Below are 72089 nucleotides of genomic sequence, written 5' to 3' on the forward strand. Positions count from 1 at the left end.
CAGTAGTTTACGACTCCTATGTGTATTGTATGTGTGATTCCGCCACCCTCTTTTCTATCTCTGAAAACCATAGCACATATGTTACATGCACTGAGGTTGATCGTGATAATGCACAACAAGGCCTTCTTTATACCTTTATGTGGTGAGAAACTTTAGCATCCAAATCAGAGAGTAGAGAGAGAAGAGAATGAGAAAGTGAAGTAGACGACAGCTTATTGGGTCCCAAATACCCACTGAAGGGGGGCCCTTGCAAGCAGGAGTATTTGCTTGATTATTGTTTGGAGAATGCGGTACAATGCTTGTTTAGGGGTACAATGCTTGACTAAACAAGCAATATGAATGCCCAACGCAAGGAGGAGGAAGACCGTACGTTGGTTGAGTATCCACCAGTCCAAGGCTCTGTTGGGCCGCTAATGCAAGTCCAGATAGTTGTAGGACTGAGTATGTGGTATGATCTGCACATGATACAGTGCGGCCATTTGAAGCATAAACCAAGTGCTGAAATACATCTTTGCATGAAGTGATGTGGCTCGAAGCACCACTATCAAAATACCATGATACATCTTGTCTGTCAAATGCAATGCAAGACATATCAGTGCATGTGACCAAAAAAGTGTACTCTTCCTGAATTACATTAGCTGATTGCTGTGCTTTGTCATAAGAAGAGTCTGCTACTGCATTGCCTGCTTCTTTCCTTTTCTCTTTTGCAATCCGCTTCCTACATTCACTGATGTAGTGTCCAGGCTTATGGCAGTAGTGACATTTGCCTTTCTTTTTAGGCTTGTTTGCATCCCCTTTGTCAAACTTTTCACCACCAGAAGAGGGCTGTCCATGACCAGCCTTGCTAGACTGTTGTTCCCCATGCTTAAAGCTCTTTGTTTTACCCTTATCCTTGGTTGTAAATGCCTTGTCTCCACCACGGTTGCTCGCTAAGTTTGCTCTTGTTTGCTCTTCCTGCAAGAGTAAACCTACCAGCTCTTCAAAGGTGACAGGATCACCACCTCCTCTCATAGAGAGGTTGAGAGAGGTGTGAAAGCCCAAGTAGGAAGGTGGTAAAGAATGAAGAGTGTTGGTGACCAGCTGTCTGTCTGGGATAACCTCATCAATGTTAAGCAATTATTCCTGCAAATCTTTCACTTTGCTGAGATGATCTGCCATGGAATCACCCTCATCCATAGAAAGAAGATCCAATTGCCTCTTCAAGTAGGCAACTCTTGCCTCGTTGCGTACCTGATACATTGCTTCCAATGTGTCCCATGCAAGCTTCGATGTCTTGCAAGAACGAATGTGCGGAATAACAGTCCTTTTCACTGAAAGGGCTATCAATGACATGGCCTGTGCATCCCTAGAGTCCCATCTCTTCTGCTCTTGTGTGGGAGCAGGTTCTACTTCAAGAGCTCTTTGAGCACCTCCCCTTTGAGGCGTGGCTGGCTGTATGGTAAGTGGGCGTGTGTCATCACCGCACACGATGTCCCAAAGCCCTTTGGCTACTAGCAAATTACCGATCATGAAATTCCAAAGGAAGTAGTTAGATCCATCCAACTTGTCCTCCCCTAGGTGAGCACACCAAATACATCTGGAGCATTTTGAGCCATGTCAACAAAATATACCTGCAAGCAAACCAAGCACCAATGTGCACTGCCAGGCAACCAAATGTCATGTGCAATGTTTGCCTGCAAACTGAAGTAAGTGTAAACCTGCACCAAATTGTCCAATTACACACAATGTGTATACATATGCGACAAATCACAGCTGTACTGCCCAATTACATGCTCCAATCTGAAAAGCCCCAATTTTTATGCACTCAAATCGCTTCAATGTGCAGTTAATTGGCCAATCTTCACAAAAGCCCCAAATTTCTGCAACTGAAAGAGGCTCAATTTGCTGATTTTGACCTCAATTTGGAAAACCCTCAAATTGCAAGCAAAGCAACATGTCCAATTTTTCAATTTGGACTCAAATTGAGAAATCCCCCAAATTGCCTGAACCCTGAACCAACTGCAATTTTCAAATTTTCCTTGCAATCCCCCAAAACTTGTTGAATTTGGAGCAAGAGTGCCTACAAAGCTTTTCCCCCTTTTATACGTTTATTTATTTTGAATATTTAGGTTTCTTGGAGTACAGGTACCTCCACGTGGAGGGGCAGTACGGATGTGCAGGTGGACGAATCGCAGGCGGGAAGCACACAAGTAGGGCATTGGAGGAGAAAACGTGTGGGTGTCGTGTGCTAGGCACGTGCACCACCGGCGGGCTCTGGGCGGCAACGGCCGGAATGGCACAGCGACGGCAGACGAGAGGCACCGTTGGGCGGCGGTGGGCTTGGCTGCACTACAGCCGCCGAACAGGCTGGGCGGAATGGCGGCGGCGGAGGGATGCACAGTAGCGCCGCCGGCTGGAGAGCGGGCGGTGCTGCCTGCGGGCTAAGCGGCGGCGGTGCTCTCCGCACTAGTGCCGCCGGCAGCAGCAGCGACAGACCCAGTCGACGGAAGCAACCCAGTCGATGGAAATTCGCACGCGATGGGCGGAATCCTGCAGGCAACGGACAGAACTGTGCAAGCGACGAAATTTCGCAGTTTTGGACAAAAACTTACAGTTTGCTTCTGCAGATTTTAGGGATAGAACTCCACATGCAGCCCCCAGCTCTGATACCAATTGTTGGTGTTGGACTCACACACTCATACACACAAACCTGCACATTAGGGTTAGGTGCAGGATGGAGAAGCTCACACACAGAAATGAGAGAGAGAGAGAGAGAGAGAGAGAGAGAGAGAGAGAGAGAGAGCCAAAAGTGTGGTAGCCACAAAATGCAAGTCAACCCTTGCATGTGTGCCACATCCATATAATATAGCAGTACAAAATATTATATGTAGAGTGTCCTTTCACACTTGATATCCAAGGGAAAAAACCACATGGGAAAAAGTGCCCTTGGTTAAGCCCTGTTCACACATAGCACTACCATAAGTGAGCATATGCCTACACTTTCTTCATTGCCTGGAATGCCTCTAGAGCCTTGCCCGTGATGACACTTTCTGACGACGAGTCTTCACGCTCTTAAGCAAGTCAGTGAGAGGTGTTGCAAGGTCAAAAAACTTGTCCATGTGTGTGTTGTACCTGACAAAGACCCACAAATGAGCGGATTTCCTGGGCTATAGTGGGAATATCCCAACTAAGAATGGCCTATACCTTTTAAAGATCGAGGCTAATACCTAATGAACCGATGATGTATGTATCCCAAGTAATGGATTTCCAGTACTCCAAACTCACTCTTCTTGGCATTGATAAACAACTCATTCTCTTACAAGAGTTGCAAGACCTGTGCCACATCTCGCTCATGGTGCTCTACAGTCCCTACGAAGATAAGGATGTCATCTAAGAAGATAAAGACGCATTTGCCAATGAGATCCCGAAAAACCCGAGACATCATTTTGTTGAACGTTGTTGGTGCATTGGTGAGTCCAAAGGGCATCACCACAAATTCATAGTGGCCACACTCGGTCCTGAAGGTCGTTTTTGGAATGTCTACCTCAAAGATCCAAACCTGATGGTAGCCACTCTTAAGATCTATCTTAGAGAAAAAATTTGCACCATTGAGTCGTTCGAGGATATACTCTATTCTGGGCATGGGAAATCTATTCTTAACTTTTAGCTTATTGAGCGCCCTGTAATCCACACATAAGCATGCAAACTTATCCTTCTTTTCGACACATAACCATAACCTCCAGTGATGCCTCCTTAGCTTTTTCCTCATGAGTTTTCTTGGGCATAGAATCCTTCTTATTGCCCCTGAGTGTTTTTCTTTTGGTCCTTTTGGTCTTTGATGTTTTGAGCCCCCTTACCCGAGGTAGATGGTTGCTGGGTAGATGACTGTTGTTGGAGCTTAGGGGTAGAATGTACCTCCTTGGGCTTACCTCCGTTCAGCATCACTTCCTAATTCTGAGCGAGGGTCACTATCCGTGCATAAGTTTGAGGCTCCAAATTCCTAACTGGGTACCTAATGTTAGTGTCCAATCCTCGAATGACCGGCTTGAGTTTGTCTTCTTCCGATATGCCCAAATGTTGGGCCATTGTAATGACCTTGTTGAAATAGGTCAAAAGAGGGGAACCACTGTGAGTGAGCTTGTGAAACTCGTCCTCAAGATTGGTCATGAACTGTGGTTGAAGAAAACGGGCTTTGAGGTCAACCTCAAAGGTAGTCCAATGAAATTGGAATCAGCATGTGATGAGGTATGTATGAAGTTGTGACCAATGCTGCCACCAGGTACCAGCTTTCCCAGTCAGTTGGGGTGCTGCCACATGGACTTTATCTTGTGGATATGTAATTTTAGCTAATGAAAAATGTGCTTCAAATTGATGAATAAATTGAGTAACAGTAGCATGATCATACCTACCATCCTGCTTACTAAAATTTGGAGAGGTTCGTATGACGGTGGCAATAGGAGCGGTGAAGGATGCGGAATTTGGAGCCGACTAGGGGAGGGATGCCAGAATCTGTGCCATTGTATACTAATGTTGGATTTACATAGCCTCCCAATCGAGTCTTTGCTGAAACTCTCGATCGGCGATTTCTCGACGACACTGGTCTTCCTCATATTTGTGTGTCACTGTGTACCCTAGTGCACGGTGCATGTGACAACATAGGCACAAGTGTTCTACACTAAAAACCCTAGCACATATGCACAATTGTTCTATAGCTGGTATCAAAGCCTAGTGAACTTGCAAACTTTTTTCTATTTAGCACCCGTGTGTATTGACTACTTGGATAGGATAGAGCCCTAGATTCCACGAGTGCACAAGATTGGGTTTGGAAAAAGTCACATTTGGATTCTTTCTGGTATATCCCACCCACCCTTCCTCAATGTAAAGGATTGCAACCCTCGACGTCCCTCTTAATCACTTGTCCTAGTTGTTTATCATAAACTCAACGGCAATTATGGAAGCGCTTTCCCATGTATAGGAGCGGATTGTTGATTGTGTGGACGCGCGAATTGAGGCCTTGGAAACCACTTTTGGTCAAATGGGTATGGTACCCCAGCTATCTGCCGTTGCAGATTTGGTGTCTACCCAAGCTCGTGCTTCTCAACAAGGCCACCAGGATTCAGAGCACAAAGTGGCAAAACTTTCTAGAGGAGGGTTTCAGTCCTCTTGATGCAAGTAAGCATGAACTCAACAAGCTTTGCTCCTGATAAGACAGTCATCGTTCCTGAAGCTGCGCATAGTCGGCAAGAGATACGCCATTTGTGTCACCGATGGTCCCCTTCACGGAGTCCCTCTCCACCCATTCTCTGCACATTCTCCACTAACCTTCACTCGCTCGACAGCGGGAGACTATCGGTTTGCCGAGTTCTTCCTCCATGTCTCGTGAGGAACAAACTCACTTATTGAAGCTTATGAAGCCTCCAAGTTCAACAGGAAGATGGACGAAGAAGTAGTCACCAACTAGACCTGCGAGAGGGCTGCAACATTGGCAACAGCTCCTGGTATGGAAGTTTTTCACGTCCATTTGGTGCATACGGCTTTGTTAGGTGCTGCTCTCTTGTCATGGGAAGCCCACCTTAGGCACCACTCCGTGACTTGCTAGGATGACTGCCACAGGGCAATCTTGAAACAATTTAACTGCAGTGCAAATTTGGTGTCTACCCAAGCTCGCGCTTCTCAGCAAGGCCATGAGGATTCAGAGGACAAAGTGGTGAAACTTTCCGAAGGATCCTTTGGATGTAGGTAAGGATGTATTGGACAAGATTCACTCTTAATAACGCAATCGTCGTTCTACACCTACGCGCATGGTCAGCATGTGAGACATCGTTTGCGTCACCGACGGTCCCTTTCCTCCACCGGACCCCTTCACGGAGTCCCTCTCATGATGTATGTGTGATTCCATTGTACTCATCTTTCCATCTCTTAAAACCCTGACACATTGACATACAACTGCACATGTCACATGCCATGGGGATAGCGTTTGGCCAGCTAAGAATATCTTCACATCACCTTAAGGTTGAATCTGGCAAAGCCGAGGGCATTCATGGAATGCACATACATTGGTGAGGTGGAGAACGAGGAGCACTATTTGTTTTGATGCCCACCTTACTATGAGATCCGAGGGAGATTTCATTGTCTCTTCCAGGAAAGATTCGATCCCCTCTCACAAGTCATGCAAGATGAGGATTAGAAATGCTTAGGCATGTATTTACTGGAGCTTCGTTACCACAGAGCTCTCGTTCTTAGGCAACACTCCGAGACACAGTATCAGCAAGGTGCCAGCCCCTCTTCTATATCACACATTTCTTTAGGTCACAACCACCAACTAGCGTAGACTGGCAAACGGAGCGGCAGCACGAGCCACTTCCACAATGGCCTACACAGACAGGTGTACACGGGATATCACTACCTAGCATGCACAATTTCTTTTAAGAGAAACACCCAAATCTCAAAGGCCTCATCCTTCCACCTGGTAACTGCAGATCCAGGATCTCCTTCGACAACATGGTGTGCTCCCATCACAGAGAAGAGATGTTATGGCTGATCTGTGTCCTATTTTGGAGGAGGATGGTATCACCGTATGACCAAATATTGTCACCATGTGGCATCACATGGATACTTTTGCTTATGTAGCTAGTTTCAGACAGCTTTTTCTTTTCCCTGGTTCAATATTCGTCATGGATACATTGGACTCCCTTTTTGGTCTCATAGACCCTCTAGGTCTTTTGAAGACGTCTCTCTCTCTCTCTCTCTCTCTCTCTCTCTCTCTCTCTCTCTCCTAAATGATATACAGAGACCACAGAGGGGGCCTCATCCACCAGCCAGGTCAGGCAGCACCTTCCAATAGCAGCCCAGCCGCCCCCACTCAGGTTCCCAGCAGTATATCCATCAAGAGAGCATTCCAGATGCGGAGGGCCAGATGATCGAGACTGGTGAGATAGAGAGCACATTCCCCTCGTCAGTCTCAGATCCGGGAGATACTCCAAAGACACCGTAGTACTTTCCCACGAGAGGTGGATATTGAGGAGCTCTACATAATTGTTGAGGAGGCTAGGTCTCAACTCTCCAAGATGCCACCACCCCATGAGCCTCTATAGTCATACAGGCCATACCTCAGTTAGCCACTACTTACTTGTGTGCAGCTGATGATGCTGTTGGATTTAGGTTCTTTTCATTTAAGTTATTTATCCTAAAGACGTTAATATAATTCTCTCTCTCTCTCTCTCTCTCATGGCTTTATACAGGACAGTTGTGGGGCAGGTACGTACTACCCAGGGTATATCTGAGATGGTTCACTCCACTATTGGGGTGAAACAGGGCTGCCCCCTTTCCCCTACCTTATTTGGGATGTATGTGGATGAGGTTTCGGACTATGTAGAGCGGGAGGGTGACAGAGGAGCACAGCTAGCAGGGACATGGATTCCGCTGTTATTGTATGCTGATGATATTGTGCTGATCTCAGATTCTCCAGAGGGGATGCAGCGTCATTTGGATGCATTGCACATGTTTGCAAAGGACAGTGGATTGTCTGTTAACCTTGGTAAAACCAAGGTGATGGTGTTTAACACCACAGCACAGTGGGTTAGGAGGTCAATGCCCACCTTTACATATGGTCAGGAGACAGTGGAGTATACAGATGCATATACTTACCTTGGTGTGGTTTTTAGTGGCCCACTATTTTCCTTGAGGAGAGCAGCGGAAACCAGATTGACCAGAGCTTATGCAGCATTGGGGAGACTAGAGAGGATGTGTTCGCAGGTTCAGTTTCAGGAACCTCGAACAAAGCTGTGGCTCTTTGACACTTTGGTCACTTCAGCCATGCTGTATGGAGTGGAGATATGGGGACCCTCAGTGGATCACCACAGCCGAGCTGGTAGCACTGATGGATGGAGACGTATGGAGAGGTCCTTGGTTTCTATGATTTCCCGGATGATTAGGGCCAAGGCCTCCGTACCACATGATATTATCCGTGCAGAGATGGCTGCCCCCCCATTGGTAGTAGAGGCACTCACTCGATCAGTCTCCTTTATACATAGCACTTGGGCTCTCCCTAGAGACAGATATGCTCGCTTAGCCTTGGAGTCTTCACGACAGTTGGCATCACAGGGAGACGGATCATGTTGGTATGCACAGATGACAGCTTGGTTCCAACTGCATGGCTTTAGTATGGACAGGCTACCTCCATTTCAGTACTCCCTGGATGCACCCTCCCTCTCTCTCACACGGGCAGAGATTACCAGACTTATCAGGCAAGACTTGACTCAGCTGGACACTAGGAGGACATGGATACAGCCGACACACGAGCTTGGTACGAAGATGGCTTTCTATAGAGATCATCTTCTCCAGCTCACGGAGGATGGGTTTGTGATTAGACCCAGCTACATGGATACTCATCTTTCTCATGGGGTACGGTGTGCTATTGGTCAGATGCGCACATCCTCACACCAGCTAGAGATTGAGACTGGCAGATTCAGAGGAGTACCAGCTGAGGCCAGGATTTGTCAGCTATGCCAGATGGAGCCAGAGACAGAGTTACATTACATATGTCACTGTCCAGTATATTATGAGATACGAGGCCGTTTTCACTGCCTGTTCAGAGAGGGCTTTGGACCACTTTCTAGAGTCATGAGATACCAGGATCAGAGATGCCTCGGATTGTACTTGCTGGAGCTGCGTAGACATAGAGAGGGTCTCCTGAGAGGGAGGGGATCAGAGAGGGAGAGACACCTACAGAGGCAGATTACAGACTTCTTTCGACCAGAGATTGAGCAGTCAGGTCAGCAGGCATTGCAGCTAGCCCCAGAGTACAGCCGCACCAGAGGTACACTGATTGATCGGGCTATAGAGCTGGGGCAGTCCAGGCGCCCCAAGATGAGAGGCCCATCTCGACACCGACGGAGACTTACAACAGAGGATCAGGATCATACTAGCACGGCATGGGAGACGTCCAGTCAGAGTACTCACCATGGAGGACATTGAGGATATCCGCCATCGACCGATGAGAGACATCTTTGGATAGTGATGTGTATGATGCTTACCTTTGTTGCTGGAGTTTTCCTCCTAGATGTTATCCATTAGGCGTTCCTGGTACCGTACTTTTCCTCATAGTTGTTTCAGTTTCAGTTAGTTGTTTAGTTGTTTTTAGCTTTCCTTACACAGACATTGTATCAGATCCACCAATTGTTGTAACCTTTTTGGTCTCATAGGTCATTTTGGCCTTTTGAAGACGTTAATATATCATTTCATTTCATTTCATTTCTCTCTCTCTCTCTCTCTCTACTCATGTGTACCTGGGAATTACATTTACGACTCCGCCAAGAAGATTTACTATGGCGCAGGCAGCCAAGGATAGACTCACACGAGGGTATGCAGCTCTGGCCATGCTAGAGAGACAGTGTCACCAGGCACACTTCCAGGAGCCCCGTACGAAGGGGTGGTTGTTTAACACACTAGTCACCCCTGCTTTGATGTATGCTGCAGCTGTATGGGCACCTGGGCTCGCCACCTCCACATGGTCTCAGATAGAGAGGCCTCAGATTCTCATGCTCTCACGGATGATCCGCAGCAAACCCTCCGTCCCACATGACATTGTCCGGATGGAGTTTGTTGCACCTCCTATGCTAGTAGAGGCCCTCTTCCAGACGATCTGCTTCATACAAAGGATCAGAGATATGCCATCAGATCGACTCTCACATAGAGCTTTTGAGGCGTCCAGGCAGCTCGCAAACAGAGAGTGGAGATAGGAGATCATGGTATTCACAGATGCTATAGTGGCTCACTCAGCATGGTCTTGACATAGATCACCTGCCACCTTTCCAGTATGATATACATGCACCACACATCCAGCTCTCACACAGTGAGAGGAACAGAGTCCTTCGGCAAGATTTATGTCAGCGATACACTCAAGAGACTTGGATTACACCCAGTCAGCCTCTACCGCCGAAGATGCTATACTACAGAGATCAGTTTATGCGTATCTCAGCACATGGATTCATACACAGACCTGGATACATGGATGTGTACATGCCTCAGTGCCCGAGTGGTGATTGGCCAGCTCAGAGTGTCATCACACCAGCTTGAGATTGATGCAGGTAGGGCAGCACGGATCCCCAGAGCAGAGAGGATATGCAGACTATGCCAGGAGGAGGTTGGGAGTGAGGAACATTATGTATGCAGATGCAGAGCATATAGTGTCATTAGAGAAAGATACAACACCATCTTCAGTGGTGGACATCCCTCACTCCGCCAGATGATGGAGTCCGCAGACCAGCACAGATTTGGCCAATTCTTGCTAGAGACACAGCGCCACAGAGAGACACTGCTACGGACTCATACCACAAGGAGAGGTGGGCGACAGCTCCAGCTCACTGATTTCTTCCAGAGATCTATCCCAATGCCTATCCTGACACAAGAGGGGGTTACACTTCAGCGCGCTGCGGACGTCCGAGCCAGACGGAGACCGAGAGCACCAGGCTACCAGACTCCCAAGGCTACCAGACTCCCAGACTACATCAGAGGGAGATCACAGAGATACGGGCTCGACATCAGTACCATATCCAAGAGCGGCTAGCTTACTTACACTCACACTCAGAGATCATGCTCCGAGGTATTTTTGCCTCACCATCGCCTATGTATCACATATTACACCCCCATTATGGTACTGGTTGGAGCTAGACAGATCTGCATTGCATTCTTGTATACCCTGCGCATATAGGTTGAATACTGAGCCTCTAGCAGTAGTGCTCCATCCATCACACCCCCCCACTAGCTCAGTACTTTCATAGTTTATTTCATGTTCATTTTGTCCTTTTTTTTCTGGACATTCAGAAGACATTGATAGTTGTACATTGATTTGTCTCATAGGTCGAGTTCAGGCCTCTAGTAGACGTTAATACAGCTTTCTCTCTCTCTCTCTCTCTCTCTCTCTCTCTCTCTCTCTCTCTCTCTCTCACCACACACACACACACACACACACACACACACACACAAAATGAAGGCATGCCCTTATAGAAGACTCTTCTCTTGGCTTTTTGAAAGAACAGATCTCAACATGGTCCTATACTTGTTACTAACTTCAGTTTAGTATTAACTTGTGCAGCAAAAACTAAACCAAAACACCACCTGTGTAGCATAGCCACTGAACTCTTGTCCAAGAGTCAAAGGGACAGCATCTTGGAGATGTGTGCGACCAATTTTCACGATGTCCTTAAACTCTTCCACCTAAAACCATTTTGAAGCCAGACCCACAATTGTAAAAATAATAATAACAAATAAAAGTAAAAATCAAGCACAGCATCTGGTGGGGGCACCTTTCCAGCCAAAGCTGCATGCAAAGCCTCCAATTTGGGAATAAGCCTCCTGTTCATTTCTATTGCAGCTGCAATATGCATTACCTGCATCAAAGACAATAAAAATCACGTTGTCAGTAAATAAAACCATACAAGCACCATGTTTTCTTACTTGCATGAAAGGCCAACTTGCAAGGCTACATAAGAACGGTCGCTCACGTGACAAGCCTGCCTAGAAAACAAGGAACAACAAAAATGTAACCCTGCCTCCCTTTAGAAACCCTTTAAACAGTTAGGTTCAAAATGCTGATCTCACACTATAACAAGTACTCAGATCCCTGATCTATTTGTGAAATGAAAGTGCCAATATCAATATGAAGATCTACTCAAGTTGTTTTTTCCTTTTCTTTGAACCTATTTACTGCACTTACAAAGCCTACTATCACAATCCCAAGAGCCATCAAATGTCTGTAAAAGGTGTCCATGGGGGCGTGGGTGAAAGTGTGCCCAGAGCGGAAGCAAGATGAGCACTAGAGTGTGCTGATCTGAGAAGTGCAAGAGAGAAAGAGATATGACGCTAATAAGCTGAATATACTGCAATGAAAGCAATCCCAAGCAAGAGATAAAATAGTCTCATAAGTGAAGGATACAAAAGGTGAGAGTGTGTAAACACATGAACCACACCAACAAACAATGAATGGAAAAGGGGAGAGGCCAGCCCACCCATATATAGGTCATAAGGGACTAGCCGACTGGAGCAAGACAACCTGGCCGACTGGACATGAAGAGCTGGCCAACAGGAAAAGCATCACCCGGCCTCGGAAAAATACCAAAGAAAATGGGGAAAAATAAGGAGAAAATAAGGGTGGCCAACCCACAACCAAGGGCCATAAAAGGGATCAAATGTGGGCACAATACATAGGCAGAATATGGGGATGAATATGCTAACAGCCCTTCTCAGCACCAGATGTTGAACAAACTCCGAGAAGCCGAAGATTAGGAGCCAAGGAAGCTTGAGACACTGGCTTGGTGAACAAATCTATTGCATTCTCTGCTGAAGGACAATACTCCAAACGCAAATCTCCAGCAAGAACCCGTTCATGAACAGAATCTCAATGTGTTTCGTACGAGCATGAAACATAGGGTTCTTGGCGATGGCGATGCAACTCTGATTGTCACACCAAAGAAGAGTAGATCCTATTGGAGGAAAGCCAAGTTCTCCCAATAAGCTCCGCAACCAAATCGCCTCACAGGCAACATAACAAACTACACGATACTCCGCCTCTGTAGAGAAAAGTGCCACAGTAGGTTGCTTTTTACTCCTCCATGAAATGGCTCCCGACCCAAGTGAAAAAACACAACTAGCGGTCGAACGCTAGGTATCTGGATCTCCAAACCAATCTAAATCAGACCATCCAAGAAGAGTGCATCCTTAGCCATAGAACATGCCAAAGTCCAAAGTACCATGCAAGTACCAAAGAACCCTGAGAACACACTGCCAATGCTGCTGACGGCGTTTGGATGTGAAAGAACTCAATAAGTTGACTGCAAAACAAATGCCCAATCGGGAGTAGGTCAACCATACCAAATAACCGACGAGAACCCGATATTGTCCCTGATCAATCCTTGGAGAAGCATCAAGAAGAGAAAGCTTCTCACTAGTATCCATAGGAGAAGATACTGGTCTACACCCAGTCGTCTGAAACCTGTCAAGAATCTCCCAAGTGTACTTCTACTGAGAGCAACAAACAAGTGATCGCTGTGAAAGGATCACACCTCAAGGCTCACAAGCAAAACACCCTCCTTTCTCTGCAAAACACTGCAAAGAACACAAGCTTGGACAAAATAAACTCGACTCAGGATCTCTAAAAAGATCACTACTCTCGTCAAGAAAGAACTACTCTCGTCCAAAATCTGCAAACTCCAGTCACATAAGAAAGTCTCCACAGATACAAAACAGCTCTCGAGAAGAAAGTCTCCCGAAACTGTTCCTCAAGTGAAATAGCTATAGATGGGCCCCCTCTGAGTGTAGAAAACTCTTTTGGGAAGCAAATCGCAGCCAAAACACCGATGTCCAGCAAAAAAACAGCACTCCACCGCCAACAGAAGGCAAGGAACATGAAGAAACCGGGTAATTGTGTAGGCCAGGAACAAAACACAGGTATAGATGCTCCAAAATCAGCAAAACGTTGACTAAAATCAGAAAATTCAGTGTCCTCCTCAGGTACCAACTGTCACCAAAGCCACAATCCACACAAAACCCCCACTACAAGTGATATGTGTCCACTGCAGAAGAAAACACAGCCAACAGAGAGGGTACAAACCTGAAAATACAGGCCAACTAGCTTCCACACCTCAGATGAGGAAAAAATGTGGAGCAAAAAACACCTCAACACTGAAAACGATGAGGGTCCAATAGAAGGTAAATTGTCTTGCAGCTTCCATCCAGAAAATGCAGCAATCCAGAGGGCTGTGAATCTGAAAAAAACGCAGAGGTGAAGGGGCTGTAGATAGGGCAAAATCTGGGGCAGCAAAGAAAAACTCTGAACCTAGAGCTCTGATACCATGAAAGAGTACACAAAGCGAAAGCAAGATCAGCACTAGAGTGTGCTGATATGAGAAGTACAAGAGAGAAAGAGATATGACGCTAATATGCAGAATATACTGCAATGAAAGCAATCCCGAGCAAGAGACAGAATAGTCTCATATGATTTGTGTTCTGCCACCATGAATTTTCTGCAAGAGTGTGGTTCTAATGAAGAGGGATGGAAGGATTTGGTCAAAGCCATTGTGAATACTAAGGATATTCTCTCAATTATTACTGACCCTCATCATCCTAAAATATGCCAAGCTATTGTCAGCAATGTAGTGAGCGAGATTACCACCTCCATCGATTCTTCATTAATTCAACATGCTTGTGATGCGGCTAGAATCAGCATGAAAGGGTACCAAGCAATCCGGTCAGGTTGTAAAAGATGCATTTCTAAGACAAGGAATCACTGGCACTTTATTTCCTACAATCAAGGTGATTCACAATGTCAAGCGTATCAATAATGATGATGTGCAGCAAGCTATAGGACAGTTTTATCACGTTGAGGGCACACTAACATTAGACATAGGGTTCCCAGCCTTTTTGGTATTTTACCAATCGGCCAGCATATATGCTCCAGTCGGCCAGCATTAGCTTCCCCAGTCGGCCAGCATACCTCACCTATAAATAGGAGGTGCTGGCCTCTCATTTCTCATTCAGTCTTGTACATATTTGCTCCCTCACTTATGAGACTTCTAGTGTCTCTTGCTTGGGACTGTTTTGCTTCAGTATATTCAGCATAGTTTGCTCCATCTCTCTCTCTCTCTCTCTCTCTCTCTCTCTCTCTCTCTCTCTCTTGCACTCTCTATTCAGCACACTGTAGTGCTCCTTTGCTTCCGCTCTGTGCACTCTTTCATGGTATCATTGCTCCCGGTTTAGCAACCTCTCTGCTGCCCCAGATTCAGCCCTATTTTCAGCACCCTCTCCTTTGCGTTTTTCTCAGATTTGCAGCCCCTTTGTTGCTGTGTTTTCTGGACAGCACCTGCTGGTCACTTCTCCTACAGATTGGCTTCACCGATTGCAGCCATCGGGTATTATTTGATCAGTGTTTTTCTTTCCACGTGGAGTTTGGACATAGGCGGCCTGTTTTTTCAGGACAGCAGCCCTTCTTGTGCTGCGTTTTCCTCTCCAGTGGTCTTTCCCCTTTGCAGAGGGGGTCTGTGGTGTTTCGGGCTTTGGTGGCACTCTTGGTACCTGTGAAGGACACTTCTTCTTCTGAATTTGTGCATATTTCTTGAGATTGAGCCCAAGCTTTTGTGATGGCTGCACCGACTTCTCTTCATATGTTTTTTGAGTCTGCAAAGTTGGATGGTTCCAACTACACCCTATGGAAGGTGCAGGTGAAATCGGCCTTGCGTGGCGTGGATCTTTGGGATTGGCTTGTTACACCGGCCAATGCCACCCCTCCCACCCTTGCTTCCGGTGGCGCGACTCAGGCACAGATTGATATTTGGCAGTTGATTGATCGACGCGTTTTCTCCTTTCTGATGTTTAACCGTCACGATTCTGTTCTCTCTCATGTGCGTATAGCAGATGCTGCACATGAAGTTTGGAAGGCTTTTGCAGATCTCTATGAGATTAAGTCTCCAGGTTGGATTTTGGCATTGGAAAAGCAACTTATGAACTTATCAGTTTCTGCCTTTCCATCTTTATCTGCTTTCATCTCGAAGATGAAAGATCTCCGAGACAAGCTTGCTGTTTGTGGCAAAGACATCTCTACAGAGGACATGGCTATTCGGCTTCTCTCCAAGCTTCCCGAGAGGTTTGATGCATACTTTCAGTCTCTTGTTTCTTCTCCTCGTCCTGTTCCAATTACTTGAGAGGAAGTTCTCCTCTCCGTTATGCAGATTGAGTCCCGCTTTGAGGAGCGGACTAGCACCTCTGGCAGCCCTGATGGAGCTTTGGCAGCGTGAGACAAAGGGAAGAATCAACAAAAGAAAGGGAAAGGGGGTTCTGACAAGAACTCCAAGGATTCCGACAAGGATAAAAACAACAATCTTCAAAGAATAAGGACATTGAATGTCATTATTGTGGCAAGAAGGGTCACAAGTCACCCCAATGTCACAACAAGAAGCGTGATGAAGCAGCAAAGAACTCTTCCTCCACGGCGGTGTCTCAACCCAAGAAGGATGATGGCATCCTTCTCTTAGCAAGTACTCGACGTATACTTGCTCTTGTGACTTCTCAATCACGGTCTTGGATTGTGGATAGCGGTGCTACTACTCATATAACACCCCATCGAGATTGGTTCGAGGACTTCACTGCCAAATTAGGCAAGATCACTCTGGGTGATTCTTCTTATGTGCCAGTGCATGGACATGGCACTATCCCTATCTTCCGCTCTTCCGAGGACAAGAGGTACTTCTCTGACGTTCTGTATATTCCAGATTTAGCTTTTAACCTTTTGTCAATGAGTGCTCTTACAGCTCAGGGTGCAGACGTGATCTTTTCTCGTTATGAGATTACCATTCATGATAAGGCGACTGGTAGCATCTTGACTCAGGGAGCCCAAGATAGTGGTCTCTACAAGTTGACCGCTCTGCTTTCTTCTGGTGCTTCTTCTGCTCTTTGGCATGCTCAGTTTGGCCATTTGAGTTATCAGCTTCTGCAGCGAGCTTCGAAGGATGGGCTGGTTGAGAGATTACCGACCATCAAGGCTCCGTCTTCTGCTTGTTCCTCTTGTTTACAGGGGAAGCAACACCGAGCCGCCTTTCCGAAGGAGGCGACACAGAGATCTTCGACATCACTTGCTCTCATTCATGCAGACTTATGTGGTCCTATGAGTACCACGTCTTTAAGTAAGGCATTGTACATGCGTGATGGTGGATAATTTTTCCAAATATACTTGGGTTTCCTTTCTGAAGACTAAGGATGAGGCTTTTCAACAGTCCTGTGATTGGAGAGCTGAGGTGGAAAAAGAGACCGGTCACTCGGTCAAGGCTCTCAGGACCGACGGAGGGGGTGAGTTTACATCCCAGGAGTTTCGGCAATATTGCAAGACCCATGGCATTCGAAGACAACTTACTACATCATATACTCCATCACAAAATGAGTTGCTGAGAGGAAGAATAGGACCATTATGGAGATGGCCCGTGCTATGCTTGAGCATTCTTCATTACCTCGACGTTTCTAGGCTGAGGCGGCTTCCACTGCTGTCTACATTCAAAACAGGTCTCCTACTACTACTGCTCTTCCCGATAAAACTCCATATGAGGCTTTCCATGGTGAGAAGCCCTCCGTTGTTCATTTTCGGATATTTGGGTGTTCGGCGTATGTTCATGTGCCTAACGAGCATCGCTCCAAGTTGGACTCGAAGTCTCAGCACATGACTTTTCTCGGATACAGCACTGTGTCCAAGGCATATCGTCTTTATGATCCTCAAGCCGGCAAAGTTGTTGTGAGCCGTGATGTGGTGTTCGACGAGACTCCTACATCTTCAGAGGGGGGGTGAGCTTCTTCTTCCTCCACCTCCGTCTCCACCTCCTCCTCCTCCTCCTCCTCCTCCTCCCTCTGCTTCTGTTACACCTCCAGCTGTGGATTCTCAGTCAAATGATGATGACTCTGCTCCTCCTCCGGCAAGTTCAAGCAGATCTGTGCCTGGATGGTATTATCAGACAGTTCGTGATTCTGGGTTACGTGAGCTTCCTTTTGCTCCTCCGCCTGGTTCTCTCCGACATTCTTCCGAAGTTACAGGGAAACAAATTCATGAGGGCAACATGTTTGTTAATTATGCTCTTATGTCCTTTATCATTAATGGTCCTTCTGATCCCACTTCTGTGGACGAGGCTCTTTCACATGAGCCTTGGCGTCGTGCTATGCAGGCAAAGCTGGATGCTATTGAACGGAATGGCACTTGGATTTTGGTGCCTATGCCACTGCAGCGTAAGGTGATTGGTATGCATTGGATCTTCAAATCGAAGTTCCGAGCTGATGGCAACCTGGACAAGCACAAGGCGAGGTTGGTTACCAAGGGTTATGCTCAGCGCCCTGGAGTCGACTTCGATGAGACCTTCGCTCCGACGGCGTGGATGACTACCATTCGCACCGTTCTCGCTCTTGCAGGTCATCATAGATGGCCCGTTTTCCAGATGAACGTCAAGTCGGCTTTCCTGAATGGAGAGCTTACACATGAGGTTTATGTTGATCAGCCACCGAGATTTGTTGTTCCAGGCAAACAGGATCACATGTACCAACTGAAGAAGGCTTTATATGGTCTGAAGCAGGCTCCGCGGGCTTGGTACCAACGGATTGATGAGTTCTTTCAAAAGCTCGGCTTGCGCCGTTCTCATGCAGATTTGAACCTCTATATCCTCCTTGAGAGGGGGTTGATTGTTATCATTGTGGTCTATGTTGATGACCTCATCTTTACAGGTTCTTATTCTGTGAGGATCCGTTCTGTGATGGATGCTTTGGAGACACAGTTTGAGATGACGGATCTTGGCCTCTTGCATTATTTTCTCAGCTTTGAGATTTGGCAGACCTCGAAGGGCATTTTCCTCTCTCAGCAGAAGTACACACGGGAGATTCTCGACAGATTTCAGATGACTGGGTGCAGACCAATATCTTCTCCTATGGATATTGGTGAGAAGCCTTCTCTTCTTGATGCTTCTCCACGGATTGATCAGGGACAGTATCGACGGCTGTTTGGTGTGGTTGACCTATTCCCGATTGGACATATGTTTCGCAATCAGTTTATTGAGTTCTTTCTCATCCAAACCCCGTCAGCAGCATTGGCGGTGTGCTCTCAGAGTTCTTCAGTACTTGCGGAGCACTCCGGACTTTGGCATCTTTTATGGCCAAGGATGCACTCTTGTTGGATGGTCTGATTCAAAATGGGCTGGAGATCCAGATACTCGGTGTTCGACCACTGGTTGTGTTTTTACAATTTCATGGAGCAGTAAAAAGCAACCTACTGTTGCGCTTTCCTCTACCGAGGCGAAGAACCGTGCGGTTTGTTATGCTACATGTGAGGCGATATGGTTGCGGAGATTATTGGAGGAGCTCCGTTGTCCTCCTACTGGATCTACTCTTCTTTGGTGTGACAATCAGAGTTGCAACACCATCGCCAAGAACCCTGTGTTTCATGTTCGTACGAAACATATTGAGATTCAGTATCACTATGTTTGTGAACGGGTTCTTGCTCGAGATTTGCGTTTGGAGTATTGTCGTTCAGCGGAAAATGTTGCAAATTTGTTCAGCAAGCCGGTTTCTCAGGCTTCCTTGGCTCCTCATCTTCGGCTTCTCGGAGTTTGTTCAGCATCTGGTGCTGAGAGGGATTGTTAGCACATTCATCCCCAGATTCTGCTCATTTCTGGTGCCCATTTGGTCCCTTTTGTATGGCCCTTGATTGTGGGCTGGCCACTCCCTTTTTCTCTATTTTTTTGGGATTTTTCCCAGCCTTTTTGGCATTTTACCAGTCGGCCAGCATACATGCTCCAATCGGCCAGCATTAGCATCCCAAATCAGCCAGCATACCTCACATATAAATAGGAGGTGCTGGCCTCTCATTTCTCATTCAGTCTTGTATATATTTGCTCCCTCACTTATGAGACTTCTAGTGTCTCTTGCTTGGGACTGTTTTGCTTCAGTATATTCAGCATAGTTTGCTCCATATCTCTCTCTCTCTTGCACTCTTTATTCAGCACACTCTAGTGCTCCTTTGCTTTCGCTCTGTGTACTCTTTCACCTCGAACAAACAATGAATGGAAAAGGGCAGAGGCCAGTCCACCTATATAGGTCATAAGGGACTGGCCGACTAGAGCAAGACAACCTGGCCAACTGGACTTTGTCACACCGGAATGCTCCATGGGTATGGGGGTGAAGGAAGAGCTCTATTTGCCTAGATGGAGGTAAGGAGTAGCCTTCACTATGGTTCTCTCTCACAAAAGGTGGATGGAGAAGAAACTAACGAGAGGGAGAAGCCTACAATCAAACCTATTCAAGCAAGCAACCATCTAGCATGCAAGAATCCAACACGATACAAGCAAGCAAGCGAGTAGAGAAGACGGAGAGCTCACAAGTGTTCTATTGCAAGGGCGTGAATGTAAATTGCTTAATTTAAAAAATTGACTTATATGCATATGCCTAGCTTTCACACTAGGCCGGGTAAAACTTAAAAATAGTCCATTGGTAGTAGTTCTAGTCTTGAGCAAAATTGTGTCACGTGCACACTCGGGAATAGTAGTTCTAGTCTTGAGCAAAATTGTGTCACGTGCACACTCTCCCGAGTGTGACGTGGACATGCTTTTACCAATTGGCCAGCTCAAAGGTCAAGTACATGGCCGGATTTATGTGTTTATGTCACCAGCCTGGACATTTCCCAGTCTGAAAGGGGTCTGGTGGACTCCAGGATGTTTAAATATTTGAAAAGTACAAGCTTTGGGAATGGGGGATTATCCTAGAATACAAAGGACCACACTCCTAAAATTTAGGAGAGTTGCTATTTTTGGCCCGCTCCGATGGAAATTCTGTTCGCGTCATTACATGTGGAATTGAGCAGATACCAAGAGTTGGCAAAGTGCCTATGACAGAATGTCTACTAGTTGGGATATTTTTAGAGCTAAAGATTATGGGAGAATCCATCTCTTAGATTGGGACATGTGGCAAGAAAGTGGATCAAAGTGAGACAAGTGGCCTGACACTTGTTAGAAAATGGATCAAAATGAGACAAGTGGCCTCACACTTGTCACTTCAGCTATTGTGTGGCTCTCCACTTGTCATTGTAGCCTTCTCTTGCCATTTTAGCTCATGGGAGGCCCAAATCTATAAATTGGAGCCCTCTCTCTTCATTAGGAGAGGCTCTCTTGCTGCACACTAGCCTCTACCACCGTTGAAGGCTTCCCTAATGATGGCTACTCTCTTTCTCTCTCTCTTGAAGGCTGCCCATGAAGAATACCCGCTGTTGGGGACTGTTTTGGAGGCTTCCATCGCGAAGAAATACTGAAGGCAAGGGTATTCAATCATTTATTATGATTTCTAGCCATTGTATGTGTTGTACCAGCATTTGTACTTGCTGTACCTGCTGTACCAGCCACCGTACTTGCTGTACCAGCTGTACCAACCACCGTACCGGCTGTACCAGCCACTATACTTGCTGTTCCAGCCACTGTACCTACTGTACCAGCATTTGTACTTACTGTACCTGCTGTACCAACCACTGTACCGGCTGTACCAGCCATTGTACCTACTGTACCGGCTGAATGGGAGTTGTACTTGTTGTACCCTTTCTATTGCATGAAGACCCGTGGTTTTTGGGGAAGAATCAGTACCCACACGGAAGTATATGGATTATATTGTTGGCTCGGCATTTCTACAGCCTATGTTCCTGCTTGGTTGCCTCGTGTTGGGCTGTGTTATGGCATTTGTATTTGGATAATCCGGCATCTCCCGTGGGGAGAGTAAGGCCCTCAAAGCTTGTACATGATATTATTCTCCTTGGGTAATAAAATACTCCAAGGGGGGGGTCGGCCCATTCCGGCCTCTATGTGGTGTCACATGTGCAAGATCCATTTTCAGCATTTGTGGATGTTTTGTCCTGCTTTATGTTTTATGCAAAGTGATGATGGATATGTGTTAAGGCTGTGGCCATGTTTAAATGTTTTAATATGCATTGATGGTATCCCCTAGTCCCCCCGGCACTCACCGCCGCGAGTTACAGTTTATAAGGGCTATTGTGCTAGATGTTTGTAATATTGTCCAGGCACCCAATAAGCAACCCAGTGTGGACAGAGTTATTGGGTTATTGTGTGAACACATTTACTTGGACATTATTATTAGGGTTGGTAGAGTTGGTAGCCAGCTCACCAACATTAGACACTATAAATAGGAGTCTAGGATTTAGCCATATTGATTCATTGATCAACGAGTCATCATTAAGTCATTGAGCTCGAGAACAGTGCTACCATTGAGTATCTCTATTAAGCATTGTATATATGTCATGTTAGTAATACATGGTAGATTCTACTGTGTTTTGAGCATGAAGAAGAAGCAGCTTGTACATGGATTAAGGTCTCTAATTAGGCATAAGGACGTGGAGATCCATCACGAATGAACCTCATCATCATCTGTGTTTTCGTTCAAATATGAGTTGTTTTAAGGCTACGTTTTGCAGATTCTGGCTGGGAGGAAAACTCCAGCAACAAAGGTAAGCATCATATACATCACTATCCAAAGATGTCTCTCATCGGTCGATGGCGGATATCCTCAATGTCCTCCATGGTGAGTACTCTGACTGGACGTCTCCCATGCCGTGCTAGTATGGTCCTGATCCTTTGTTGTAATCTCCGCCGGTGTCAAGATGGGCCTCTCATCTTGGGGCGCCTGGACCGCCCCAGCTCTATAGACCGATCACTCAGTGTACCTCTGGTGCGGCTCTACTCTGGGGCTAGCTGCAATGCCTGCTGGCCTGACTGCTCAATCTTTGGTTGAAAGAAGTCTGTAATCTGCCTCTGTAGGTGTCTCTCCCTCTCTGATCCCCTCCCTCTCAAGAGACCCTCTCTATGTCTACGCAGCTCCAGCAAGTATAATCCGAGGCATCTCTGATCCTGGTATCTCATGACTCTAGAAAGTGGTCCGAAACCCTCTATGAATAGGCAGTGAAAACGGCCTTGTATCTCATAATATACTGAACAGTGACATATGTAATGTAACTCTGTCTCTGGCTCCATCTGGCACAGTTGACAAATCCTGGCCTCAGCTGGTACTCCTCTGAATCTGCCAGTCTCAATCTCTAGCTGGTGTGAGGATGTGCGCATCTAACCAATAGCACACCGTACCCCATGAGAAAGATGAGTATCCATGTAGCTAGGTCTAATCACAAACCCATCCTCCGTGAGCTGGAGAAGATGATCTCTATAGAAAGCCATCTTTGTACCAAGCTCGTGTGTCGGTTGTATCCATGTCCTCCTAGTGTCCAGCTGAGTCAAGTCCTGCCTGATAAGTCTGGTAATCTCTGCTTGTGTGAGAGAGAGGGAGGGTGCATCCAGGGAGTACTGAAATGGAGGTAGCCTGTCCATACTAAAGCCATGCAGTTGGAACCAAGCTGTCATCTGTGCATACCAACATGATCCGTCTCCCTATGATGCCAATTGTCGTGAAGACTCCAGGGCTAAGCGAGCATATCTATCTCTAGGGAGAGCCCAAGTGCTATGTATAAAGGAGACTGATCGAGTGAGTGTCTCTACTACCAATGGGGGGACAGCCATCTCTGCACGGATAATATTATGTGGTAGGGAGGCCTTGGCCCTAATCATCCGGGAAATCATAGAAACCAAGGGCCTCTCCATACATCTCCATCCATCACTGCTACCAGCTTGACTGTGGTGATCCACTGAGGGTCCCCGTATCTCCACTCCATACAGCATGGCTGAAGTGACCAAAGTGTCAAAGAGCCACAGCTTTGTTCGAGGTTCCTGCAACTCAGCCTGCGAACACAGCCTCTCTAGTCTCCCCAATGCTGCATAAGCTCTGGTCAATCTGGTCTCCGCTGCTCTCCTCAAGGAAAATAGTGGGCCACTAAAAACCACACCAAGGTAAGTATATGCATCTGTATACTCCACTGTCTCCTGACCATATGTAAAGGTGGGTACTGACCTCCTAACCCACTGTGCTGTGGTGTTAAACACCATCACCTTGGTTTTACCAAGGTTAACAGACAATCCACTGTCCTGTGCAAACGTGTGCAATGCATCCAAATGACGCTGCATCCCCTCTGGAGAATCTGAGATCAGCACAATATCATCAGCATACAATAACAGCGGAATCCATGTCCCTGCTAGCTGTGCTCCTCTGTCACCCTCCCGCTCTACATAGTCCGAAACCTCATCCACAAGTACACTCGATTGGGTCCCAAATACCCTCTGAAGGGTCCCCATCAAGGACTGGTGTGTTTCCTTTATTGAATGATGAGAAAGACTAACTGCTTGGAGATCTTCCTTAAGGCAAAGCTCTAGCCTGAAGATGACCTAGTTCTCATGTGACATGCAAGGGATTGATCGTAGTAAAACAACCTTAGGCTTAACTACACTGCACTTAATTATGCTTAAGAGATAGACAATGGTGTCAATGCAATGCAATACGACTATATTAAATGAATGGTTACAATGAAGATCTATGAATAGATCTATGCCTGTCCGAGATGAGTATCTATCTCGAGAAGAGAGAGAGAGATGCTGAATGCTGACTGAATGTTCCCTTCTCCAATGTTGAGGTCCACCCTTGGAATGCTGGCTTTCCCCTGTGTAGGAGGCAGGAGATGACTGTTATGATGTCTACTGACTGTGTGCTGAATATGCTAATGATCTCTCTTGTTCCAGGCTAGAAACGCTGAGCAGTGAGGAGCAGGGAGATGATGAGATAGATGAACTGAATGATGAGACTTTGCTTATATATGATATGTTGTTGATGGTCAGTTGTACCTACTATTGTCGGCCAACCATCTGGATCTTCACGACTTCATTAAATGCTTTAAGTGCTGCTGTCGGCTGCTAACCACGCCCTGTCAGCTAGTTCCACAGTCCACGACCTGATGTTTACATGCCCTACATGCTCATGATGCGTTATGTGTTGCGGTTGGTGCTGTAACAATCCCATACGCATGTCGCACATGCCGTGACATGCGCTGTAAATGCCCTGGATAATACTTGAATGCCTTTACTTAATGATCTACTTAATGCTTATGAGTGCTAATAATGCCATGTCCCTTGTACACCTACTGGGTGTGCACGTGGAATTCCCCCTGCTAAACTATTGTTGGGTGGTACACCTGATAACCTTTTGACTCCTCCGCTAATCCTCCTCCACTTACCTAGTGCCCCACTTTGACTTCTTCTGCCGAGATTGAGGTCGATTGTAGGAGTTGAATCCTTTGAGCCAAAGACTTCTTCACTGTGGGAAGTACATGGCAAAATGCAGCTAAATCTGCTTGGAAATACCTAAGTCACCATTGACTTGGTTGTGGAAACTTAAATCTGAATCCACTTACTTGTAGCTCGCTAATGGAAGACAAATACCCGAGGCGTCTGTGTGTAGCTACTAGACATGGACACCAGGGCGCAGTAGCTTGTCGAGGAAGAGGAGCAGCTGCCTGTGTAGAAGGTGTAGCCACCTGAAGAGGGGAGGCGCAGCCACCTGTAGCCGCCTATGGAAGGGAGGCGCAACCGCCTGCAAGGGAGCACAGCCGCCTGCTGCGCAAGGTGCAGCCGCGTGCTATGGAGGAGGAGTGCAGCCTGCTGTGGAAAGTGCGCAACCGCCTGCTCAAGAGAAGCGCAACCTGCTGGTAGAGCACAGCCGCCTGAGGGTGTAGAAGCCGCCTTTTGTGGAGAAGGGGCAGCCGCCTGCAAGGGAGGAGGAGGAGGAGGCGCAGCCGCCAGCTGAAGAGGAGAAGGTGCAGAAGCCGCCTGGCTGCAACCGCCTGCAGAGGAGAGGGCAGCCCCGCGCAGCCTGTAGAGGAGGGTGCAGCCCCACGCAGCCTGTAGAGGAGGGTGCAGCCGCCTATGGAAGGAAAGCGCAGCACCCTGCATAGTGGAGAGGAAACCTAACTGCAGCCGCCTGTGGGGTGGCGCATCCACCTGCAAGGTAGAGGGAGCAGCCGCCTATGGAAAGGAGTACAGCCGCCTGCTGGAGTGGAGGAGCGCAGCCTGCTGGGAGAGCGCACAACCGCCTATAGAGCTTGAAGGATGGTCGCCTGCAAAATCCCCTCAAGGATGATAGGATGGTCGCCTCTTTGTAGGTGTTGGAGAGGAAGCACACGACCACAACTGGCCAGCTCCCCAAGCTTGCATGGGGGCGGCCAGTTTCAAGGTGGGGTGTGGGTAGGTGGCCATGCACCCACCCCCACACATAAAGGGTTAAGAGTGGGGTTTCCCTCCCCACCTTGGCCCACACGTGGGTGCCCACTTTTAAATGAATGTGAACTTATAACCTTATAAAATTAAAGGTTAGAAAGAAAGCTATTAAACAAACAAGTGCAATACACTTACCACCTGTTCACACGCAACAAAACTCGTCAGAAGAGAGAGAAAACTTCACGACTAACTAGCAGGCGTCCCCGCTCAGTAAGTGGCACGTCAAACAGGCAAACACAAGAATACAAGGCATGCGAAAACATGCAAAACATGAATGCATGTGCAAATAGTATCATGGACATATCTCCCATTCATGGAACAAGTACAAAACATCTGTTGGGCACAAAAATGGCACGACAAAAAACATAAATCCCGGTATTCCTATGGAGTGACAGTCCCATAGGTAAGACACAGATCCAAGCACGAGCCTCTTTATGGAGTGATAGTCCCATAGGCAAGACACGGCACAAATACTGGCTCTTCCATGGCGTGACAATCCCATGGATAGAACACAGTCCAGGTCATACACGGGTGGCACCAGTCTGGCTCCCGTCCATGTTAAGCAAAAATACTGGCCCCTTCACATTGGACACCGGCCTGGCCTCAAGTGAACGAGACACAAATCTGGAGATGGACCAAATGGTCAGCCAATTGGTGACACTCTTCCAAAACCAAGACCGTAATCGAGTAGGAAAACAAGCATAAAAGGAAGTTCTCCGCACCGATGACTAGCACGGCAGAAGGAAAGTCTGCGGACCAACCTTCCAAGAATTCTAATTCGACTCCAAAGAAGAAAAACCGTCTCGTCAAGGCTTTGAAGCTCAAGGAGGAGGGACGTTACTTCATCTGCGAAGAAAAAGGACACATGCGTAACGAGTGCCCAAAGAAGAAGGGTGCTAAGACCAACACAAGACCCATGAAGAAGGCAGCCAACTAGTTGTCTTTGACAGGTACTTCAGTCCATGTTATTTCTCGCCCTAGTTCATGTTATGATTGTCTGTTCAACTCTAAGGTTTTCGACTTGCACGATCTTCTCCGAGTTTATGGAGAAGTGAACGGCCATAGAATATACATTCTTCTGGATCTCGAACGCTCACATAACTTTATAAATTACAAACTTGTGCAGAAGTTGGGTGACGCCTAGCGATCATACCTATGAGGTACGTCTACTTGCGGGTCGGCAAGTGTGGGATCGAAAGGTGGAGAAGCTACCAATCCGAATTCAGGACTACAACGATGTTCTGGAGTGCTATGTTATGCACCTGGAGCGTGTACACTTGCTATTAGGGATTGGGTGGTTTAAGACCCTTAAGGTCTAGATAGATTGGTTTAGTCATTCTCTTTCTTTTAAACATAAGAACACCCGGTTTTGCATTTATGGTGATTGTATACATCCCTCTCACGGACCTCTTGTAAATAAAGTTGATTTTGGAAATATAATGGATTCTTCTTTGTATACTGCTTTCACTTGTGTTGATTTCATTCTCTTCATTTCTCGTACCTGTGATAGAAGTTAATGAATTAAGTGTGTTTGAAGGCAAAGAATTAAAGAAGTTACTTGAGTCGTTTTAAGATGTATTTCCTAAGGAGCTGCCATCGGGTTTACCACCCAAAAGGGTAGTTGATCATCGTATTGATCTAAACCCTGGTGCTCAACTTGTTAGCAGTCTGCCATACAGGATGAGCTAGCTGAGGAAGATGAGTTAACTAAACAACTCGCAGACTATTTGAGATGGACCAGATCCGTCCCAGTAAATCACCTTGGGGTGTGCTATTTTGCTTACGAGAAAGAAGAACCAAACTTAGCGAATGCGTGTAGATTACAAGAGACTGAACAAAGTGACAATCAAGAACCACTATCCTCTCCCTAGATTAGATAACCTAATCGACCGTTTAGTAGGAGTGAAGTATTTCACGAAGATAGATTTACGTACAAGCTACCACTAGATACGTATTCATGAAAGGACACAGAAAGAACCGCCTTTCGGACTAGGTATGCCATTACGAGTGTCTCGTATTTGGGTTAACCAATGCTCCAGCCACTTTCCAGCAAATGATGAACGATCTTTTTCGTGAACATTTGGGACAGTTTGTGATGGTGTTCCTGGATGATATTTTAGTATGCAGTCGTACTCTCGAGGGTCATGTTAGACACTAATCCTGCGGATCGGGAGGAGACTCTAGATGCTGTCACCATTTGGTCCATCTCCATTTTTGGAGCCACTTCTATGGGACTATCACTCCATAGAGCGGCCATGTTCACATGGGGCCAGGCCAGTGTCCCATGTGAAAGGGCCAGTTTTATGGTGTCACATGGACAGGAGCCAGATCAGTGCCACCCGTGTGCGACCAGTAATGCGTCACATGGACAGGAACCAGTTTCGTGTCACCCGTGTGTGATTTGCTTCGTGCTGTATGGACGGGAGCCTGTTGGTGCCACCCGTGTATGGCCAGGATGGTGTCTTACCTATGGGACTATCACTCCATAGGAAGACCAAGACATATTTATTTATATTTGTCGCGCCAGTTTTGTGCCCCACATGAACCTCTTGTACAAGTTTCATGAAAGGGAGATTTCGTCCACTGTTTGTGCACATGTATTTATGCCTGCATGCATAAATTTGTTTTTGCATGACTTGTTTGCGTGTGTCTGCCTGTTATGCCGTGCCAGTACACTGGACGGGGATGCCCCCACTGTACCGTGGAATGTTGTTTGCTGACTTGGTGGTGTGGCGTGTGAACAGGTGGTAAGTATTGTCATTTTGCCCCTTTTCAAATGTAAAATCCATAAGCTATAGTTAACTTTAATGTTTATAAGCTAATGTGTTCACACATTTAAAAGAAGGGCTAGACATTTCCTTTTGATGGTGTCCATAGTATTAAATTGGATCTAAGGTTTTATAACCTTTGATAAGGCTTTTGCATGGAACGTTATTAAAAATTCCCCACATGGTGGGTTGGTGGCTTCTTTCTCTCCATCGCCTGCAGCCTACTCATCGCCTGTATCCGCTTGAGGCTGCCCACACCTGAATTTTGGCTGCAGTACCTGTACGTGCAGTACCTGCCCTTGTGTACCTGCTATCCACGCCTGTATCAATCCTTGTGTACCTGCTGTACCCGCCTGTTATGTCAGTAGACTTAAGGAAGTACTGGGTGAAACAGATCAGTTAGTTACTCCTCAAGAAATTATAGATGTCGAGGACATGACATTTGTTCCGCACGAACCTGAAAAGATTCTTGGATTTTGTGAAAGAAGATTGCATAATACGCTCATCACGGAATACAAGATCAAGTGGAAGGATCGTGTTGAGGAGGACGCTACATGGGAGACATTGACTGCTCTTCAGAGAGATTACCCTGGCTTTTTAGTGAGCTCTTAGAGGAAGGGGAGTATGTCATGTGCACAGTGTGTACCTACCGTGTGCTACACGCACACAAGACTAGCTTCGAGGCTTGGGAAAGCTTGGAGCTAGGCAAGCTGATTGACGAGCTGAGTTAGGGATATACTAACGGGCGAGCACCCAAGTATGGACGGGCGGGCGTCCAAGTGTGGACCCCTGATGACCGGCCAAGAGCCTATAAAAGGGTGGCCAAGGTTAGTTATTGAGATATAGAGAGTCTCGCGAGTTTGTGAGAGATCTATGGTCTTGGAGCCTGGAGTGCAGACATGCACCTGCTTTACGCAGCCGAGGCCGACAACAATCTCGAGGCCCGCGAGGGCAGCTTCGTGGCGGTATGGGACGTCGCAAGGAGGAGATTGGTCGGTACGTCAACCTAGTTAGCTCAACTCGTGGCTCGGTGGGGACAGCCAAGACTGTGGGCTTGCCCACGGCTGTCATGGTTGGGAGGTGAGTCAGGCCTTGTTGTTTGTTGTTCGTTTGTTTGCAAGATTCAAGTCTCGTACCAGGAACGATCACGAGGAGATCCGATGGGGATTTGATAGTTGGCACTCTCTTATCTTATCCGCAAGGGTGACCTTAAAGAGAGAGAGGATGGACAGCTTATGTTCAAGAATCCACCCCGTTTGCAGCATGGAGACCCAGCCTCTCAAAGGTTGAGATCATATTTGCATAAAGAAGAAGTATCGGTCACCTCTTGCCATGCATCCACTCCTCATGGCACAGGAGGAAACAGATTTATGCATGCTCAAGGCCATTTGGATTCTAGGTATGTACATCATGGGGACAGTGGTCGGCATGCAAGCCAAAAGACCTTGCCTATTGAGTTGTCTCGTGGCGAGACAAGGCATTTCTCAACGAGGTCACATGCAGTGGGGCCACAAGAATCAAAGACCCGTGTCACTTTGGCTAGTGGAACACCCATCATTGCCCATGAAGCTCATGCAAAGAGAGCTGCCCCGTTGGATAAGGGGAAGAGAAAAAGAGAACATGTACCACATCCCAAGAAGCTCAAGGAGTTCAAGGCAAGGGACAAGTCCGTGAAATTTGATGCCTTTCATAGAGAGTATGTTGCCTCTAAAGTGCTAGCTTTTGTGGCACAGTTTGATATTACTTTTAGTGATGAGGACTTCACTGAGAAGTCCAAAATTCGTCATGCAAGCATGTTCTTGAAGGGGATAGCTGCCCATTGGTGGATCACTGAAAAGAACACCAAAGACCCCATTTGCACTTGGAAAGAGTTTAAGGACAGATTTTATGCCCAATTCTTGCCTCCTAATGCAGAGCAAACTCTCACCCAAAAGTGGGATAGACTTGAGCAAAAAGATAATGAAAGTGTGCAACACTATGTCAATAAGTTTTGGAAAGTGTTGCTTGAGGTAACTCCCTTTATGCAAATCTCTGAGAATGAAAGAAAGAGGAAATTTCGCTCCGAATTGCAACCAGCTTATCGTTCGGGCATTGAATTGCACCCGAAACACACTCTGCACAGCTTATAGCCTTTGCTCTTGCTACGGAGCAATTGGTGCTCAAAATTAAGCAAGATCAAGAGGGTTCTAGGGGCAAAGAGAAGGTTGTCCCAAACCTGCAAAAAGGTGGACAGCCACCTAAAAAGAGCTTTCGACAAGTCCAGAAGGGAGGTAAAGCTGAAAATACCTCATCCAAGGATCATGGGCCAAAGAAGAACAAATTTGGCTTGACCCCCGAGCAAAGGGAGCAATATGCAAAGGAGGGAAAATGTTTTTCTTGTGGCAGCAAAGAGAATATGTTTAGACAATGCCCTAACCGCAAACCAAAGCATGAGAACAAGCAAACCAAGGCAAATGTGCATGCAGTTCCAGATGTGCAGGGAAACACAAAGCATGATGGAAAAGAGAGGATGGTATGCAAAGCATGGGGTCAAATCAAGGATCAGCCCGCTCTATTTATGTTTGATGATTGTGCAACAGATAACTTCATCTCTATTCAAATGGCAGCCGCCTTGGGTATTGAGGTTGAGAACATGGGGCCTCAAATTGAAACAGAAGCTACCTTTGTTGGTAAAGAGGTGCAGGTTACCCCACTTATTGGGAAGTTGCGCATACATATCCAGGGTTACCTTGATCATGAGCATTTCTTGGTTGCACCACTTAATGGATGTGATGTATTGCTTGGCAAGCCATGGCATCATAGGCTTGAGCCCCACAAAGAGTACAAGACAAACAGGATTTCCTTTATGCATAGAGGCCGCATGCATGTTATAGATGCTGGCAAGAAAGGGATTCTATCCCACTTGTATCTCATATCCAGATTAATAAAGCAATGAAAAAGAGTCTTTCTGCGTACTTGGTTTTTGTTCGTGATAGCATTGAACCAAGTCATCAAAATATGGATGTTTTGACTCAGGATAGGTTGAATTTTCTTCATGCATATAAAGATTGTTTTGCTGATGCATTGCCAGGTGAACTAACTACCTCCTCAAAGGCCCGAGGATCATCGCATAGATCTTGTGCCAGGTAGTTCTCCACCTAACAAACCCGCATACCGTGTGAGTGCCGCACAACAAGAAGAGATCATGAAGCAGGTTAATGAGCTTTCAGAGAAAGGTTTGGTTCAGCCAAGTTCCTCACCTTATTGCTCTCCCGTGCTTCTTGTTCAAAAGAAAGATGGATCATTCCACATGTGTGTGGATTATAGAGCTCTAAATAAGCTCACCATCAAGAATAGATTTCCAATCCCGCGTATTGATGACATTTTGGATAAGCTTGATGGCTCGGCTTGTTTCAGCCGTATTGATTTGAAGAGTGGTTATCACCAGATACGAGTGGTGCCATATGATGTCCACAAAACTGCATTCAGGACAGCTTTTGGATTGTATGAATTTTTGGTGATGCCTTTTGGTCTCACCAATGCCCCAGCCACGTTCAATCGTATGATGGATAGAATATTCCGACCCCATCGAAAATTCACAGGTGTATTCTTTGATGACATCTTAGTTTTCTCCAAAAATGAGCAGGAGCATAAGACTCATTTGGCCACAGTGTTTGAAGAGTTGCGGAAGCATAAACTCTTCATTAATGCCAAGAAAAGTGAGTTCTTTCTTTCAGAGATACACTATTTGGGTCACATTGTATCCAAGGATGGTGTAAGAATGGATCCTGCCAAGATTGAAACCATTCGGAATTGGCCAGACTTGCAAAATGTACATCAAGTACGTAGTTTTTTGGGGTTATGTTCATATTACAGGTGCTTCATAAGGCATTTTGCTATGATTGCCACTCCTCTACATGATCTCACGAAGAAGAAAGCCACTTTTAAATGGACTCCAAAGGAGTAGGATACCTTCTTGCAACTCAAGAATGTTATCATATGTGGACCCGTATTGATTGTTCCCGACTTGCAAAGGTCATTCATAGTGGAATGTGATGCTTGTGGTGATTGTATAGGGGCTGTCCTAAATCAGGAAGGTCATGCAGTTGCATATGAGAGCCGTCAATTGCATGATGCCGAGCTTCATATGGATATCTATGAGAAAGAGCTCTTGGCTGTTATTCATACCTTAAAGATATGGAAACATTATCTTCTTGGGGCTGAATTTGTAGTCAAGACAGATCATCAAAGCTTGAGATACTTTCTATCTCAAACAAAGCTTTCGGAGAAGCAAATGAGAATGGCAAACTTTCTTTCCATGTTTCATTTTCAGATTGTACATACTATGGAAAAGAAAAATGTGGTGGCAAACGCATTATCCAGGAGGCCTTATGTGGCTGCAGTTTCAGTGGCCTCTCATGGGCACTTATCTGCCATGCGAGATTTGTATCGTTTGGATGCTGATTTTTGCCATATATGGATTGATTTGATGGCTAGTCACTCACATGCCTCTTATGTGATCAAAGAGGGTTATCTTATGAAGGATAAAGCTTATGTGTGGTGAAGGATATGCATCCAAAGGTTATGGAGGAATGTCACGCTCCACCTTATACTGGTCATAGAGGTATCATGCCTACTACACGCATGATTGAGAGAGATTTCTTTTGGCCAGGCATGCGTAAAGACATTGAGACATATGTACGTGCATGTCTTACTTGCCAAAAGGTGAAATTTGACAGGCAAAAACCTCCAAGTTTGCTTCAGCCATTGCCTATTCCCTCGCAGCCATGGGAAACTATTACTATGGACTTGCCTAGATCCCAGCATGGAAATGATGCTATTTGGACCATTGTCGATAGGTTTAGCAAGCAAGCCCACTTCTTGCCCGTCAAGAAAACCATTAAAGTTGATCATACGGTGAAGCTTTTTCTTGCTAACATCTTCAAGCATCATGGTATGCCTAAGTCCATTGTTGGGGATAGAGATCCCAGGACTACGAGCCTCTTTTGGAGGGCTTTATTTGATAACATGGACACTAAACTTGAATTTTCATCACCTTATCATCCCCAAACGGATGGCCAAAGTGAAGCTGCAAATTCAACCGTGTTGGATTTTTTTGAAGTGTTATGTGGTGGCACATCAAAAGACTGCATGGGAGAAGTATCTTTCACTTGTAGAGTTTGCCTACAACAACACAATTCATGCCTCCACGGGAAAGACCCCGTTTGAGATTATTTATGGCAGAGTGGTCTTGCCACCCATCCTTCGTACAAAGGATGAGATTTTTGCAACTGATGAGTATGTGCGTGACTTGGATGTGGCCTTTGCTCAAGTGCGGACAGCCATTGCAAGGTCACAAGATAAGCATAAAAGGACTGCTGACAAGCATAAGAGAGAGATGCTTGGGTATTGCTGAAATTTGAGAAAGCTAGGCTTCAGAAGAGGCCAGGACGAGAGGGATCATATCCAAAGCTTTCTACTCGATATTATGGACCCTTCCAAGTGATTGACAAGATCAATGAAGAGTCCTTCAAGCTTGCTTTACCCAGCCATTGGAAGATTCACAATGCTTTTCATGTGAGTCTTTCGCGGAAGTATGTGGGGCAAGATCCAGAGGAGCCTATCACAGAAGATCCGCCAGAAGTTGATGAGCTTGAGATCCTTCAGCCAGAGCAAATTGTATTTCACAAGGAGAGAAAGTTACCACATGGGTACCTTATGAAATTTAAAAATTATTTACCAATTGATGCAAAGTGGGTAGATGAGGATTATTTTGCTGACTACCCTTAGCTTCTACAAGCATATCTTGAGGCTTTTCGGTTGAGGTCAACTGTTTAGAAGCCCGAGGGATGTCACCATTTGATCCATCTCCATTTTTGGAGCCACTTCTATGGGACTGTCACTCCATAGAGCGGCCAGATTTATGCCATGTTCACATGGGGCCAAGCAAGTGTCCCATGTGAAAGGACCAGTTTTATGGTGTCACATGGATGGAAGCCAGATAAGTGCCACCCGTGTACGACTTGTAACACGCGGAAGCTCTGGGAGTCTTCTTTCAGCCCTAAACACTCCTAGGAACATGCTGATGTAAAACGCAGATATGGAGAGAGAGTAGAGAGAGAGAGATATGCTGGAAATTCAGTATATTCATATAGTACAAAAAGGTACTCTTTTATAGCCCTAGGCTGTCTTCATAAAAAGGGTGATACACACCAAAATTCTAGTCCCTACTTGGACCCTATGGATCCTATCCCTTAAGGACTGAATACCCAACACAATGAGCACCCTATGCCTTTTATAGGCCTCTTGTAACCTTGGAGTGCTAGTGGGTACATAATTCCATAAAAGCTGCGCCAAATGATATTCTTGCTATGTCATGGTGAGTTCTCAGCCGCCTGGCTTTCTGGTACAGCCGACTGGTCCTGTAGGCAGCCGACAACACCTTCCATGCTTTTCCAATGCCAATTCAAGCCCTGGCTCCAAGTCCAAGCTACTACCTCATCTGCACCTTGTGCTCAAAATCCTAACTCTCTCTGGTTCATACTCTTTATCTGGCTGCCTCTTCTGGACCAACACCTGAGAATGTCCATGGCATCTTTCATGAACATGACACGACTAGTGCTACGTCACATGGACGGGAACCAGTTTCCTGTCACCCGTGTGAATTGCATCGTGCTATATGAACGGGAGCCTCTTGGTGCCACCCGTGTATGGCCAGGATGGTGTCTTACCTATGGGACTGTCACTCCATAGGAAGACCAGGACATATTTATTTATATTTGTCACAGCAGTTTTGTGCCCGACATGAACCTCTTGTACAAGTTTCATGAAAGGGAGATGTCGTCCACTATTTATGCACATGCATTTATGCACATGCATTTCTGCCTGCATGCATAAATTTGTTTTTGCATGACTTGTTTGCGCATGTCTGCCTGTTATGCCGTGCCAGTACACTGGACGGGGATGCCCCCAGTGTTCCGTGGAATGCTGTTTGCTGACTTGGTGGTGTGGCATGTGAACAGGTGGTAAGTATTGTCATTTTGCCCCTTTTAAAATGTAAAATCCATAAGCTATAGTTAACTTTAATGTTTATAAGCTAATGTGTTCACACACATTTAAAAGAAGGGCTGGACATTTCCTTTTGATGGTGCCCATAGTATTAAATTGGATCTAAGGTTTTATAACCTTTGATAAGGCTTTTGCATGGAACATTATTAAAAATTCCCCACGTGGTGGGTTGGTGGCTTCTTTCTCTCCATCACCTGCAGCCTACTCCTCATCGCCTGTATCCGCCTGAGGCTGCCCACGCCTGAATTTTGGCTGCTGTACCTGTACGTGCAGTACCTCAGTACCTGCCCTTGTGTACCTGCTGTCCACACCTGTACCAGCCCTGGTGTACCCGCTGTCCCTGGTGTACCTGCTGTCCATGCCTGTACCAGCCCTGGTGCACCTGCTGTACACGCTTGTACCAGCCCTGCAGTACCTGCCTGTTGGCTACCTGCTGAACCCGCCTGTACCAGCCCCTGGTGTACCTGCTGTACCTGCTGGCTACTCCTGGTGTACCTGCTGTACCTGCTGGCTGCCCTTGTGTACCTGCTGTACCTACTGCAAGTACAGGTACCTGCATAGTACCTGGCTGTTTGTACCTGCACATGTGTGAAGTACCTAAAGTGCTTGATTGTACCTGCTACAAATTGTACCAGTTGTATCTGGATTATACTCACCGTACCAAGTGCTCTCGTATTCTTTTTTCTCATTTGAATAAATCTAAAATTTGCTAATTTAAATTCAGAAAATGCTTTAAGTTGTGTAGTGCAGGAGCACGGCATATATATGCTGGCCATGTTCAGGAAATTCTTCCTGGTGTGGCTAGTATATTTCCCTGTGTGGTGTTGTTAACCGCGCTCTCAAAGCTTCTGAGAGCCAGTGAAGGTTAGACTCACCAAGGAATTTGGGAGCAAAGCTCATTGGGGAGAACCAGGCCACGTTCCCTCCGCGGTGTACTCCTTGGCCTGAATTAGTACGGGCATGCCTGTTGGTGCACGGTCCCGGAAGACCAGTGAAAGGCAGGTGTCCACCCAGTGAAGGTGGGAATGAGCCTGTGATTTGGGGCTACTCTGACCAACACCTCTTCATCGACTTGAACCAATTTTATTTGGTTGTTTTCACTCCCTTGTGGAGAAATTTGGCCAGTCAAACCCGTGACACTTGTACAAATATAAATACAAGAAGTATTGAGGGGGGGGCCGGCCCTTTCCGGCCCCAGTGCTGGTGTCATTTGTATTTTCAGTATTTCCAGTATTTGTGTTGCTGATGTTGTTTCCATTGTTTAATAATGGTTAAATTAAGTGTTCTAAATATGTGTATATTGTCTTCCGATCTGTAGGCCTCCTGTAGGGAGCGGTCACAAATGCCCCCTTCTTTGTATATACAATGTGGCTAGGCCACAAGATCCAAATGCCTGAGATTGATGGCATACCAACAACAACAGCACATTGGCAGTCACAAGGCCTATCAGAGCGCTTCCTTTCAGATTTCTAGAAGAGGCTTTGGGACAACTTTCGGCCTAGAAAGATCACTCTTTCTTTGGCTGATGGCACACAAGAATTTGGCGGTCAATACTTGGCTGGAAGTTGGAGGTCGGTCAACGGCTTGTCCGCGATGCAGCCACCATCAGGAGTCTCAACGACATTGCCTTTGGGATTGCCCGAAGGCTCAACAGATTTGGCAACGGATTCTCTGCATCTTCGCTATGGACAAGGCATCAAGATTCGACCTGGATCATCACTTGGGACACTAGCTTGGGCCACAGAGGCTAGAGCAATCATGGCTTATGAGGAGGATGGGGGAGGACTAGCCCTTCAAGTCTCTCACCATCGTATTGCAACAGTACCCGTCACAACCCTCCCATAGGAGACTAGCGGCCAGGCTCATGCCAGAGATGGGAGATTTGCAGTAGCATCACAGCCTGGCACATTTGGCGTGTTAGATGGAGCGAGGCCATCGAGGATACCCACACTCCACCGGCAGAGACCATCAAGAGCATATGGCTTGATATCATTCACACTCTCCATGGTCAGTGGGGGAAGTTACATGGAGGTTCGGACCGCATGCAGAAGCGGTAGGAAGCCTTCCTAAGACTTTGGAGGCCTGGCCCTTTCCTCACAGATAGAGGCGGTGACCCCATTTGGCATTACAGACCACCTGTGTGGTTGTTCCCACCCCCCCCCCTCTCCGTATGAGATAGCCTTCTCCTCATAGAGCAGCCAGCCGGAGGAGAAGCATCTCTTCCCCTATGATCACTTGTTTCCCGCCCTTATATGAGGCGAGTTTGTATTCGGCCCTTCGTGGTTGTACTTAGCCCTTTGTGGCTGTTTTTCCCGGGAGAAAAAAAAAACAATTAGGTTTCTGCTACATGGAAGCAAGATGGCAAAGCACCTTACAGTAGGTCAAATGGGTGAAGCCATGTTACTCCATGAAGTGGTTAACAGTTTGTGAATCTTTTAAAAAATACCCTATTTTCTCTAGCCAGAGAACCTCCTTGTCATTACCAAATCTTGAGGCGGATATTGAAATCACATTAGCTCCCCTCTCCCTCTTAAGGCCCATTCTGAGCCTTACTTCTGAAGGCTTCCAAATGCTTGGACATAGCTCCCACACAAGAAAACAATAAAGATTCCAACAACAACAATAAGGACGAGCTATTTAATACAGACTTCTGATTATAGCATATCAGGCTCTAAAACTGTGCCCCCTTTACATTTAGCCCCACCCTCAGTAGGCCACCAATAAACATTTCCTGCTAGACAACAGAAATCTGCAAACCTGTGCACTTATCCAAGTGGGTCTCCCTCAGAACACCATTAGTAGAAGCCGGTGATTGGCTACATTTCCCGAGACAGTTGGCTGCCCACCAATTTCCCCTTTATGGATTGCAACATGGCTGCCCAGTACCCTGTCTGCATCAAGGGCTGCTAGAGAAATTTCACCGTGTAGGGGAAGGGGGGTGCCCATCACACAAGAAAATAGGATCCCTTGTTGGCTGGAACGCACCCTCTCTGTGTGTAGCCTGCCTCGATAATTATGTTAAAATAACCATACCTACACTCAAACAGAAACACTAAAGAATGCAAAACATGGTCTTTTTACCATCACTTGAAATTCCTCATACTTGTAACAAGCCCTTTTAATATCGTGTGTAACTATGTAAGTGTGCAGACAACATACAAGTATGAGAAGGATATACCGTTGGAAAAGTGTCATTTGAAGATTGGCTCATATTCACGTGATCATTAGGGTGGACAGCCTTCTCTCCAACTCTCTTGCCAAGAATTTCAGCCGCGCGATTCGCAATCACCTTAAAAACCAAAATATTCATCGAGTCTAATTGGTGTATACAAAGACAATCTGTAGCATTTTCTTCCATAGCATGTAGCCCATATATTCACATGAATTCTGATATACACCCAATTCCAACACATCTACACCAGCCTTGAAACCCTTGGTGAGTAAGGGTAGGCATCTTTTTTTTTCCCAACTAGCCTTAGGCCCAAGATCCCCCGATAGTTACCCTTTTTCACCGCCCGTAGGCGCCCCCCTATGCATTTTTTTATCCGCCCATGGGCAATGCCACCAAGGAAGCACATTGTGGGTTTTTGAATCCACGACCTCCTGGTCTTAGACAAGCAACACCTTTACCACTTGGGCTATCACCTCATTGGTTTAAGGGTAGGCATCTTATCTTACTAAATGAGTAAAAATGTGACCATAAATTTAATAAGTAAGATATAAAGATACCTCTAACTTAGCCACACTACTCACTATACCCACCTCATTTGCATTCATATTGGACTGGGTACCACTCCCTGTCTGCCAAACAACCAGGGGAAAATGTGCATTGAGCTTGCCATCCGCAACTTCTTGGGCTGCCTCCATTATTGCATTTGCTATTTTGGGATCAAGACCGTAAGTTGCATTAACCTGCACAACACATAGCAAGCAAACCCATAACAGCATGCTTCACGTCTTCACTGTGTAAAAAGTAAATTGAAATGCTGAAAATAAATGACTGTCCCTATAAATTCTTGAACACGAGAAACATTGCAAGTTCACACAAACAATGTATCAATCTAATATGTATGTACTTATGTATGTAATCTATATATGTAAGTATGTATTGAACGTACATATTGAGTGTTATATGTGTACAGGTCTAGCAAGTAGTATGTTGCGTTATGTATGTTAATGCATGGACGTATGTATGTAATATGTAACATAATATGTATGTATTCAGTATTATGTATGTATGTATTGTATGAATGTAATGTGCTGTATGTATTGTGAGAATGTAATGTGTTGTATGTATTGTGTTACGTTTGCATGTTATGCCATATGCATGTTTGCATACAATTACAGATATTTTGTATGTGCATACACAATTTATATACCACACAACTTGTCTAGCCACTTTTTTATGCCATCTTTGGTGGGATTCATTATATGTGAGGTGTAGACATGCATACACAACAGTAAATGAAGAAAGACCTTAGCTGCTGACTTCTTCAGAATGCCAAAAGCCTGGATAACTTGATCTGGCATGCGTTCCCTAGCCCCCCCAATTTCAAAATTCTGCAATGATCGTTGCGTCTGCGCTCCCCAGTATCTGCAAATCAGTCCAAATAATGCATTATTAAAGCATAAATCAAACATGGTTTTTATTCGCTCGCTCTGCCATGCTGGCAAGCCAATGGACCAGTGGGTTTTACGGCGTGCCAGTGAGATATAGACAGCTCTGCCAAACCAACTTGGTAGTGTTTTGGTTGCTTTTCGTTTGCCAAATTAACACTTGCATGGCTGGTAAGTTCCAACGAGCATAAGCCAAACATCCCTCCTCATAACCTGACTCCCCGCATCCAAATAGATCTTGCTATCATTCCCTAAACCTTAAACCACTTTATTGATTTTTTTGTAACCACCTTTGTCTCAAAAGCTAGCTCAGGCTCACGGGAATGTAACATAGAACCTTGATAATTAATTCCTAATGACCTTGATTCCTTAAACCTTCCTCTTTATTTTGGTAAGGTATCCAGCGGTTGCATTGGGCAGGATGCGAACCCGCGCCCTTATGAAGAGGATCAAACACCTTATCAACTCGGCTAAATGCCCGCAGACTTACCTTCCTTAATCCTTGTTGTATAACATAATGGAAGACATGCTCAACTACTTGACAAGGGCCATCTGACCTCGATCTTTGATATTTAACAAGAGACATCAATCTTTTCTGAAGAAAAAAAACAGGTGACAAAAAAGAAGAGGCAGGGAATTAAATACGTACTTGTCTGCGGGGACTTTGATGGGGCCGAATGTATCTCTCTCTTCTCTGAAGTCAGCCAGGACAGTGGACATGGATCTGAAGGCATGAGAACGATAAGAAGTGTGAAGCTCCGAGAAAAGCAGAGTCGACAAGCTTTTCCTGCACATATGCATCCTGCGCTGCTTCATGGATTCCAAGAAGAGGCGAGCGGTCGCCATTTCCACCTGCCCTTTCCTTCTACTTGAACAGCTTGGCAGGAGTTGAGTTTGCAGAGCAACTCTCTCCCACTAAATAAAACAGGAATTTTTCCGTCCCTGCCCATTCTAGGACCACATGTGTGAATGGGCTGTTGAAAAAAAAAACTGTGGGGGCAAATGGACGGTACAAAATGTGCACCGTGCACACCCTAAGGGGGTTTACACATTCCCTAGGTGGAAAACATTGCGTGCCCAATGCTCACGCAGCCTCGAAAAGGCACACATATAGATTTTCAAGCCATGCCTTTACACATCTCATTGGGTGCACCCATGGAATCTCTTGGAGGTGACAAGGTGGCAACAAGTCTACATCAATGCCCAGCTCACAATGTTCACTAATCAGCAACAGCAAAACCGAGGTGATGAGCTCACTGTCGATGTAGCTTTTCCAATCAGAGGTGCCCACTCAAAAGCCCCCTTGCAAAATGAGAACTCTATTCAGTAGTTGAGTTGCCTCCAACTCTTGGAAATCCTCAAGGTAATGTAAGGCAATGATGGAAGTAGACCTAATTGTAGAGCACAACAAAAATCAAGAAACCTTTTGACCTAGAGTGATCTATGTAGAAGAACATGTTAAACTTGCATTATTTATTAAATGCAAGTGTAGATGGATACAAGATTGGACCTAATGTGAATGGTCCTTGAGGCTCAGGTGTGAATAGCATCTTTTTTTAATAAATATTTAATGTAATGAAAAAGGTTTCGACCCATCTAAGTCTGAACTTCAACGACTTGTAGGGAGAGCTCAAGAGGGAGAGGCTGTTAAGGAAACAAGGAATTAATGTAAATTGCGTATTGATCCTTGTAATCAATGGCTAGATGGGCGTTATTGATTTTTAAGTGTGTATTTTCAATTTAAGAGCCTAGATACCATTGGACTAGAGTTAGGGGTTCTAAATGAGAGAGAGAGAGAGAGAGAGAGAGAGCATGAGATTTTGGGTTTCCTATAATGTGTATTTTCAATTTAAGAGCCTAGATACCATTGGACTAGAGTTAGGGGTTCTAAATGAGAGAGAGAGAGAGAGAGAGAGAGAGAGAGAGAGAGAGAGAGCATGAGATTTTCGGTTTCCTATAATGAGAGCGAAAGCATTGGAGTTAAGACAATGAAGGTTGAATCAAAGGGCTTGTGTGGATGTGCTTCTACCTATGTGAGCAAGACAACTAGCGGCCATAGCCTTGAAGTGGGCGACATGGCACCACTTGGTTGGAGTAGAGAGTGGTTCTCCTAGGAGGGCCCCTGTTTATGAAGAAGGTGTGCATGAGCAAATTTGTAAACAAGGGAGTGCATTCAACAGTGACATGTTCAACGAAGAGAGCATGAGATTTTGGGTTTTCTATAATGAGAGCGAATGCATTGGAGTTAAGACAATGAAGGTTGGATCAAAGGGCTTGTGTGGACGTGCTTCTACCTATGTGAGCAAGACAACTAGCGGCCATAGCCTTGAAGTGGGCGACATGGCACCACTTGGTTGGAGTAGAGAGTGGTTCTCTTAGGAGGGCCCCTGTTTTATGAAGAAGGTGTGTGGGATATGTCACTAATGTTCTCTCTCATTTTGCCACATATTTTTGTGAGAGAAATTGGGTCGTTCTTTCATCTCTTAGGTAAACAAGTTGTTTTGATGGGATTTTTGGAAAGCTTAAAGGCATGTATCTTGGGATATTCTTTATCATTTCAAGAGTTGTTTATTAGGCTAGATTAAGGGGTAATTAAGGGTGATTTTGGGTGGATCAAGGCTCCATAATTTGCAAATTTATGCCTTTGTAAATCAAAGAATTAAAATGGCGAATAATTTGGGCACATCTATAAAACTACCATTCTAGAATAGCTTTGGCTCTAGAGCCCATTTTTTAGATCCGTCACTTGGACCAAGATAAAGGGCATTGAAGGTTTATACACATATGAATTTGTACAAAAACACTCCTTTTAAATCAGGGTAAGTAGACATTTATGCATAGTTTTAGGGGAAGAGGAAGGCATAGTTCTTATCCCTCGAGTGATTTAAGAGGGGTACTTTGAGATAATTAAGGGGCTCATTACCTTTGCAAATCTTTGGTTATGACCAACACCAAATGGTTCACTAGATGAAAAAAACTGACCAGGATTTGGAATTCAAAGTATACACTATGGACTTAGGTGCATTAGTATCTTTGGATTAGGAGGGCTTGACAAATCAAATTTGTAAATAATTGGAAAATTGTCAAGATTTCCGTGTATACGTGAGAGTAATGTGTTCCATGTATGTGTGAGGGTAATATGTTCCATGTATGAATAATTGGAAAATTGTCAAGATTTCCATGTAGTGAGGGTAATGTGTTCCATGTATGAATGCAGCACAAGAAGATTAATAGAGTAGTGCTATCCTAATTGCATTAAAGGGAAATCCATGGTTTAATCAAATGTAAATTTGAAGTGGATATATAGACAATAGAGATTTTCCAAGAGCTAGAAGCTAAGAAGAGAAAGCGAACCAACAAGGAACATTGGAGGGAACCATCCAATATACTTTGGTACCAAAGAGGGTAGTCTAACAAGTCCCTCAATCTACTAGATTGTATAATATGAGAGAGTGATGCAAACTTCTCTCCAGGATCTTGTGGAATAATGATGTGAGTTTGTGATTTCATGCGTGATGTAAGTCTTGATATGAAGCATTGTAAAGATTACATATGTTTATGTCGATTACGGTCCATGTTGGTCTCTCCACTATGGTGAGATGTGGGTTACTTCGCCCACACTTTTTTTTGGGATATATATATATATACACAACAGACAACCTTTTACATATACCAAAGGAACAGTTCAGTTCTCAACAAAAACAACAAACTGATTCCATATCCCCCCCCAGCCCATAACACTAGTATAGCTCCTCATTATTTAGCAAACCACAAATCTAGTCCCACCTCTCATCCTCCCACACAAAGGATGACTAATCCCATCTTATATGGTATCCTAGCTGCAAACTAGCTACTAGCATAAGCTCAGTGGTAAAGCTCTCGGGAGGGCTCCTCCATAGCCTCCTCCTTGTTCCATATCTTCACATCAGGCCTCTGTCCAATTGGGTTCTCTATCGATGCTAGGAAGGCGTGAACTGGTTGCTTGTCCTTTAAATACCACCTTTGTGTTTTAGGCCCAAACTCTGGTAATCCAACTCTCTTATTATTTCGTATCACCAACTCCTTTAAATCTTTCCCTGAATATACTTGCAACATGCCATGAGGTTCCCCTAGTATGTGCAACTATCCCATCATCTTATGAGTGGCTCATCTTATTCTAGCCTATAATGAATGTTCCAACTTTTTTACCAGCTCCACAAATGTGTTATCATTCATCTTATTCACATAGTATACAGACCCACCAATAATGCACACAACTATACATCAACTTAACAGCATCTAATCCCTGCCCCTTCTGAAATACGTGACAGTTCCTAGAAATCAAGATTTCACATAGATAAGTATATCTAACCAGGCTAAACATCGCATCAACTACCCCCTCTGATCTAGTCAATTTCACAATTAACTAGTCCCCCCAAGAACCCCTTAGCTCTATGTTAGCACACACCCAATTGTTTATCTTGCTCCACAACCCCTTGATGGTAGGACATCCCCAAAAAGCATGTCTACCGTCCTTTTCTACTGATCCACACCTAGGACAAACTCATGAGGTAAAGTTTCTATGCACCAATTTGCAGCCCAAAAGGAAGAGCCCACATACATACTCTCCACATAAAGTTTTGAGGTTTCAAAGGTATTCTCATAACCCACAGCAATTTCTACCTCTTCTTCCAAGTACCCATGCTCCACCTTAACCTCCAAATTCTTTTATAGTAGGCCACATTCAACTCACTCTTTATCATATCCTCATACACGCATTTGGTAGTCAGCTTCACCAACTTGGCCCCATTTATCCATGCCCAATCCTTCAGCCAACATGCCTCATTAAAGGTTGTAGAATTCCAGCCCCTTCCCACATCCTCCCAAAGCTTGTCTTGCCACCTCTAGGTCTCTCTGATGTATCCCAAACCCATCCCTTACTTGCCCCGATTCCTTCCACCCAACCTAAGACCCATCCCAACAATCTCCAATCCATCTCATTCCCTTGTTGTTTAGCCTCCTAGCTGTTTTGACATTCAGCTGGGCTAAAAGAGGGGTGAGCTCATGTGACCACCATAACTCTAAGCTAAACAAAAAATTTCCTATGCCCTTGTAGATCCACTTCATTAATCCCATCACCTATTTCCAATTTTGACAAAGAGAACTACAAAAGGGGGAGCTTTCAATTCTTAGTGGAGCATGTGAGAATCGCTTTCCTCTCTAATCTAGTCATGTCTACTTCCCCTTATATAGTACATTAAACTCATCTATCACCTTCCTTACCATTTTTAGCCGAAATCGCCTTCTGCTATAAAAATTTTGGTAAACCAGTTGCCACTCTAGCCTTAGCATAAATGGGCAAATGCAGAATTCCCAGCACTCCGAAGTTTTTGGGCATACTTACTTTCTCCCAAGCAAGCCAAGCTAAATATCCCCTTTGCAATCCCTATTCCTTTTCTGGATGAACTTCCTAATTAGAGCCATCCTCTTCTAATGGCATTTTTTGAAGTCCACCACCGGAAGCAAAAACATCACATATGCATTCAAAACCGAGTTTACAATAGCCACTTTGTCTGAAAAGACACCCTGACTCCTTCCCATTTCTTTATTTTGTCCAAGATCCTATCTATTACTCAATTAGCCCAATCCTTATTAGCCACCCCAACCTCAAAAGGAGCCCCTAAGTGCCTCACAATCTACCATTTCCTTATAACCTCACACCCCCACCTTTCCATATCAATGTCATCCTCTTCAATCAAGCTAATAATTCTGGATTTATGTATGGTACATCTGGACCCAGAAGCATCAGCAAACACTTATACTATTTGCAGAGCTTGTCTTACATTGTCATTATCAGCCTACAAGAACAGCAATGAGTCATTTGCAAAACATTGCACCACCAATTGCTCCTCATTTTTTCATTTTCAGACCTGTCACTAATCCTTTCCCACGTGCATCCTCTAGAGGCACTATCAATGGATGAGATAAAATGGCAAATAACAATGGAGCCAAAGGAAACCCTTATCTTACCAACCTATTTATCTCAATCCCCTTACCAATCTTCCATTTATCAACAACTTAGACTCGGCCCTTGCAATCAAAGTATAGATGATTGTGATCATTCTTCTTCCAAATCCCATCTTCTCCATAGTTCTGGCTAGGAAGGACCAATGCACCCTATCAACAGGCCTTTTCCATATCCAATTGTATTAGCAAACACTCCTATCTTGACCTCCGAGCCACTTCTTTGCCCATCATAGCAACATAGATGTTATCATAAATAGACCTTCCTTTTATAAACCCATATTGCCTTTTGGATATCATCTCTTATAGAATAGGGCCAATCCTCAAAGCGACCTTGGCCAAGATTTTATAAATAATTGTGAGCAAAGTAATAGGTCTCCAGTGACTAAACCTATGGCAACCTGCTTGTTTGGGTATTAGCTTCACAATCCCCTCTTTCAAATCTTCGTCCATCATCCCCGGCAAATGCATCCTTGCACATGTAATCCACACTAGATCTTTTAATGATGGCTAGAAAGCAATGAAAAACTCCACAGTCAATCCATCCCACCCTAGGGATTTCTCTTGGTCCAAATTCTGTAAGGTTATCCAACATTCCTCCAACTCCAAGTCTCTCTCCATCTAGTTAGCCCTATCAGGATCCACCCCCTTATTAATCATTCTCAGCATAGTCCCCTCTGCCTGTAATCTTCTCTAAGAACTAAAAACTCATCCACTTTTGAGCTACTTCTTTAATATCCCCAATCTCTTCTTCCCCCTCATCCCTAATCTACCCCATTACCTCCTTGGCCCCTTTCTCATTAACAGGTATTTAGCAAGTTTTCTCTTGTAATTGAAAGCTCTCCATCTATCCCCCCTTTCCCCTTCCCTAGCCATCCTATCATCTAACTCTTAAAGGGCTAAATGGGATAGAGTAAATAGAGGCCCCAAGCTCCTCTTTAGATTTAACAATTAAGCCCCTTCAATCTATTTTGTTATGGCTTTTCCTCGCTTCCCCTTTCATCTGCCTAAGATTGCAACCTCCTTTCCCTTTTTCCCTCACCTTTGTCCATCCTTGATCTCTAGCCCCCCCTTCATCATTGTCACCTTCTCCTTTTCCTTATTATCCCTTTCAACACCCTTGTCAGCTGTCTCATCTTTATTCCCTACAACCAATTCTACCCTTTTCCCCTCCTCCCCTTTTGTTTCCCCTTTCAGCCCCTCCTCCTTTGGTATCCCGTAATTCCTGGCAATATGCCCAAAACCCTACATTTATATCAAGCCCCATGGAATGCCCCAAACACCAACTTTATCTCCTTCTTCCCTACCTCTCCCAAGTCCACCTCCAATACCCTAGGAGTATTGTGCAATGCATTCCATGTAATACACACCTTGTTAAAAGTTCTCACATCTTCCTCATCCCTTTGCATAAACAACACCAGCCCAATTGACTTCACTAGTTCCCCCATCGCTGGTCTCAGCCAGGGTGGTAAGCCTTGTAGTTTCACCCACACCGGGCACCCCTCTTGTAAGCTCTTATTATTAACATCAAAGACGGGGCCAAACGACATCACATGAATTAGTTTCTAACCTAAATCAATTTCTAACCCATGAACAGAGGTACTTTGGCAAACAAATCCACCCACCACCCGACCTTTTACAAACAACACATTATAGAATCCCTTGCCTAGATAATATACCTATGACACCACCCTTTCATGCAAAACTTCCTCTTGCAACCATTTCCCTAACTTCATCTTACTCGACGGCTTTCTAGAACACATCAGAATTACAGTGCACATAGAAAACATTCCTATCTGCCTCTTCATAAACTCTAAAGGGATACTTGCACATACCTTCCTTCCTTTGTTTGTTTTCTCATGTGGTGCATTGCTACCCATTCGCGTCGAAATCCAATCGAATTGCATCTTATTCACCTCCCTACCTTCTTCTTCTTCTCCTGTGAACTCTCTCTTCATATCGTCCTCGACGTTGTAGTCTCCCCAGCCAGCCTCCCCAACTTCAACACTCTGCTCCCAAGCCGTCGCCATCCCTCCACTCTTCCCCCTCCCATACACTTTTCATGCACTTCCCGCATGCCGACCACCTACCATGATACAATACCATGCAAACCTATCAAATGCTTTTACCAAGTGCACTTTCTCTCTACTTAGTCCACACTTCTATGAAAGTTTCCACTCAAAAAAGTGAGACAAGTTACCATTATGATGGGAGACCTAGGTGAGGACTGTAAGAGTCATTAGCCCACACTTCTATGAAAGTTTCCCTTTGACGGAGTGAGATAATTTACCACTATGATGGTAGATCTAGATGAGCATTATAGGACTCATTAGCAATGTGGGATGCGTAATAAGAGGACTATAGGACTCATTAGCAATGTGGGATGCGTAGGACTTGTTAGCACTATGGGATGCATAATAAAAGGAAACCTCATTACAATTGTGGCCCTTGCTTCTACCAAGTTACCTCTTTACAGTAGTGACCCTTCTACAAACACATTAGCACTATGGTGATGAGAATTGTGACACGCTCATTCGCACTATGGTGCATAATAAGGGGGTATCTTGCGGCGGTAGTAGCCCCTACTTCTACAAAAGTTACCACTCTGTGGAGTGAGACAAATTACCACTATAGTGGGAGACTTGGGTGAGGATTATGTGACTCATTGGCACTATGGTGCATAAGATAAGAAGGAACCATCTTGTGGTAATGGCTAAATGGACATCCTTACTACACACCTCTAGGGGGAATGATGTAGCTGGAGCTCAGAGGTGGTTGGTTGATAGCTGTTTAGCTTATATAAGGCTCTGCATAAGCTCTATGCATAGTATTTTAGATAAGCTATGCATAATCTCCATAAGCTCTTTCGTTATGTATAGCTCTTTAGCTTAATGCATGCATTAACGATTTCTTATTTTTAACTCTATAGTTTTGATGTCTTATTTTTAACTCTATAGTTTTGATTTCTTATTTTGGGTTACTTTTTTCTTTACCACCACAGGAATCAATATGGATACATTCAAGAGCAAGAAAGCATACTTGAAGGCCTTCTATTATCAATTAGGTAATTTATAGACGACTCACAGAATTAGCCTGCAATCCAATTCGTGTTTCCTCACATAGATCGACGTTCAGATAATTAGGCCCTACAAAGTGGATGAGATGGAGGAGGACATTTCAGATGCACTTAAAAGTATCAAAGACCTTGGGCATGCACCATTACAACAATGCCCAATTGAGAGTAAGAAGAAGGGGAGAAGAAGGAGAAGAAGAAGGGAGAAAAGAAGATAAAATGACTCTTCTAAGTAGGCCCCTTTCTTTTGTTTCTACGGTTCATTTAACTTTGGACATTTTTTCAATGGGCTTATTGCCTTTAGATAAATCATCTTAATGGATAAATTGTCTTAATGCCTTTGAGCTAATCTTTTTATGATAAACATAGGAATTTTACTCTATATACACATGTTCATCTCACTTCTAGAAATAATTTTTTTGTAACATGCCTTGTACTATATGCATTAAGCTTATATATAAAGCTACTAGGATTGATGTTTATGTTGTTATGCATGAGCTATAATATTATATTTTAAACGCCCCTTTATTTAAATGAAATAAATAAAATGAGATAGATTGGGGATTTCCCCAATATATCCCCTTTTTAACTACAACAATAAAAAGTGATGATAAAGCACCATTGTGTGTGGCACAAAAATTATAGTGCTTATGAGATTCTAGCCTAACACTGTTTTCTTTTTCTTTGTTAAAATGCCAATATAAGCTTTAATAGACTAGACTCTTGAAATGGATGCAAATGAACAAGAAGGTGGGATGTCAATGTTGTTGGTCATGATGTTAATTACACTATAATTTAGAGAAGGTGAAGGCTCAATTAGCCTTAATTAAGATGGGATGCAGATGTTGTTGGTCATGATGTTGATTGCACTCTAGTTCAAAGAAGGAGAAGGCTCAATTGCCCTTAATTAAGGTGGGATGCCAATGTTGTTGGTTATGATGTTGATTGCACTATAGTTCTGAGAAGGAGAAGGCTCAATTGCCCTTAATTAAGATTAATAATCATCTTAATGGAAGATTGGGTGCTCAAAGTCTAATGGACGGTCTCATCAAATCAAGAGTTTAGAGGACACTACACGTTGGAAAAGAGAGATCCATTGCCCAACTTACTAGGTGGACATAGTTTAGACTAGGCAAATCAAAAATATTTGGGGGGGGGTCAATAGGGGCAAAGGGTGGGTGTTAATAACATCACTTAACGTATTATTCCTCCTGATGCACGAACCACATTAGTTAACATTACACATAACGCCATCCATCTAAATGTGTTGAGACTTGGAGACATGTTTACATTGACTTTACTCTTTGGCAGCTAGAGAGACATGTAAGATTGTAAGCAGCATGAGACGTAGAGGCTAAGAGGACTGTTAAGGCATGTGGACATGTATGTTGCCAACTACACCTATGGTGGAGTCTCCATGATAGGATTGTACTATTGCCCGTATAGCAAGTCATATAGCGAGGTCATTTTAGAGAGGATAATTTTGATTGGTTAGATTTGGACTATGACAGTGAGACTAGACCCATAGTAATTAGTTTAGCACTTACTTTTGTAGTCATTTTATGATGTTTTTTATTCATAATTTGTCAAAAAATTCACATACACACACACAAATTGTGTTTATAAACATAAAGTTTGGGCCTTAGAGAGGCATCTGAAAATTGGGTTATGGGGGCACAAACATGCTTGAATGGCAACTAAACTTTGCATGAGTGTACACGTGGACTCATACCACACTCTTGCAAAGTTTGGTAGCTACCGTAGCATATTTGGTTTTAATGATGGCACTAGGGACCAACTTATCCAAACATGTCTTCTTTTTTTAGGTCTTAAGGGCTCTTTTTTTTTGCATACTCGTCCCTTAACGGTGCAAACATTCTCAGATGGTGACCAAACTTTGCAAGTGTGTACATGTGGACCCACTCTTACTCATGCAAAGATTGGTCAACAATCGGAGCACATTTGGTTAGATGTTGGGAGCAGGGGACCAAATTCGAGGGAGGCTCTCTAAGATATATTAAAAAGTAAGCCCCTGGCTAAGATACCTTAAAAAGTAAGCTCTAGGCTCGCACATTCTAACCAAACGTGCTTAGATGGTGACCAAAATTTACAAGTGTGTGTAAAGTTTGGTCGCTATCCAAGCACATTTGGTCACTATCCAAACACATTTGGCTTTAATGTGCATGCTAGGGGCCCAGTTTTGAGGGGTCCCTATAAGGCCAAGTTACATAAAAAAGTAAAGCCTTGGCCCGCACATTCCAACTAAATGTATTTGGATGTTGACCAAACTTTACAAGTGTGTATATGTGGACCCCACCCTCACTCATGCAAAGTTTGGTCACCATACGAGCATATTTTGGTTGGAAGGTGTAAGCTAGGGAATCAATTTTGGAGGGGGCTCTCTAAGGTTAAGGCACATTAAAAAGTAAGCCCTTGGCCCATACATTCTAGCCAAATGTGCTCGGATGGTGACCAAACTTTACAAGTATACACATGTGGATCTCCCACCCTTACTCTTACAAAATTTCTTACCATTGGAGCACATATGTTTGGAATGTATAGGCCAAGGGTCCAATTTCGAGGGGACTCTTTAAGGCAAGACACATATGTTTGGAATGTATAGGATAAGGGCCCAATTTCTAGGAAGCTCTTTAAGGCCAGGACACAGTAAAAGTAGGCCCCTAGCTCACACATTCTACCCAAATGTACCTAGGATGCACATTCCAACCAAATGTGCTCTGATGGTGACCAAAAATTACAAGTGTGTACATGTGGACCCCAACCTCACTCTTGAAAATTTTGGTTACCATTCAAGCATAACTGGTTGGAATGTGTAGGCCAAGGGTGGGGATCTTTAATACCAGGACACATTGAAAAGGTAGGCCCCTAGCTCGCACATTTCAACCAAATATGCTTGGATAGTGACCAAAATTTGCAAGTGTGTACATGTGGACCCACCTTCACTTTTGTAAATTTTGGTCACCATCGAAGCATATTTAGTTGGAATATGCAAGCAAGGGGGACAATTTGAAGGGGGCTCTCTAAGGCCATGACACATTGAAAAGTAGGCCCTTGGTTTGTACATTCCAACTAGATGTGCTCGGATGGTGATCAAACTTTACAAGTTCATACATGTGAACTCCACTCTCACTGTTGCAAATTTTGGTCAGTCACCATCAAAGCAACATTTGTTTAGAATGTGCAATCCAGGGGCCTAATTTGTTTGGAACATTTTATGTCTCCAATCTGTTTCGAAGTTTAGGTGTTAACAATGTTGATCATGGTGGGAACTTTTTACCTTGTGCTGGTAGGGGTTTTTCCCCCGTTTGCGAACACACCCTTAGTGTGTCAACCACGTCAGCCCTAGTGCTAGGACTACTAGTAAGTTTTACTCCACTCGCTCATTATTTTATTGAGTACTTCCAACTTTTGCATCGTCCCTGTTGCTCTCTGAGCTTGTGTGCATGTTTTTTAAGTATGTGTAGCACATCTCCTTTCACATCCAACATTTGTTATCAGAGCCTTGTTGTCTTGAAAACACTGCCTAGGGTTTAGTGTTTGGTTGTTGTTTAGCTCTTTTCTTTCAATCATTGTCTCACAACTCATTAAGTTGCACAACTATACATCTTGGGTAAGGAGCTATCTTTTCTTGAGCTCTAGGGTTTTTGTCCCTTTCTATATTTTATGGTGTATCTAATTTGCGCCATTGTTCGTTGAGTTTGTGCTCTTACTCAGTGTCTAGCTTTCAGTTTTTAGCATTCAGCGCTTGGCTCTTGGCCTTCACAGTGCATGGCTTTTGGCTCTCAACACTTCACTCTATGCCTTTAACGTTTGGCTCTCTACCTTCAGAAATCCGTTTTTTATCTTTGGCTTTCGATTTTCAGCAGTAGAGTCAGTGCTTGGCATTCTGGATCAGTAGTAGTTGGCTAGGTTTACTTTTAGTGAAATCATCATTCAATGCTTGGTTTTCTGCTTTCACCAGTCGGCTCCACATTTGGCATTCCGTATACAGCCTTCGGTGATTCGACATTTGATTGCAAATTCCACAGCTTTTGCTTGTAAATTTTGATGTGCAGATTCTACGTCAACTACTCCTACGTGTAGATTCTGATCTATTGAATCCACATCAATTTCTTTCGTATGATGTCTCTGACGTGCCGTCTCTGACTTATAGATTCCACCCCACTGATTCTACGCCAGCCTCAGTCTGACATTGTAGATTCTAATTTGCTGATTAGCTTCCATTCCACTGATTTCACATCAGCTTCCGACATGTTGATGCTACGCCAGCTTTCAACTTGTTGATTCCATGTCATCTTTTGTCTTAATGATTCCACATAAGCTTTTGATCACCTGATTTCTCGTTAGATTTTGACCTTCTGATTCCCCATCTAATTCTGCACCTACCGATTTCGCGACACTTGATTCCACGTGCAGCTTCCAACCTGTAGATTGCTAATCTGGTAAGTTTGCACAATCCTCTATAAACATTTAAAGTACTTTAACTCCCTTGCAGGTACTCCATGTGTCAGATATACTTGAATATGTATATTCCTTTGTTGTGCAAAATGTCCAGAAATACCAATAAGTTGTTTAGCATGCTGTCCGTTGAGGACAAGTTGGATGGAACCAACTATCCCATGTGGGTATATATGATGCAGTATGTTTTAGTAGCAAAGAACTAGTGGGTATGACCTCCGGCATGTTAGGTCTGCATCTGTTGTGAATCCACTATTGGAACGAGAGACTTTAGTTCTAGTGGCAGTGTATAGCTTGCATCCGATCCTCCTACACTGGAACAACTCAGATGGGATGCCAAAGATGTACATGTGCATGCACTTATTGCTCTGTCTTGCAAAACGACAAGTTATTTCTCACATCTATTCATATATATCCGCTAAGAGTGCATAGGATGTCCTGGCCTCTCTATATGAGATCCGCAATGAAGCCCGAGTTGCTTATCTCCAGAAAAAGCTTGACTTATAGAACTTGGTAGAGGGTGAATCTATGGATGCATTTCTAACCCTTCTCAAGGATTTGAGAGAATAGTTAATCAATATTGATGATGTTATTCCGAATAGTTCTCTTGTCTCTACCATTCTTAATGACCTGTCTAAATCATATCAGGGATTTGCTACCACAGTTTGCCTCCTGATAAAGAGGAATACATATTTGTATACTTTCAATGAGTTGGTGGCTCTCCTATTTACAGGAAGAGTAGTCTCGTTTCCAATAGGAGCCATATGCTTGCTTCTGATAAGGCCTTTGCTACCTCCCATCATGGCAAAGGTAAATTTGGGGCTCCATCTCGTATAAGGGCAACACACAAGCCGAGTTAGATACCCCTAAGCCCAAAGCAGAGCAAATTGAGAAGAAGAAGAGATGTAATTACTATCAAAAACCTGGTCATGTTCTAGAGGACTACCAAAAGCGGAAGGAGAGTGAGAAGAAGAAGAATCAGCAAAAGGACATGCTGCCACTATAAGTGACAATGCTGAGGAAGCAAATTTTGCACATGATAGTTGTGCATTGATAATAACATCTAGTGATCTGCTGCCTCTTTTCTATCTTTTTCGAATGTTGATCGGTACTTTGATTTCGGTGCCACTAAGCACATTACTTCATGCAAAAGCAATTGTTTACTACCTTGAGAGATGCTCCATCACATGGAACAGTTTTGTGTGCTAACAATGCATCCCATGCCATCAAAGGCATTGGCAATGTGGAATTGACTTCATGTTCTGGGGATACTTATACTCTTGCTGACACCTTGCATTTATGTACCTAGAATGTGCAAGAATCTCATTTCTGTCTCAGCACTTGCCAAAGCTGGCTTGAAGATCCAATTTTATGATCATTGTTGTTTCATTCTCACGACAGAACTGATTCTGATGCGCTTCTCTTATCCGATACATTGTGCAATCGCCTGTACATGCTTGACATGTATGACAGGACTCTTGATCCTCATGTAGATGCTTTGATTGTTTCCATGCCACATATCCAACGTGACACTAAGCTTTGGCATGCTCAATTTGATCACTTGAATTTTCTAGCTCTTCTGCAAGTACATCATCAAGCTATGGTTCATGAGTTGCCGCTGTCTATGTAGCTCCTCCATAAGCATGTATGCGAGGGATGTATACTGGGAAAGATGACCTTTCTGAAAGATGGCACTGTGTGTGCAACCATTAGCTGTTTGACATTGTGTACCGACCGAAGGGGGGGGGGAATATTTATCAAATGAGTTTACTTCTTTTATGTCGTCTCGTGGCATTTCTCATCAGTGTACTACTCCTTATATAACATAACATAATGGTGTGGTTCAATGTCGAAATCAGACACTCATGGAAAAGATGTATGCTCAAAAGCAAGGATCTGCCTTCTAGATTTTGGCTTGAAGCGGTCATGTGTGCTAATTATGTATTGAACTACTATCAGATTAAGGCCTTGAAATCTATGACAGCTTATGAAACTTGGAATGGTAAAATTACAATCATTACTCATTTGCACGTTTTTGGCTGTTTAGCTTATGTGCATGTACCAACACAACACAGACATAAGCTTGAAGTAAAGACTTTGAAATGTATCTTTGTGAGGTATAGCAAAGGAGAGCGAAGGATATCGACTGTATGTTCTATCTAGTCAGAAGCTGATTATATCAAGAGATGTCGTCTTTGATGAATATGCATCTTCACCTATGCTTTCCTGCTACAGCCATCCATTGATGCTCTGGATGTATTTGATACATTGGTACCTTTTTTTGGTACTAGTGTTGACTCATTTGAGCCCTGACTCAGCCTACTATTGCCACCGGCCATCCACAGATTCAATAGTTCAAAAATATCCCTATTGCTCCAGATCAGCAACCCTTTAATCTGGATGCCTTGGGTGATGCATTAATTGAAGAGGATGCAGCTATTTGTGATCTCTCAGAGGATTCCTTGTTGGCTCTAGGATACCTTGCATGACAGCAAGCTGCCTACACCTTTGCCAGGAAGGACACGAGTTGCCTTTAGAAATGCATCTTATTTTGTAGACACATCCCTTGTCTCACATCTGCACGAAATGAGCTTTCTCAATTTGATGTATTGGAGGATGACAATTAGGTTTCAACCATGCATTTGGAGTTGGACTCTACTGCCAAAAATAATACATGGGAGTTATGTGATTTGCTTGTCACGCTTGCCTGACGGCAAGCGTGTTATAAGCACCAAGTGGGTGTTTAAGCTGGCTCCATTGATCGGTATAAGGCTTGATTAATCACCAAGGGCTATGCCCACAGAGAAGGCATTGATGTTAAAACTGCATTTCTGAATGGTGATTTGCACCAAAAAGAGGTCTATGCCACACAACTGCCGAGCTTTGTTCAGTAAGGTGTAGAGCATCAGGTATGCAGATTGCACAAAGCACTATATGGCCTTAAATAGGCTCCTTGTGTTTAGTATCCAAAGATACATGCATGATTTCTCTCTTACCTATTTTAGAATATCCCCATTGAGAGCACTCCTTATGTCTGTAAACAAGGGGATCATCTCCTTATCTTGATCCTTTATGTGGATGATCTGCTTCGTGACAGGCCCTGAAGAGGGGCACATTGCATCTTTCATAGTTGACTTGCTGAATGCATTGATGTTTTCGACATGGGTCTTGTGCATTGTTATTTGGGTATCCAGTTTGTTTTCAACTGAGGGGGGCATCATGTTATCTCTAAGAAGATACATTGAACAGCTCTTGGAACAATTCCAAATGACAGATTACAAACCTATTTCTACTCCTGTGGAATCCGGTCTCTGCCTGTCAATTTTGAGGACTCTTTTGAGCCCTTTGATGTTGCCACCTACTATCATCAAGCTGTTAGATGTCTTATATATCTGTGCACTACTCATTTGGACATTCAGTATGCAATGTTGTAATTGAGTAGGTTTATGCATTATCCCATCACTTGACATTGGCAAGAAGTGAAGCATGTCTTCCGCTACCTTCAAGGCAGTCATCACTATGCATTGTTTTATAGCAGTGCATCTTCTTTATGCTTGTCCACCAACACAGAGTGTGTGACTACGCAGGATGTTTCGACACAAGAGTGTCAACAAGTGGATATTGTTTCCTTCTTGGTAGCTCATACATCTCATGGCTCAGCAAGAAGTAGCTGGGATAGTAGCCACGTCCAGTTGTGAAGATAAATACAAGGCAGCCTTCATAGCTACTTTGGAGTGTGTTTGGCTCCGTTGTCTTTTAATTGATCTTGGTATCGAACAACAGTCTGCTACCACCCTTTACATTGATAGCCAGAGTGCATTCGTAGTTGTGTGGAATCTAGTTTTCCATGCGCAGATGAAGCACATTGAAGTGCATTATCACTATGTCAGGGAACGGATCCATACTAGAGAGATAGCCTTGACCTACGTGCTGACACATGCCAATGTGGCAGATGGATTTACCAAGCCCCTTCTAGGGAAAAGTTTGAAGCTTTCCGACAAGCTCTGAACTCATTACCTCTTATTAGGGTAGTTTGCGTCACGGCATTCAATTCAGGGGGGTTTTATAGCCTTCTGCCTCCAAGAAGTTCAGGTGTGAACAACGCTAATCACAGGCACTTTTTACCTTGTGTTGGTTGGGGTTTTTTCCCCGTGAGAACACAACCTTAGTGCATCCACATCATCCCTAGTGCTAGGCTACTAGTAAGTTGTACTTCACTCGCTTATTATTTTATTAAGTACTTCCAGCTTTTGCATTGTCTTTGTCGCTCTCTGAGCTCGTGTGCATGTTTTGTCTATGAGTATGTGCAGCACATCTCCTTTCACATTCAAATGGGTAGAGCTGCTCTCTAAAAGATGTCATACATAAGGGTAGATGTGCTCTTTAAAAGATGTAGCATTACATAGTTATATTGCCACTAATGCACTATCTCGATATCTACCTTGATGTCGTCACACTGAAATTTTCCTCAAGTGTAGAGGTAGTGCTACTAACTCTCCACATGCACCACGTCCACGAGAGTTGATGGTATAAGGCATTTAGCTTATGTGGACACAAAAGAGAGTATAAAATTGTACGAGCTAGTAGGCTCCCCATTGTTCCCACTAAGGGAAGGGGACACATCATAGTAGAGTTGAAATTCCACATGGTAAAGACAATAACATTTGTTGCACTGATGTGAACGTTGTGCACAAACCATGCCTTGCATCGCTCAAAAGATATTTGGCCAATTTTGAGGTGAGTGTGTGCCATCACAAACCAAGTATATAACTGAGCTTGATTTACCTCAAGAAAGTAAGCCCCATGTTCGACGAACACACCATTTGAGACTCTTTTTCATAAGCTTTCTTGAATACCATTGAGGCTCTACAAATTTCCTCCCAAAATTGTTCTAGTAGTGCCTTGGTGTTATCTTTAAATCAAATGATTACACCTAGGAGCACGCCCATAATGGCCTATCATTATTTGTATTTAGACTTTGCCTCCTCAAGGAACCACCTTTAAAAGTACGTGGTTCTATGCAAAGAATGTGAGATGTAACTCTTATCTTACTTACCATGTGGGGTCTACATATTGCTACTATACAAACAATAGCACGACTTGAGACCGATGCATCTAAAGTATTCCTCTTCTTGATCTATGCATATGAGCAACAAACACTATTGAGGACCTTCGTGCCCACTCTCCTCTCTTAACATTGACCTACACTCGTCTAGGTTAAGATGGTCAATAAAGGATATAAGAACAATAGATTGTTGACAAGGGTGTGAGATCCTAAAAAAAGGTGCAAATTATGTTAGACACATGACAACATTTGAGTAGCTTACATATGGTGGCTACTCTCATTAGGAGGAGGAGGAGGAGGAGGAGGAGGACAGGGAGGCTCATGGCATGCTCTCCACTCGTGAGCTATCCACTTCCTCTTAGCTTGTTGAGCCTCATGGACAGGGGGTTTCCTATTTCTATCGGATTTATTGCTCTGATAACTTTGTGAGCCTATCCTCAAAATGCTATGAATACTAGACACCAAGCTATGATTGAATGAAATGAGCATAGAAGTATGTGTAGCTCCCACGGTCATCTGAGATTGTCTGGATCCTTAAACGGTGCTCATAACCTCAGAACAATGTGTCCTTGGTTTGCTCTCCTTTGCACTCACTATTGTGGTCACATAGCCCATAGAAGCATGCATCTTACTTGATAGAGTGCCAAGCATGCATCCTACTTGGTAGAGTGCCAAGTAGGATGCATCCTACATAAGCCGTCTCCTAACCATCTGGCCACATTTGGCCACCATCTAATGAAATGTCGAGTGCTCACCAATGACGACTACTCCTTATATAAGGAGCCTTACAAAATAGAGCAGATCCGTCTCACTCACAAAGTGATAATACGAGGGTGTAGCATTGAACAAATGATTTTCAAACCCCCCTAACAACCACCTATAGGTGAACTACCTCTCTGGTCCAATGTTGAGTCAATGAAGATGGTGCTCAATAAAACTCTCCCAAGAGCCTTTGTGAAAATATCTACATAATTATTGTTGAATGCAATAGAGTTCCCAACATGTGTGGGGGCTGATATGGACATAATAAGGGGAGAGGCAGTCACGCATAGGTGTATAGACTGGTTTGCGCACAACTTGAGTGTGCAGGGTAGCAAGATCTGTAAGGCGGCTAGTTTGGCGCAGCCAAGGAGACAAGGTCTCGAAGAGGTGGCCAGCCATGTAGTGTAAGTATATGTTATGAACTAATTTTTGTGCTTGAGAGTTAGAGTTTCTTCTCCAAGTGTCATAAAGGTCCCATTCTCCAAATCATGAGGTTTGGGAGCAGGTACAAATATGACTCCTCTCATGAGCTCTCATCCATCATACATTTGTCCATGTCTTTAAATCCACTTGTCCATGTCTTTAAATCCACTTTGACTGTGTGATCACACCCTTACGTAAATAGATTTGACTGGTGTCCCAACCATGTACTAATTGTTTTTGTTGTATGTAAGGATGCCCAAGAATCATGTTATACAATCTTGAGCTTTTAAAATTCATGACTATAAATGTGTGTTTGAAGCCTATTCCCAAGGTTTTAATTTTAACATTAGCGAGAATTCCCATAGGTTTAAAATTTTTCCCATCTACAAGTTTTACTATTAGGTTTGTGTGGTCGAGGGGCAGTAGACTCCCAACATTTCTTAGTGATAATGCTGACACCAGTGTCACCATCTAGGATTGTTGTTTCTTGCTTTCCTTTAAACACACTAAAACTGCATTTAGGTCATCACTCTCAAAGTATTGGCCCAATTTGTTCATTGGTACTTTTGCGAGACTGCGCTTATTCCATTATCACCCCGTCACTGTCTCACTCATCCACTTTGGCCCCTGTAATTTTCCCTCCATCCAATATTTTAAATCCTTACATAGATGCACATTTACTTGTAGGAGTGATCCTAGTGGAACTTGCACTTGCAAAGATAAGAATAATGTCAACCCTACCAATATCACAGGATCTATATCTCGAATCACTAGGAGATGGGCTGCTAGACCTGTTGTTGGAAATTGCATAAGGAAATGTCAGGGATGTCTGATTTGGTAGATAGTTCTTAATATGTGGATCATCGGGTTCACTAAATAAATCATCTCCTATCACTTAAGAAAAGAGTGTGTCTTATCCCATAGGTAGTTTGTGAGAGCCTTCTTTTGTATCCTTAACCCTTACATCTAAAAGAGCTGTGGGTGGGTTCAAGGGGTCCTCATAGTAGTAGCTGGTAAATTAAGGGCCTCTTATTTAATCCATTTTGATGTTAAAGGTGGATTCACTTCTTGCATAGGTTTTGGTGGATCATGGATTTCCTCAGTCTCTTGGGGTATAAGTGGCTCATACTTAGTCACTTGTTTAAGTAAGGGTTTAATTTATTCTAACCATTGTTTAACCAAATGTTGTGCATGTTTGATCCACTCCTTTTCAAAAATTGGATTGGGGTATTCCAATAGTTTTCTTGGAGGGTTGTGTGTCTATCTTAGAGCTACAATTATAAGGTTTTTATCTTTTGGAATTAGTAGCTAGTTGATTTCCTCTTAAGAGGCAAATGAAGCTATATCTGAATCCTTAGACCCACTTTGTATAGAAATAATATCTTTTCCCTTGCCTATTATTCTAGCAATGTTGTGCTTAGCATTCTTTGCAGCCTTTCTCTTCACGCTAGATGGGGAAGCACCCTTTCTCTTCACGCTAGATGGGGAAGCAACCTTTTTTCTAGTCCCTTCATTTCCTTGATGAACTTTTTCACGTAGAATTTTGCACAGGTGTAGGGGCTAGTACTAGGTTATTGGAGAACCTAAGAGGTCTGGTTGGTGGAAACTCAGCAATCCTATGTGGACATGGCAATGGTAACATTATAAGGGTTATCTTCGTATGGGGTTGTTCATGTTTGCATCCTTAATTGAATTGCCTACATTTGATAATAGATCGGAATTGGCTCCAAGTCCTCATCATGTACCATGTAGTAGCTTGATTTATGAATTTTTACATACTCAATTTCCTCATGCTCAGAAACCTTATATTTTGGTTGCTCTTCAACCACATGCCTTATTGATGTTTCTCTTGGAATAGGTAGCTGTGGAGGTAGGATAGGCATTGGGAGAGGTGTGTTAAGAAGACAGATTAGTCCCCTTTGGTTAGCTACAATAGGTGCTAGTAGGAAAACATTTGCAGCTTGTGAATGTGTAGCATTATGAGGAAGTAGGGTTAATATATGCCTTTAAGGAGGGGTAGGCAATAGTCTTTGTCCATAATTTTACACTTGTGGGTTGTGTTAACTATAGAATTGGTTGGTGTCATGATTACTGTATCTTTGGCAATGTGCAAATACGATTGCACCCTAGCCTTCAAATGTGGGCACTCTATGCTTGTGTGGACCTGATGACATATAGCACAATAAGGCAGGTTGTGCCCCAAATGAAGTCACCTACAATGCCCTTATAAATGGATTTTGCTACATATGAAATAAATGAGGATTGATGTGGAACAATATGGAAAGACGAGAGCTCGTTATAAAAACTGTATTTATGACATGTTTTTAAATGACTGTTTTATGTCAAGAATGCTGGGGAAGCATTTTGACCGTCTTGTGAATGAGGTCGTGGAGACCTAATCTGTTAAAGTTGCAATAGCTGTGACGGAGAGTCATTGGAGGGACATGTAAGCTACTCGATGGCCATTCTTTGTAATACATCTCCAATCACGATGTTACTCACATCGATGATTACTTGGAACGGCTTGTCCCGAGAGGCAAGCGCTAAGACAAGGCGCTTCTCAAAAAGCCACCTTGAGGTTCTTGAATGCCTCTAATACTCATGGAGTTTGAATAACTACTAGGAGTTCTCGATCGTAGATGGAGTAATTCTTTTCCACGTGCAGTAACTTATGGGACATGTAAGCTACTCGTCGATCGCCATTCTTTGTAATACAGATCCAATCACGATGTTACTCGCATTTGATGATTACTTGGAACGGCTTGTTCCGAGTCCTATAAATGAGTGAGTAGCAGTGAAAAGGTGAGAGGTATCTATTGGGAGAGAATAAAGGGTAGCATGAGAAGTTCTAGGATGTGTGGAGATATTCTGGGAAAAGTGAAGAGATGGAGAGAATCAAGCAAAAGAGGTGGAGTGAATCAAGGAGAGATCAGTGGGATTAGATGCTTGGCATCTTGTGGATGTAAACACTATAAATTGAGGCATTGGCCTAATGAGTATTTGCTGGTTTTCGAGTAGCCATGCCTACATTAAGCTATCAGTTAATTGCTCACTAATCTTATCTTAATCATCATCTAATCACTTTGCTAATGATGTTGATTCTTGCATTTGATCCACCATAGCTCATAACTTTGCTTGCATTTTAACATGGTATGAGAGCCTAGCTTAGGATCCATCCAATTTGTGAGGTCCCTATCCCCACTGCGCAACGAATTCATGGGTTCTAGCAATGGAAGTAGCACTTCTTGCACGGGGTAGGGTCTCACACTCGGGGCCTCGCCCACTGATATCCAAACAAGAGACTAATCCATTAGTTCTTCCAAAACCGATCCCGAAAAAAATTCCCTTGCCCGGAAAGTACGAGCGATTGCTCCAGGATAACTTTTCTCTAACGTAGTCAAAAGCCTTAACTAATTGAACTGATCTGACCGAACCCGTAAGTCCAAAGTCAGATCAGGAAAAAGATTGCACTTGGATCATAGAGACCAACGCTTTTTTCCTCATTGAGAGGCACAGTCGTTGATTCTTTTCCATAGAACAATTTTTGTCCGGGATTTACTTCATTTATCGTACCATAACAGAATTGAGTCTCAATTTAAGGATCCATCAGTCTAGTCTAACCCCATCCAGTGGATTAGCCAACCGCCCAACCACTGTAGTGATGGGATCCAATTAAGAATTTGGCTAGGTTTTGTCTCGGGTACTAGGGAAAAGAGTTCCCAGGTCCCCTAGCCGGATATTCATGCAAACTTAAAACTAGTCACACCACTTACACACCCAATATGAAATTGCCTTTTTCTCAGCATCAGCTATCTTTAAAACAATCATTTAATGAAACCATTGTGTCACTGATCACAATCCTCAAAATCTTCGGTTGAATCCTTATTTCCAATCATTCCTTCATCGGTGTACCTATGGCATCATTGGCAACCAGAACGCTCACCACCTGTTCACTAAGGGGTCTTTTCGATAGTTCCTAGCTCATAGTAGCCGGCAATATATTCACATATGAAAATGGAATCTCCGCTGAAGATCAGCAAGATCAACCAATGGATCCATATAAAAGAGCCATGGACTCATCCGTTGAGGACCCGCAAGGTCAACCAACTAGATTCATGTCCGAATTCAGAAAACAACTATTACTCCTTGTTCCAATATCTTCCCCGACGTACGTGTGGGTATCTTCAGCGACCTAGAGCCCGAGCACCGTATGGTCAGCACCCTCTAGGATCCTTTGCAGGTCACCTAGTGCTTCATTCACAGGTCGCTTCCTTGGTCCCTCATCCACTGTACCGGAAGCTCACCATTTAAATCAAACCGAGGCTGGTCAAGACCTCGGCCGACCTTGCTACGCGAGACGTCCTCCATTGACTCTATGTCAGCAGTTGCAACTTTAACAGATAGGTCTCCACGACCTCATTCACAAGATGGTCAAAATGCTTCCCCGGCATTGTTGACATAAAACAATCATTTAAAAATAGATTTCACATATAAATACAGTTCCAACAATATTTCTATTTTTTTCTCATCACTCCACATTCTTTCACATTAGTCCCCATCTTTTCTCATCTTCCCATAATTTTTTTTCTTCATCGATCTCTATCACATCATATCATTCCCACATCAAATCACATCCAATCACATCATCTACACATCAATGCACATCATCCATACATCCATCCGCATCATCCACACCAATCCACATCATCCATACATCCATCCACATCAATCCACATTATCCACACATCTATCCACATCTTTCATACATCCATCCACATCAATCCACATGTCAATCCACATCATCCATACATCCATCCACATCAATCCACATTATCCACACATCAATCCACATCATCCATACATCCATTCACGTGAATCCACATTACCCACACATCAATCCATATCATCCATACATCCATCCACATCATCCACATCAATCCACATTATCCACTCATCCATCCACATCAATCCACACGTCAATCCACATTACCCACACATCAATCCACATCATCCATACATCCATCCACATCATCCACATCAATCCACACGTCAATCCACATTACCCACACATCAATCCACATCATCCATACATCCATTCACGTCATCCATCAATCCACATTATCCACTCATCCATCCACATCAATCCACACGTCAATCCACATCAATCCACACATCAATCGACATCATCCATACATCCATTCACGTCAATCCACATTACCCACACATCCATCCATATCATCCATACATCCATCCACATCATCCACATCAATCCACATTATTCACTCATCCATCCACATCAATCCACACATCAATCCACATTACCCACACATCAATCCACATCATCCATACATCCATCCACATCATCCATACATCCATCCACATCATCCACATCAATCCACACGTCAATCCACATTACCCACACATCAATCCACATCAATCCATACATCCATCCACATTATCCACTCATCCATCCACATCAATCCACATTACCCACACATCAATCCACATCAATCCACATTCATTTCATAAGTATTCCCATTCTCATCTAATCACATCTTTTTCTAACTCATCACTTATTTCCTCATTTATCCTCATCAGATCACATCTACTTGCATCTACCCATACATCTCATCACTTCACATACATTAACATCTATCCAGTTTACATCGCATCTTATCACATCCATTTCACATCACATCTCATTCATTCACATCCTATATCATTCATATATTATCACATTCATTCACATCCTATATCATTCATTTACATCTTGATTCACATAACATCACATCTCATTTATTCATTCACATTTGTCTGATTCGCATCTCATATCATCACATCTATTTACCTTTCAATAGCATCACTTCTATTCTCATCACATCCATCCATCCATTCTTTCCCATCTATCTGATTCGCATTACATCTCATCACATCTATTCACCTCACATTCTCGTCACTCCTATTCTCATCGCATCCATCCATCCATTCATTTTCCATCTATCTGATTCGCATCACATATCATCACATATATTTACCTCTCAATCTCATCACTTCTATTCCCATCACATCCATCCATCCATTCTTTCCCATCTATCTGATTTGCATCCCATCTCATCACATCTATTTACCTCTCATTCTCATCACATCTATTCTCATCACATCCATCCATCCATTCATTCCCATTTATCTGATTCGCATCCCATCTCATCACATCTATTTACCTCTCATTCTCATCACTTCTATTCTCATCAGATCCATCCATCCATTCATTCCCATCTATCTGATTCGCATCCCATCTCATCACATTTATTTACCTCTCATTCTCATCACTTCTATTCTCATCACATCCATCCATCCATTCATCCATTCATCCATTCATTCCCATCTATCTGATTCTTGCATCCCATGTCATCACATCTATTTACCTCTCATTCTCATCACTCCTATTCTCATCACATCCATCCATCCATTCATTTCCATCTATCTGATTCACATCCCATCTCATCACATCTATTTACCTCTCATTCTCATCACTTCTATTCTCATCACATCCATCCTCTATTCATTCTCATCTATCTGATTCATATCACATCTATTTATAGAATGTAAGAGAATTCTTATTTTTGATATAAAGATTCTTTACTTATCTATTTATACATAAGAACAACTTCAGTGGGAAATAACACTTTTATAAAAATCCGTTTATGCATCTATTTATGCATAAATTGAATTTTAAGGAGAATAATGCTTTCGAAATAAAAATAAATCTTTTATGTATCTTTCTATGCATAAATTCAATTTTAATAAGAATAACTCTTTTGAAATAAAAATAAATCTCTTTATGCATCTTTCTATGCATAAAATCAAAATTGATGAGAATAACTCTTTTGAATTAAAAATAAATTTCTTTATGCATCTTTCTATGCATAAAATCAAAATTGATGAGAATAACTATTTTAAAATAAAAATAAATTTCTTTATGCATCTTTCTATGCATAAAATCAAAATTTGATGAGAATAACTCTTTTGAAATAAAAATAAATTTCTTTATGCATCTTTCTATGTATAAAATCAAAATTTGATGAAAGTAACACTTTTATAAAAAAAATTTCTTTTATGCATCTATTTATGCATAAATTGAATTTTAATGAAAGTAACACTTTTATAATAAAAAAATTCTTTTATGCATCTATTTATGCATAAAAATCAATTTTGATGAAAGTAACACTTTTATAATCAAAATATTCCCAATATGCATCTTTCTATTTATAGAAACTAATTCTAATGAAAATAACACTTTTATTATAAAAATATTCCTAATATGCATTTTCTATGCATAGAATAAAAATAACACTTTTAGAAATTTAAGAAAATTTTGCCATAACCTCCTTTGTATGGCTGACCATTTTTTAATTTTTTTCATTCTCAAGTTACTTAGAAATTATCCCAAATGGTTTAAAGCATTCTAAACTAATCAAATTTCACTTTTTAAAGAGAAACAATATGAAAAGTTTAATTCTATTAATTTGATTACATATCTAGGATAAAGAAAGGCTGAATTCAAGAATGAAGAGAGGGGGAAAGCCTTTCCAACAAGGCATAGCATCATTTTTCATTTTAAAGAAAACAAAAATTAGAAAACCATTAAATGGAATAAAGAAAAAGTAGGATTTCTAGCTTACATGAATTTTTGTGAGCTTTCCTTTGGCTTGATGGTTTGAGGGATCTACTCTTGTTTGCAACAAGAGTGGCCACCAATTCTTTTGAAGAGGAAATGGTCAAAAACTAATGAATTATCAATAAATTCACTGTTTTTGGCTCTGGGGAGAAGTAGAGTAATAGTGCATAAAACACTATTAACCATTTACAAAGGGGGAGGCTTCATTTATACGAAAAAGTGAGCCTCTAACCAAGCAAACTGATTCTAGAATTTTCCAGATCAGTTTGGTCAATTGTCGACCATTTTTAGTCAGTTTAGCTTACTTTTTGGATCTAGTTGAAGCAGGAGAGAGGAGAGATGAAAACATCTCATTATTTGTCAGTTTAAAACTCAACCATACATGTGAAATAGGCGCCTCCTTCATGAGGGAAATTCCCCCACACTGAGGTGTCAAAAATGTATCATTTCTTCTAAATATCTCTTCTTTTTTAACTAATAACCTTGTCCTTAGTCAATTCTTCATCTTATGTGAGTATTTACTCATTTTTGGGAGGATTTCCTTTTATTCTTCAATTTATCTCCTCCCTACATTTGGATTAATCTAATTGGTCCATAGGAACCTTAATTCAAAAATTTCAGAAAATCTGGACCCTTAGGCTAAGGTCCTTTTTACCTGATTTCAATTTATTCCTAGATCTGGCCTCCCCGCACACTCTATTTTTTGCACACAAAACAGAGGATTATTTTACTAATTAGAGATTAATCAGCACTAATCACTATATTTTGGTGCAATTGAGGGTTCAAATTTACCATTGGGTATCTGATACAGATCCCTATAACTTCAGATTACAATTCGAAGATGGTTTGATACTCCAACCATTCAGTACAGATTTGTTACCCTTGGCTATATGTATTTTTTTTTGTGAAATTATGCTGATAAATCAGTTGTAATCATCATTTAATACCAAATTTGAGTTATAAAAGGGTAGGCACTGCCCTTGAATCTTGAATTGGATCAAGAGGTAAGACCCCCTTCACATCATCATGAGCACGGCACAAGAAATAGCTAAATTTAATGGGGAGCAGTTTTATACATGGCAAATAAAAACCATGTATTTGCTCATGAGGAAAAATCTGTGGGGGCTAGTTGAGGGAAGAGATGAATGCCCAGAGGTGATTGGGGAGAATGAGTGGAAGAGTAGGAATGAAAAAAATTAGGACTCATTGCACTCAGTTTAAATGATGAAATCATTCACCACATCACAGGGATACAATGGGCAAAAGATGCATGGGATGAACTCAATAAATTATTTGGCACTCAAGCAAAAAATTCAAAGATAAATCTGCTAATGCATTTCTACAAACTTGATATATGAAGGAAAGTGAACCTTTAATCACACACATGAAAAAATACAAAAGCATTAAGCAATAACTGGCAGCCCCATTGGTAAGAAGGTAGAGGATGATGAGGCACTAGCAGTGCTTCTGAAGAGTGTGGACAAAGGAGAATATGAAAACATTGTGGCAACCTTAAAGAATGTACCTGAATTGAAGTTGCATGAGATAGAAGGAGCTCTACTAGGGCAAGAGACCAAGATCAAAGAGAAGAAAGGGGTGGACCCAATAGCTGGAGAGGAAAAAACATTCTTCACCCGAGGAGGATTCTCACAAGGAGGAGGATGAGGAAGAGGCAGGGGAGGAGGAAGGACCTTCACTTGCCACAATTGTGGGAAGCCAGGTTACATGGCAAGAGACTGCTACAACAAACCCAGTGAAGAAGGAACGACATCGGGAAACTTCATGGGAGACTCCTAAGGAAGTGGAGTCATATCATATTTTCTAAGAGAGAAAGAGAGAGAAACCCCACAACCTGATGTAACCTGCCCCAATAGAGTAAAACCACCTTTGAGCCACCAATGATTTAGGCCATGTGGTAGATGTATGTGTGAGCACTTTAGTCAAGGTCACAGGCACTTGTAGTAGCCTTGGACACATAGAGAGAGAGTGTCAAGGACTATGAGTTAGGGACTTGAGGCACTGGTCCCGGGCTACCAAGTAAGAGGGAAACTTGGTATAGGGTCCAGGTGCTCTAAGAAATTTCACTTGAGGAGAGGTGTTGAAATATACAAGTGAATGGGTGTGTGCGGGAATAAGCCCTTAGCAAGAGGCTATAAAAGAGAGTCTGTAAATGAGTGAGTAGTAGTGAAAAGGTGAGAGGTATCTACTGGGAGAGAATAAAGGGTAGCATGAGAAGTTCTAGGATGTGTGGAGATATTCTGGGAAAAGTGAAGAGGTGGAGAGAATCAAGCAAAAGAGGTGGAGTGAATCAAGGAGAGATCAGTGGGATTAGATGCTTGGCATCTTGTGGATGTAAACACTATAAATTGAGGCATTGGCCTAATGAGTATTTGCTGGTTTTTGAGTATCCATGCCTACATTAAGCTATCAGTTAATTGCTCACTAATCTTGTCTTAATCATCATCTAATCACTTTTCTAATGATGTTGATTCTTGCGTTTGATCCACAATAGCTCATCACTTTGCTTGCATTTTAACACCACTATGGCTAGTGGTACTTTTAAGTGTGTAATAACTCTAATAAACCAAAGGGGCTATCATACAACTTCATACAACCTGTAAACTATTGGTAACATACCAACCATAATCTCAACAACCATGCTAGTGGCATAAGTGTGGAGGTATTATCCTAGCGTGTCATCCATATCCGCACTAGTTGAGCTTGATATGTCAACATATGAGATCTAAGTGGGGGCAAATTTGTGTAGTTTTGTTCATCTAATAGCAAATACTAAAACATCACTATATACATGGAAAAAAAGATTCTAGTTGGGGGATCTAAAGAATGGGTGCACTTGCTAATGCCTTCTTTAGGTTTTTGTATGCATGCCTATTGGCATTTATTTGTCCATTCAAAGACTTATACAAAGGTCTCGTATATATATGGCATACAATAAGATGAATCTTCTATAATACCGTATGTGCCCCACAATAAGATGAATCTTCTATACGACCGTATATGCCCCACAAATCTCTACACTCCCTTATAAGTGGTGGCAACTCTAAGATCACTTGGATCTTGTTATCATCTATATGGAAATGCTATTCTTGGGAGACAATGTGTCCAAGGATAACATTGTTTTAATCCTAGAATTGACATTTTGGTGGGTTTCACGAGCTACGATAGAGTCTAAATCTCTTGAAGACTATCTAAAGATGTGCAATATTCTTCTTCCACTTAGAGAGTATGTATAAGTCATCAATGCATATCTTTAGGATCTTTTGAAGGAGATCCTTGGAGGTTACACACATCAAGAATTGGAAGGTGGTGGGGGCATTGGTCGCATTTGTATCCACAATTGGTCTTTGAGGAGCTACTCCCCCCTACCTAGAACTCTTCCTCGTCCTGCATTTGCTCTTCTAGGAAATTTAGGTCTGTGGCTAGGTCCGGCCAACTCGTTATGGCTTGGCTCATTATTAGCGGTCTCGTCCCACCTCTGTTGGATTAAGAGCTCCATGCCCTACAAGAATGTGGGATCATTGATTATTTGTTCTATGTCATCCTTGGGATCATTGATTATTTATTCTATGTCATCCCTTGTATAAAGGCGATCCTCACCCTCTCCAGATTCCCTAGGTAAGTGGTCCCCTTCATTTTGCGTATCCAAGCCTTCCTCCGCCCTTGGCTCTTTATTGATGGGTTCTAGATTTGGGATTGCTCCTTTAGTCATACCCATCCCTATACTATCAGTGGCATTTCTAGATGTTTTTGGCTCCTTGCCACGTGATTGAAATGGATTTACATTCTCCCTTTCCTTTCATTCAGCCCTTGTTCTTAGACTATCGAGCTCTTGTTTCCTTACGCTTAATAATCGCAGTTGTCGCTCTGCCTCAACCCTCTTCAAGTCGATTTCTATTTCCTCTGATGTAGGGAAGAATACTTGACCTGTCCTTGCCGCACTTCCTTATCTCTCCTAACCGTGGAAGTTTCACTGATCCTAATAGTGTTAGTCAACCTGGAAGTTTCACTTCCTAATAGTGTTAGTCAACCTGGAACTAGAAGGTTGGTTTGGTAATTCTAGTCTTGTAACTTGTCTGATGCTAGTGGATGGGCCTGTACCCACAGATTGTGCTTCGTCTTCTGTGTGATGGCCAAAAAATCCCCTGGCTATATCAAAGATACCATTGGATCTTGTAGGGGAATATGGTTTTTCTTCCTCTCCAAAACAAGAGAGTCGTAGCTCTTCTTCCATGGACTCTTCACTATTTGTATCAACAGTGGTCAGATTCCTTTGACGTGAAACACTCAATTGAGTGCTCGCTTAGTGGCCTGAACCAACACTCCTTTGATAGGAAGATCGTGGGTGATTAGATGCACTATTATCGGGGGTAAGATAATCTCTAATGAGTTTACCAGACCTCAAGTGCATGAGAATGTGATTTGATAGGCTAAATCACTACCCCAATTATATTTTCAT

At 43.5% G+C, this 72089-nt stretch overlaps 1 protein-coding gene across 1 annotated transcript; it reads right to left on the bottom strand.

The window, feature by feature from the left end:
- Window positions 1–10978: 10978 nt before the first annotated feature.
- Window positions 10979–41211, bottom strand: LOC147620777 (fumarate hydratase 1, mitochondrial-like). The gene is made up of 6 exons (XM_086825044.1): window positions 40779–41211; window positions 39989–40106; window positions 39275–39424; window positions 38691–38801; window positions 11286–11369; window positions 10979–11196 (listed from the first exon to the last, which is right to left on the bottom strand). Exons 1-6 carry the CDS (start codon window positions 40973–40975, stop codon window positions 11062–11064), a joined length of 795 nt encoding a protein of 264 aa, XP_086681170.1. The 5' UTR covers window positions 40976–41211; the 3' UTR covers window positions 10979–11061.
- Between the last annotated feature and the right edge of the window lie 30878 nt (window positions 41212–72089).

The sequence above is a fragment of the Cibotium barometz genome, chromosome 31 (genome assembly GCF_041138505.1).
Source record: "Cibotium barometz isolate CiBa-2024 chromosome 31, ASM4113850v1, whole genome shotgun sequence".
Taxonomy (NCBI): Eukaryota; Viridiplantae; Streptophyta; class Polypodiopsida; order Cyatheales; family Cibotiaceae; genus Cibotium; species Cibotium barometz.

What these genes read in the sequence shown, in the direction of transcription:
- LOC147620777 (XM_086825044.1), bottom strand. Translation starts at nt 40,975, where the DNA reads ATGGCGACCGCTCGCCTCTTCTTGGAATCCATGAAGCAGCGCAGGATG. An exon ending in CCAATATGAATGCAAATGAG is followed by an intron (nt 38,802 to 39,274) that starts GTGGGTATAGTG and finishes TTGGTTTTTAAG; the next exon opens with GTGATTGCGAATCGCGCGGC. An exon ending in ATGCAGCTTTGGCTGGAAAG is followed by an intron (nt 11,197 to 11,285) that starts GTGCCCCCACCA and finishes AAATGGTTTTAG; the next exon opens with GTGGAAGAGTTTAAGGACAT.